At 42.3% G+C, this 72089-nt stretch overlaps 2 protein-coding genes across 2 annotated transcripts; both read right to left on the reverse strand.

Moving 5' to 3' along the window:
* Nucleotides 1–29326: 29326 nt before the first annotated feature.
* On the reverse strand, nt 29327–44002 carry LOC308302709 (corrinoid adenosyltransferase MMAB-like; the record flags this gene model as incomplete). Its single annotated transcript, XM_080746997.1, has 3 exons — nt 29327–29923; nt 31686–31843; nt 43747–44002. 3 exons carry the CDS (start codon nt 44000–44002, stop codon nt 29327–29329), a joined length of 1011 nt encoding a protein of 336 aa, XP_080603123.1.
* A 4506-nt stretch (nt 44003–48508) lies between these two features.
* Nucleotides 48509–49396, reverse strand: LOC308302710 (very long chain fatty acid elongase 1-like; the record flags this gene model as incomplete). The annotated part of the gene is made up of 1 exon (XM_080746998.1): nt 48509–49396. The coding sequence occupies one exon, from the start codon at nt 49394–49396 to the stop codon at nt 48509–48511; it is 888 nt and encodes a 295-aa protein (XP_080603124.1).
* Nucleotides 49397–72089: the final 22693 nt, after the last annotated feature.

Genomic DNA, 72089 nt, shown 5'->3' on the forward strand with positions numbered 1-72089 from the left:
AGAGAGACATTGAGAAACAGAGAGAGAGAGTGAACTCAGAGAAGTGCCGTTTTTTCTCCGTCTGACCGTCTCTCTCCCGATTTTGCTAGCCCCGAAAACTACTGGTGCTAGTCAGGAAAATACTGGTGCTTAAGCACTAAAAGCCTCCGCCTAAAACCGCGCCTGCTCCAGACCATGAATGCAATTTTTACTATGCTGAAAGAAATGCCATCTTTCCATGCCATACTTGAAGGCGGCATTCAAGAGAATTGCCTTGTTCAAACTCTCCTGAACTTTAATACAGCATCATTATGTTGAAAGAATTTCCCTCTCTGTGTAGAAATCCATGCCGTTACGCCACATCTCCAGTGACTTGATTATGCTTAGTTCAGTGTGGGGTCAAGCACCGAAAATAGCTGACCTCCAAGCTCACAACGCGTCACGTGTAGATCTGCTATTTTTGGAGAAAAAATTTGTGCAAATCTTTGAATATATTATTTTAAAGCAAACGTTTTTTTAACTAAAATCTTTGCTTCTGGGGGTCCCTGGAACTAAAGAGACAGGAGTTGGCGGTCCTTGACATGAAAAGGTTTGAGCACCACTGACATAGAACAAAAAAGTACATAGAAACCACACTCATTGCTGAAAGACTGTTGACGTGAGGTTAACTTAACTGATTTTATTGAATACATTATCAAATGCCTGCAAATCTGTGTGAGCTGTAAAATGTTAAGCGATGAATAAGCCATAAGAATATTTTTATTTTAATAACAACCAGTAAGACGCCTAAGGGTGAAAAGCGACCTCGGGCGAGGCCGCGCCATGTCTTGGTCATCTGGCCTGTGATGTATATCGGACCAGTTACCCATATATGGAGACCCCTGGTATCCATAGATATTCACAGATATGGTCTTAATATTTATGACATCAGGGATCTCCATATATGGGCATGGGGATTCAGTTCCCCTGACATCACAGTGATGTCAGAGTGTGATGTCAGAGTGTGAGAGTCAGCATGATGTCAGAGCGGCAAACCCAAAGACCGTAAAAAAAACGTACACGGACACGGACATGATGTGCTGTTTAAATAAATAAATGATTCAACTGTAGGCCTACAAAAGATTAAGTGAACAGCCGTTTCTTAACAGCCGTTACGCTATCGTTTCAGAACGCGATACAAGCAAGATATCCCCACCTCTCATCGATGCTGACGTCAGGTTTCCACAGCCAATCACTGGGCACAGAAACACGATCAATCCCACAGAACTCAGTGGTGTTCCAGGATATGAACTCATTTTTCCATGTCTGCAGTGGAAGGAAAATTACAAATAAATCATAGCTTGGTGGGGAATTCTTAGCGATTGTGCACAAGTTTTAGATTTTTGGCATGTTGTTGGGTATGAGCATAAGATTTAAATATAGATAAAAACGCTGGGCCCTTGGGGTTGGTATTCAGAAACTCCAATAAATATTTTTGATGGGTTATGGTTAGGTATTTTGTCACGGGCATGCTATATATATCATACTAAAAATCGAGGGAAATTTAACATGAATACAATGGCTGGCGGGAGCTTAAAATGGCTATTATCCAAATTACAATTTAACCTGTAATGGAAAGGTGTTTTCGGTGTCTAACCATAGGTCTTAGGGCTCAAGGAATGTGAGTAACCCTGCTTCTTGTAAGTCGCTTTGGATTAAAAGTGTCTGCTAAATGCCTAAACTGTAAACTGTAAACTGTGAATCAATCAGTTCTTATTAGGAGGAAAACCCGGTCGGATATTGAAATAGTAAAATCAATATAGGAAGTCGACATTTTGATTTAAAAAAAATGATGTGACGTTCTAGACTATTATATAATCATGAACTCAGGACTCACCATTTGAATAAAGATGCGTGAAATTAATTTCTGCTCCTTCTCCACCTGTGAATAAACATGAGAAATCACACAAACACAGAGATATAAGCAGATGCGAATAAAATCAACGAGGGGACACATTTATGCACGCCCGCACTGCGTTCACTCACCACGCCTAAGATGGCTTCAACGGCGACGTTCAGGCTGACCTCGGTGGGTGTTCTGTAGTCCCGTACGGGTCGTACCGCTTTGAACAGGTTGGCGCCTTTCATCAGGTCCAGGTGGGTTACGATGTCACGGTAACTACAGGCCTTTTCTGAAGAAACACCAGCTGCACAAACACAGTAGAACCAATGAGAAGAAGTATTTGTTAAAAAAGTTCCCAAAAATAGTATAGCGAATCCATGTACCACACAGTGGGGTCGTTAGCCATGGTCGTTGGGAGGCTGTTATGCATTAAGGGCCTCAGCGTTGGCAGCAGGGCAGTAATTTCATGAGGGCCATGGCCGCCGTTGCCCCTCAGTTTGGCCTTGTGCCCCTCAAACCAATGGCATGACCGCCACAGGGGCATTGGACCACTTTCTCCTCTGTCTCTTTCTTGTCAATATGTAGACAGTAGACACCAGTACCTCTTTCTTGTCATGTAGACATCAGCGTAACTCATCTTTAAACCGATCCAGTGACTTTGAATGGTGCAGGGCTGAGCATGGATCAGATTGTAAATATTTATCTATTTCATTCCATAATATAATGTATCTATTTCACTGCAGATTAGGCCCTTAAATTCAACAAATTCTTTCAATGGACTAAAATTTTGTTTTTTTAATGGCCTTCCTGCCCCGGCGTTGCAGTGCCTCCAATCAAATTCACTCAATCAAATTCCAATCAAAGCTCACTCCAGGAAATGGTATGAGCTACGGTTCAAAAGTTACTATTGGTCAAAAAGTGAATACAGTAGATTTATTTTTTCATGAAGAAGTCTCATGTAAAATGTGGCGCTTTGATCCGCTTCGTAACTACAATTTCGCTAAACCACCTGGCTATAGAAGTGCCCTCATGTCTGCAGGAAGTCCAGCGTGCTCGTGCACTGACTGTCTGCAGCAGCTCATTATTACGCTGTTGTGTGGGGCCCAAAAAAATACAGATGCCAATCTTGCCTGGGGTGCTAAACTATATAGAAGCAGTCCTGCGTGAACATCACAGGGTCTATTCAGTACGCCTCACCCTCCCCGGTGTCACATGATCAGCGTTTGTTGGTCTTTTCCTTGTGTTTGTTGGCCTCCTTGCTGAGCCTGTGGGAGTGTTGTTGGCACTGTATAGTTCCTGGTGGTTTTTAATAAAGACAATGGGGGTACAGCTCATGTCCAGGGGTCACCCACACCCGACCCCCCCTGCAGCATCAGATAACGTATAATCTGACCGTTGCTCCTGATTACTGTTCCAACAAGCTGCTGCTGGCACAACCCTGGCAGAGGTCCAGGACCGTGTTAAGCTTCTTAACAACAATAGCAGGAACCCCAGCCTTGTGTTCCTCTACAGTAGCCAGCGTGACAACACAGTAATTAGGGGTGCAACGATACATTTGAACAATGATACAATACCGATACGCATCACGATACATGGTTGACGATACATGGACGATATTGGTTCATTCACGGCAATACGATTACATTCGATGATTTAAATCGATATAGTAACTATTTAGCAAAGAAATGAAATCTGTGTGAAACGTGTCAATGGTGCATGTTTCTTAAGGGATAAATCTATTATTATGGATATAAATAGGTAAACACTTTGATTCTCTTGCAAATACATGGACATTATATTTCAACACATATGGACAAACCTGCACCTTGACATGAACACAGAGATTACAGACATTTATCGATAGACCCAGAGTAGCTAAATGGAATGGAAAAGTAATTGGACCCCTCTTTATCATTTTCCTCCTTAAAATTTGCTAAATACAACGCACAAATACTTAGTTTCCATACAATAGATTATTTGCACTGCATAACGATTCAATATATATATATATATATATATATATATATATATATATATATATATATATATAATTCTTGACTGTTATTCAACACAGTTTTTCTTACCTTCTCCTGTCACTTCTTCGAGTGGGGTGTGGGTTGGCATCAGGTCTTTGGGTGGGGTGTGGGTTGGCATCACGTCTTTGGCTGGGGTGTGGGTTGGCATCACGTCTTTGGCTGGGGTGTGGGTTGGCACCACGTCTTCTGGTGGGGTCTTGGTTGGCATCACGTCTTTGGCTGGGGTGTGGGTTGGCACCACGTCTTCTGGTGGGGTCTTGGTTGGCATCACGTCTTTGGCTGGGGTGTGGGTTGGCACCACGTCTTCTGGTGGGGTCTTGGTTGGCATCACCTCTTTGGCTGGGGTGTGGGTTGCCATCAGGTCAGTGGGTGATGGGGTGTGGGTTGGCATCGTGGTTGGCATGGGTGCTGCAGTTATTGAATCTGCTGAACCTGGCACCAGGAACATGTAGTTTAGCATGGATATCTGGCCACCATGTAGTCTGCATTGATTAGGCCTACATATTGACTTGAGGGAATGAAGAAGCACTAGATGTGTTATTTCACTTTACATTGCAACTGGTACTGTATATGCAAAGGCCAGCATAAACCAAAAACAGAAATTGGGGGGAAAGGAATCAATTTCTTTCCAGCTGTGGTTTAAACCTCAGCATGAATTTAGTTGTTTGGAGTCCCACACAGGTCTATACCGGGTCCCTTCCTTTTCCCCTCTATATAGTACACACTAAATATGTGTCTCATCGTGAGCTTTTAGATCTGCTATTTTCGCAGAACTTGAACCTATAGCATCCCTCTTCTGGGGTGTACATTCTGCTAAAATAGCCGATCTACGTAGACCAGAGATTTCTGCAAAGAGATGTGAGGGGGGAAAAAAGAGCAGACCAAGTACAGAGCTGTTGTTTGAGTGATTAAATCTGTCTTCAGTTCACTGACATATCATTTAGATTATAGGTTAGTACACAAATGCAAAGATGGTTAATTGTAAAAAGCTATAGAAACCATACACTTCATACTATATTAGGGAAATTGTTTCAGAATAAATGAAAACTAAAGGAAACGCAACACATAAATGCTCATGTTAGTGCATTAGTGCATGCATACAGTATGTTATTCATAAATGTATCTTACCTGTACAGATGAGTAGGAACATGACATGAACAAGCATTATAACTAGTGTGAGCAGGACTGTGTGTGGAGACTGAGATGTGTGTTTCTCCTCCGAGCCACACGTTAAGTGAGTGTTAAGAAATCAACAGCCTCCAGTCCCAGCTCTGACCCTCACTAGAGGAGGGCAGAGCAGGATATCAGTGGTCTTAATCATAGTGTAATAAACATATGATAACAAAGGTCACTCCCTCAATTAGCTCTGGTCCAGAGTGTTAGTGAGGTCCTGCTAACGCTCTTCCAGGACTGACGAAGCAGGCCAGTGTTGTTTTTGACAACAAATTTTGATTTAGTTTTAGTCATAGTCTTTTGAATAAAATGTCATTTAGTTTTAGTCATAATTTAGTCACGTGAAAAGTTTTAGTTTTAGTCTAATTTTAGTCAACTAAATATCGTAAGATTTTAGTCAGATGACTAAATCTACAGTTGATTTAGTCAACTGAAATGTATTTTGGCAGGCCTGATCTGCTATTTTCAGCACGCAACACCTGAGAGCAACCAAACATAAAATGACTCTTCTCCACTAGTCTAGTTTTTATTTGGTTGACGAAATTGTCAATATATTTAGTCTTAGTTTTAGTCATCACAGCTTAGTTTTTATTTCGTTTTTATTTCGTTTTCGTCAGTAAAAAAAAAGGCAGTCGACAAGCATTTTTTTGTTATAGTTTTAGTCAAAGAAATCAACACTGAAGCAGGCTCACATACAGGACCAGGAATTACACTGCCCCTACGGGGGCTCCACTTCAGTAAAAATAAACAAAGCTACTCTATGTATGCTGTGTCGCTTTGGTCGTGTGCTTTGGTCGTGTGCGGACGTGTCCTTGCTTGCTCCTGCTTATGCTTGCTATGCTTACATTTCTTCTGCTGATAACGATTTTTTATTTTATTTTTTCACTTTGGGAAACTACAAGTGGATCGCTATAAACGTCTGGGACTGCTCTGCCGTTTCAAAATACATTTTCTTTTTTACTTTGTATTTCCAGTGACTGGTTACGTGGCACTTAGCTAAAGCTAACTAGCACCAGGATGCCCCCTGTTATTTCCACAGAGGACTATCAAAAACTGCTTCAGAAGATGGCAGTACTGGAAACGGAAATATTTCAATTCAAACAAATCCGAAGACTGGATAAACCACTCGCCTGGAATTCCCTTGGCGAAAAGCCAAAGAAGATGAAAGAACGTATAACGGGCAGGACTCCCTCCCAAAGCCCTCTTATCACCGATGATGACTGGCCGGCACTACCCCGGCACAGCGCTGCTTCGACACCCCTTCATAAATGGGCCACTGCCAAGGGGAAAAAGACTGCTAAAAACACAAATGCAGTCAAATCTCCACAAACGCCGAGTGTGCAGCTGATTAACAGATTCACGCCACTGGCCGAGGACCAAAGATGCCTCTCCGATGACAGGGGCAGCATTTCCCCGGGCTGGCTAACAGAACAGCTGCAAGAAGCCCCCCGAAGTCCCTCTGTTGACAGAGAGAACGTCCCACCCAGCAGGGTAAGCACCTCAGTGACTGATCCTGATGTTTTGATTGTGGGCGATGCCGCTTTAAAAGATGTCAAAAGCATAAGAAACAGGAAGGCAAAAGCTATTTGTTTTCCCAAAGACACAATCTCTGACATGAAAGACAGAATTTTGGATCTTGTCAACGAACACCCAACGGTGAAAACGCTGATTCTACATACTGGCACATGTGACACAGAAGAAAACCAGTCGGAAATCCTAAGGGAGAGATTCAGGGCTCTATTCGACACACTGAGCTCCCTCAGCGACATAGAGATATGCATCAGCGGCCCCCTACCGCCTATGAGAGGCACAGATGAGAACTTCAGCAGACTGTTTTCTCTGAGCAAATGGCTTTTAGCTGCATGCACCAACAAAAATGTGCATTTTATTGACAATTTCAGCTTTTTCTATGACAGAAGACACCTTTTCGCTGATGCGAAACAACTAAACAAAAAAGGGGTGAAACTATTCACTCAAAATGTTTTCCATGCTCTAGCCTCGGCCAGAACACAAGAATCCAAAACAACAGATAGTGATGAGCAACCTTTATCTGCTACCCTTGAAGTCACAGCTGCCCCTGCTGAAGCTGCAAAAGATGGTGTTTTGGCTACCGAAGTGCCCCCCCCGGCCGAGGGGGGAACGGCCTTGGCGAACGGAGGAGATTTCAAAACAACAACAGACACCGTTGTCCCTGCCAAAGCCCTCTCTGCCAAAGACGAGAATGTGGAAGACTCCACAGAAGAAGCAGATGACGTCAATGCAGAGATTGGGTTGATCAGGGAAATATTTGAAGAGGAGAGTAACAAAGAAACGTTCTCTGGTTTCCCTACCCCAGCCGTGGCTGGCCCGAACCATGAGCAGAGTGAACTGTCAACAGACAACAGAGAGTCGACAGAGGAAGAGGAGAGTAACGAAGAAACGTTCTATGGTTTCCCTGCCTCAGCCGTGGCTGGCTCGAACCATGAGAGTGAACTGTCAACAGACAACGGAGAGTCGACAGAGGAAGAGGAAGGGGCTGGAGAGTCAACCGATGAGTCGACAGAGGAAGGGGAAGGGGCTGGAGAGTCAACCGTGGAAGAACAAGCCCCATCTTCCCAATCTTTCTCTTTCTCCCTATCGCCAATGCCCCTCCTAGATTTCACGAATGGGATGAATGAATTAATTAACAAAGGGATTAAAATGACCCCGGCCAGACGCCAGGCCAAACGCCCGGCTCCACAACCGCCACCGGCCAAATGCCCGGCTCCACAACCACCATCTTTGAAAACGGACGAAACTGACCCTGCCATGCCCCAGAAATCTGTGGCCTGGGTTCTTTCACCCCCACCCATCCCTCCACGACCTAAACGAAAGAAGAACCTGGCCTCCCAACGAGCTGGGACAATACTGGGCCAAAACATGGCCTCCCAGCTGAACATGGCTCCACGACCTCAACGGGCTGGGACAATACTGGGCCAATACATGGCCTCCCAGCTGAACAATACATTCAGCCACTGATATCAGTTGGGTCCGATATTATACCCAGCAACAACCGTATCTGGACCCGATGCTCCTCTAGGCGCTTTTACTAAGCAGGCTCACAATATTTCTACTGTAATTTCAAATAGAGTGTCCAGGACAAGCAGTGGCTCTGCTAATCTAGCAAATTTAACTTACATACCCTGTAGGGACTATAGTACAGTAGAATGTCAAAAAATAAATCTGGCCCTCTTTAACATCAGGTCACTTTTAAACAAGCCCTCCTCTGTAAATGATCTAATCTGTGAAGAGAAGCTAGATATAATCTTTTTAACAGAGACTTGGCTGGGCACAGATGGAGCTGTTGCACTTGGCGCCGCCTGCCCACCAAACTATCATTTTATTCAATCAGTGCGCGAAGGAAAAAGAGGTGGAGGTTTGGCGTACATTTTCTCTGACATCTTTAAATTCAAGAACCTGTCTTTTGGAAGTTTTTCATCCTTTGAATACCAAGCTAACTTATTTGAGAGTAAATCCTCTGTTCTAATGATTACCATATATCGCCCACCAAAATGTAGCAAAGCCTTATTTCTTACAGAAATATCAGAACTTTTATCTATCTGTTCCACTGACTATGAGAGAACCTTGATTGCTGGCGATGCAAATTTACATGTGGATATTGTTACAGATGTTACTGCTATGAGTTTCTTACAGTTATTACATTCCCTTGATTTTGTTCAGCATGTTACCGGGCCAACCCACAATCAGGGCCACACCCTAGACCTGGTGATCTCTAAAGGGCTAAGTATTTCTATGGACAGGATCATCGCTAAGCCTGACTTATCGGACCACTATTTACTGTGTTTTAATATGACTGTCTCTGATCTAGAAAAATACAATAGAGAATATACTATAAAAAAGAGATTTTTCAGGGCATCGGCAGCAGAAGAGTTTGCTCGCCATCTTGCATGTGCACCCCCCCTTCCTGATATTCCCTCAGTAAATGATATGGTTCAACATTTTAATCTTAAATTAGAGTCAGCTCTGGATATAGTGGCTCCTATGAAAACTAAAAAGAAACATAAAGTAAAAGAAACACCCTGGATAAACGATCATATACGCTCACTCAAGAAACAATGCCGCAAAGCAGAGCGAGCTTGGAGAAAAAATAAACTAACTATCCATCTACAGATTTTTAAGTCATTAACAGCCACGTACAATAAAACCATGCGTCTGGCTAGGCAGGCCTATTTTTCCGGAATTATTAATGAGAACAAGAACAATGCTAGGGTCTTATTCTCCACTATTGAACGCCTCTTAAACCCCCCCCAGTCCTACAAGCAGTCACTCCTTGCCTCTAAAGCAAAGTGTAATGAGTTTGCATCCTTCTTTGACAACAAAATTGTGAACATTCGAGCTGGTATTATGAATAATACTGTCACAAATGCAAATGCGGTTAATGGTGCCATGTGTAAAAGTGTAGATAAATCTAGGGGCAGCCTAGTATCATTTTGTGAAATTGATGAAGAGGAACTTCGTAAAACCATATCGCAAATGACATCGTCTTCTTGCTCGCTGGATGCAATACCCACGCCATTTCTCAAAGAGGTTGTAGACTGTGTGATTGGAGATATCCTAAAAATAGTAAATAACTCTATACAATCAGGTGTCTTTCCAGAAACACTGAAAACGGCCGTAGTTAAGCCCTTACTCAAGAAACACAACCTCGACCCGTCCATGCTGTGTAATTATAGACCCATTTCCAATTTGCCTTTTCTGGGCAAGGTCCTAGAAAAAATTATCTTTCATCAATTGGATGTATTTCTGCAGAACAATAAGGTGCACAACAAATTCCAATCCGGCTTCAGGAAAGGACACAGCACAGAAACTGCACTTTTAAAAGTAATTAATGATCTTAGGGTGTCTGCTGATAACAAAAATGTATCCGTTCTCCTACTGCTGGATCAAACGGCGGCTTTTGACACAATTGACCATACAATTCTAATACAACGTCTTGAACACTGGGTAGGGCTGTCAGACACAGCTTTGTCCTGGTTTTACTCCTACCTAACAGGCAGAAGCTACTTTGTTAATCTAGCTGACTTTGAGTCAAACAAACACAACATCTGCTCTGGTATTCCACAGGGCTCAATTCTTGGTCCTTTATTATTCTCCCTCTATATACTGCCGCTGGGAGAACTTATTTCCGCTCACGGTGTGAATTTCCATTTCTATGCTGATGACACCCAGCTGTACCTTTCGGTAGCTCCGGACGACCCCTGTGCTCTAGACCCATTGCTGACGTGTGTGTCTAGCATAAAATGCTGGATGAGTGAGAACTTTCTCAAACTAAATGAGGACAAGACAGAAGTTCTCATAATTGGTTCTACTGCGCAGAGAGAATCAATAATAAGTAGACTTGGTAACCTGTCTAAAGAAAGTAACACTTCTGTAAAGAACCTGGGAGTGATCATTGACGCTGAATTGAATTTTAATACACACATTAATCATGTCACCAAGATTGCCTTCTTTCACCTTAGAAATATTGCGCGAATTAGAGCCTATCTAACATTGGACGATGCAAAAACGCTGATCCACGCTTTTGTTTTCTCTCGGCTTGATTACTGCAACGCACTTCTCTCTGGTCTGCCAAAGAAAACAACTGACAGTTTGCAACTTGTTCAACTTGTTCTCTGCAGCCAGAGTTTTAACTAAAGCTAAGATGAGAGAACATATTACTCCAGTCTTAGCGTCGCTACACTGGCTCCCGGTTGTTTTTAGGATTGATTTTAAAATTATTTTACTTGTTTATAAAGCTCTAAATGGTCTGGCACCTTCGTACCTCTATGACTGCCTGCATAGATACGTTCCAAACCGCCCACTCAGGTCTTCTAGTGCTGACCTACTCGATGTGCCTAAAATGAAATATAAAAAATATGGTGAAGCAGCTTTCTGCTTCTACGGACCGACAGTTTGGAATAAACTCCCACTACACCTAAGACAGGCAGCCTCTGTGGATAGCTTTAAAGCACAGCTCAAGACCTATTTCTTTACTCTTGCTTTTAGCTGAATTATTTTTTTATCTCCTTGATGCTATTGACGTCCACACTGTTCTGAAATTGTTCTTCAATGTTTTATGTTTTTATTGTTCTGCTTTATTGTATTCATGTGTATTTTATTTTTTCTGTTAAGTAACTGTGCTTCATTTTCTGCTCTGTAAAGCACTTTGAGCTGCATTTCATGTCATGAAAGGTGCTATACAAATAAAGCTTTATTATTATTATTATTATTATGTTCACCTATAAACAAAGGCAGTTTTACGTTGTTGAAACCAGCTCTCAGCACCTCAGTATTCTTATTTCCGGGTTGTGTCAGCGGCGGGTCGAGGTGGATGCATTTTATGTCATGACAAAAAAATAGTGTATTTTACAGAGTGTGGGGGGTGCTGAGAGGTTTCCCACCGTGGAGAATAGACTTTCAACAACGCAAAACTACCTTTGTTTATGTGAGTAGCAAAGTAGTTTAGTTTATTTTGACTGTTAGGGACAGTGGAATTAGTTTATTTTGACTGGTAGGGACAGTGGAATTAGTTTATTTTGACTGGTAGGGACAGTGGAATTAGTTTATTTTGACCGGTAGGGACAGTGGAATTAGTTTATTTTGACCGGTAGGGACAGTGGAATTAGTTTATTTTGACCGGTAGGGACAGTGGAATTAGTTTATTTTGACCGGTAGGGACAGTGGAATTAGTTTATTTTGACCGTTAGGGACAGTGGAATTGGTTTATTTTGAATGTTAGGGACAGTGGAATTAGTTTATTTTGACCGGTAGGGACAGTGGAATTAGTTTATTTTGACCGGTAGGGACAGTGGAATTAGTTTATTTTGAATGTTAGGGACAGTGGAATTAGTTTATTTTGACCGGTAGGGACAGTGGAATTAGTTTATTTTGACCGGTAGGGACAGTGGAATTAGTTTATTTTGACCGTTAGGGACAGTGGAATTAGTTTATTTTGACCGTTAGGGACAGTGGAATTAGTTTATTTTGAATGTTAGGGACAGTGGAATTAGTTTATTTTGACCGGTAGGGACAGTGGAATTAGTTTATTTTGACCGGTAGGGACAGTGGAATTAGTTTATTTTGACCGTTAGGGACAGTAAATTAGTTTATTTTGACTGGTAGGGACAGTGGAATTAGTTTATTTTGACTGGTAGGGACAGTGGAATTAGTTTATTTTGACTGGTAGGGACAGTGGAATTACTGGTCTTGTATCTGGCAGAGTGTTAGAAAGACCTCACTAACGCTCTGGACCACAGCTACTCCTGGGCGACAGACGACAGTGGTAAGTGTAAGACTGGCACAGACTCTTTAGCCTTGATTGATTGATTGAAGACTTTATTAGAAGTTTGCATAGGAAAAGGTACAGTTTCATGACGGTACAGTTCACTGATACAAGGTCTACTAAAAGGAGATCCATGAAAAGACTAAGCTTATTTCCACAGGAAACCATTAAAGTATCTCATATAACATTGAATGACAGACGAATAGAACACAGTACTATGCAGTAGAAATGTAAATAAAAGAAAATGAGAGAACAAAAAAAAAAGAAAACAGTAAGTCTAAACAAACAGTAAGTATATACAAAGAAGAGGCAGGGTTGGGCTAGGTTATTTTTTTTTTACCAGTTGCGAACGGCTGCTGCCTCTAAGTGGTTTTTCAGGGCAATTTTAAAGGATGCTAGTGATCCACACTCCTTTATGGCCTTCAGTAAGGCTTTCCACATTTTGGTGGTATAGCAGAAAAAAAGAGTTTGACCCTTTGTTGGTTTTGACTCTGGGTTGAAAGTGATCTGCGGCGCTACCTCTGGTGTTGTAATTATGGACATCCTTAATGTTTATAAAGTATTTTGACAGGTACTTGGGTATCATAGTGGTGTAGTGTATCTTGTACGCCAGGCCCATTGCAAGTTGCTGTACTCTGTCATCTACTCTGAGCCACCCCACTCTTAACTGGTGAGTAGCGGTGAGGTGAGTCTGATAGGGAAGGTTAAGCAGGACCCTAATTCGTTTATTTTGGGCTGTTTGGAGTTTAGTTTTTAGGGCTTGTGGGGCGTCACGATACCTTACGTGGACTCCGTAGTCAAAGAGGGGCTGGATTATTGCACCAGCTATGGTCTTCAGTGTGTTGAAATTGACCATTGGGGCGATCCTCTGTAGGAAACAAGTTTGTTGGTTGATTTTATTTATTACTTTAGAAGTCATCTTTTCGCTGGAAAGATTAGCTTCAAGGATACATCCTATAAGTAAGAGATTTCGTTTTTTCGTGTTATGAACTTGTCACCCACTTTGATTGTGAAGTTATCGACTTTTTTGAGGTTATGATTTGATCCAAAGAGGATGGACTCAGTTTTTCCCAGGTGAATTGATAATTTGTTGTTGTTAAGCCATGTGCAGATCTTACTTAGTTCAGAGTTAAGTGTCTTTTCAACCTGCAAGTGGTCCTTGCCCGAGACTAGGAGAGCCGAGTCATCCGCGAACAGGAACAGGTTGCAGTCACAAGCAGATGCCATGTCGTTCACGTATATTAGGAACAACAGAGGTCCCAGTATGCTACCTTGAGGAACACCACAGCTTACTGGGAGGGGGGGGGGGGGGGGGGGGGGGACAGGGTACCGTAATCTCCACCACCTGTTCCCTCCCCACCAGGTAAGATTGCATCCAACTCACTGCTGCGCTGTCAAGACCGATGGCTTTTAGTTTCTCAATCAGAATAGAATGATTTACGGTGTCAAATGCCTTCTGGAGGTCCATCATGACCATGCCGCTATATTTGCTGTCATCCGCTTCGCGTTTGATTTGGTCAGTCAAATAGAGAAGGCATGTGTCAGTGGAATAAGATTTTCTGAATCCAGATTGGAACTCGTAAATCAGATTATTCTCATCGAGATATCTTGCAATCTGTTCGTAGACTATTTTCTCCATGACTTTGGATATGGAGCTAAGAATGGAAACGGGGCGGTAGTTTCCAGGGTCTAGTTTGCTACCTTTTTTATGCAGGGGGGTTACTTTTGCTAGTTTGAAGTCCTGGGGGACATGACCCTGTTCGATGGAAAGGTTAATTATGTGGGTAATGATTGGAGCAATGGTGGCGGCTGAATCTCTGAGAAATCTAGCTGGAATTGTATCAAGGCCAGTGGCCTTGTGTTGAGGTAGGGCGCTCAATTTTTTAAACACTTCATCAGTTGTCACTGTGGCAAGTTACATTGAATGACAGACGAATAGAACACAGTACTATGCAGTAGATATGTAAATAAAATAAAATGAAAGAACAAAAAAAAGAAAGTCTAAACAAACAGTAAGTATATACAAAGAAGGGGCAGAGGAGGGTAGGGCTGGGCTAGGTTTGTTTTTTTTACCAGTTGCGAACGGCTGCTGCCTGTAAGTGGTATAAGTAACATAAGTAACATACAGTGGCAAGGATACAAAAACACTTTCAAGAAATATATCATATAACCATTCAAACTAATATAATAATGATGGCAGTTAAATCAAGTCTTACTTTGAGTTGTCCAATAAGTTTCATGCTGGTTAGAGATCTAGGCAGTGATTTAGAAGTTAGAACACATTTTTGGAGATCCCTATCTGAACCAGCCGCTCACAATGCTTCGCGCCGCGTTCCGCGTTGTGAGCCTGCCTATCGATAGATTCTTTGATTGTTCATTTATTCATGAAACTTAGAGACAACAGAAAGACAACAGAAATCACGGTTAGGCATGTTAAGTGATTGAGATTTGTATTTTAGATACAACAGGGATAATGGGTCAGGGTACTAAAGTATCGTTAGATTTTCAATAGGAATTCAATTTTAAAAAATCATTTTTCTCTCAATTTTCTAATTTTCTAGCTCCCCATAAAATCAAATATTGGTTCATTTTTGCTTGCAAAAAAATCAGGAAAATGCTTCAATTTTTTAAATGTGTGATTCATATTTGTCATTATTTGATTTGGAACCGACAAAGGAAAAACATCTTTAAAAAATGTATTTTTCATTTTTTTACCACATTACGAATATCAAAAAATGGACCAATTTTTCAAATTTTCTAGCTTGCAAAAAAATCAGGAAAATGCTTCAATTTTTTAAATGTGTGATTCGTCTTTGTCATTATTTGATTTGGAACCGACAAAGGAAAAACATCTTGAAAAAGGTATTTCTTAATTTCTTACCCCATTACAACAATCAAAAAATGGGCCCATTTTTCCAATTTTCTAGCCCACAAAAAAATCAGGAAAATGCTTAAAATTTGCTCAATTTTTTGAATGTGTGATTCATATTTTGGCATTATTTGATTTGGAACCGACAAACAAAAAATAGGCCCATTATTCAATTTTCAAGTCCAGGAAAGAAATCGTCATCATGAATGTCACGTGACCACGTGTCAAGTCACATGGTACACAACTTCAAAATAAAAGCTGTAGGCTAGTCTAACATCCAACAAGTAATAGGATCAACATGCAGGCAGGCAGGGGGTCCATGAGGGGTTTACAAGGGGGTCCATGGCTGGTTCCCAAAGTGTGGTTTGGGGACCCCCAGGGTTTCTATGGCTGGTTCACAACAGCCTGGTACACGTACAGCCATGGCTGGTTCCCAAAGTGTGGTTCGGGGACCTCTGGAGGTCCATGACGGATTTCCAAGGGGGTCCATGGCTGGTTCTTAAAGTGTGGTTCGGGGACCTCTGGGGGTCCCTGAGGGGTTTCCAAGGGGGTCCATGGCTGGTTAGCAATAAGTGTGTTTAATTGCGACCGTAGTAGGTCGCAGTTACTTTTACACTCTCTACTATCCAAACCTCCACCAGCCGTCAGCCTGTCCTTCCCTCCGTCACGTCACTCGTCACACGTCACACTTTCCCCCTACTCATATCTCCGCCACCGTTGCCCCGATCCATGCCAAAATTTCCATACAAACTCCTTGCCTGCCAAACTACAACCTCGAAGGACCCCCGGAGCTCCAGGGACCCCCAGGTCCCTGGAGGACCCCCAGGTGTAAAAAATGACCAAATGTGCAAAAAAGACCACCCCAACGGGGCTGCTCACGGGGAATTCCCGGGGACCACCGACTCCTGGTGCTCCAGAACGGATGCAAAAGTGGTGGCGCCCCCAGTGGAGGACCCCCTCCACTGCAGCTCACATAAAATGCCTTAACTCGGGCTAGGAGCGACCGGGAGAGCCGGGGCCGGTACCTATTCGTCCGCCTCGGCGGCGCGGAGACCCCACCTCTCATTTCTCATATGGCCCTCTTCTAGCGCCACCATGAGGCCGATTCTGCAAAACACATTTTTGGACACTGCTCCTAAAATTTTTGCCCTAAAATCACACAAATCGGTACACAGTATGTCTACACTCATGTCATCAACTTGGATCTGTCCCATATAGCGCCACCTTCAGGCCGATTTTTTAAAACACATTTTTGGACACTGCACCTACAATCTTTGCCCTAAAATCACGCAAATCGCTACACAGTATGTCTACACTCATCTCATCAACATGGATCTGTCCCATATAGCGCCACCTTTAGGCCGATTTTTTAAAACACATTTTTGGACACTGCTCCTACAGATTTTGCCCTAAAATCACGCAAATCGCTACACAGAGACACTGCTCCTACATATTTTGCCCTAAAATCACACAAATCGGTACACAGTATGTCTACACTCATCTCATCAACATGGATCTGTCCCATTTAGCGCCACCTTCAGGCCGATTTTTTTAAACACATTTTTGGACACTGCTCCTACAGATTTTGCCCTAAAATCACACAAATCGCACAGTATCTCTACAGTCATGTAATCAAAACGCATCTGTCCCATCCAGCGCCACCATCAGGACGATTTTGGTAAAACAGACTTTTGGCCTTTTTGTGGCCGATTAGGGAGTCTTACTGGTAGTGTAATAGGTGAAATAGTGTAATAGTGCATTCTTATCAAAACCTCCACCAGCTGTCAGTCTGTCAGTCAGTCTGTCAGTCAGACTTTCAGTCACACTTTTGCCCTTCTCATAGTGGTTTTGGCTGCCAAACCACTACCCCATTTCTCCCTCTTCTAGCGCCACCATGAGGCCGCTTCTTGCAAAACACATAATTTTTTGGACACTGCTCCTACAAATTCTGCCCTAAAATCACGTAAAGCGGTACACATTATGTCTACACTCATGTCATCAGCATGGATCTGTCCGAGATAGCGCCACCATCAGGGCATTACGGCAAAATCTGTAAAAGCAGAGTCCAAAAATGTGTTTGAAAAATCGCCCTGATGGTGGCGCTATCTTGGACAGTGTAGACATACTGTGTACCGCTTTGCGTGATTTTAGGGCAAAATTTGTAGGAGCAGTGTCCAAAAATGTGTTTTGCAAGAAGCGGCCTCATGGTGGCGCTAGAAGAGGGAGAAATTGGGGTAGTGGTTTGGCAGCCAAAATCACTATGAGAAGGGAAAAAGTGTGACTGAAAGTCTGACTGACAGACTGACTGACAGACTGACAGCTGGTGGAGGTTTTGATAGTAACTGCGACCTGACGGTCGCAATTACACTATTACACTATTATTATTACACTTATTACAATATTACACTATTACCCTTATTGCGCTATTACACTACCAGTAAGACTCCCTAATAGGGTGATTTTAGGGCAGTGTCCAAAAATGTGTTTTCAAAAATCGGCCTGAAGGTGGCGCTATATGGGACAGATCCATGTTGATGACATGAGTGTAGACATACTGTGTACCGATTTGCGTGATTTTAGGACAAAAAATTTAGGAGCTGTGTCCAAAAATTTGTTTTGCAAGAATCGGCCTCATGGTGGCGCTAGAAGAGGGTCATGTGTGAATTGATGGGTGGAGGTTGTGGTTTGGCAGGCAAGGAGTATGTGTGCAAAATTTGGCATGGATCTGGGCAACGGTTGCGGAGATATGAGCAGGGCAAAAGTGTGACGTGTGACAGACAGACAGACAGACTGACTGACTGACTGACGGACGGACGGACGGACGGACGGACGGACTCACAGCTGGTCGAGGTTTTGATAGTAACTGCGACCTAACGGTCGCAATAACATTTATGCTATTTCAATATTACAAGTAATGCACTATTACACTATTTCACCTATTACACTACCAGTAAGACTCCCTAATCGGGAGATAAGCGACCGTAGGTCACATGTATACACAAAGAGGGCTGTAACTGCCATTGGTTCCTAGTTGTGTGGGCAATGTGTAGACATACTGTGTACCGATGTGCGTGATTTTAGGGCAAAATCTGTAGGAGCAGTGTCCAAAAATGTGTTTTGCAAGAATCGGCCTCATGGTGGCGCTAGAAGAGGGCCATGTGAGAAATGAGGGGTGGGGTCTCCGCGTTGCCTTGGCGGACGAATAGGTACCGGCCCCGGCTCTCCCGGACGCTCCTAGCCCGAGTTACGGCATTTTATGTGAGCTGCAGTGGAGGGGGTCCTCCACTGGGGGCGCCACCACTTTGGCATCCGTTCTGGAGCAGCAGGAGTCGGTGGTCCCCGGGTTGGGGGTCCCTGGAGGTCCGGGGGTCCTTGGAGGTTGTAGTTTGGCAGGCAAGGAGCGTGTGTGCAACATTTGGCATGGATCGGGCCAACGGTTGCGGAGATATGAGCAGGGCAATAGTGTGACGTGTGAGGTGTGACAGACAGAGGGACAGACAGACAGACAGACGGACAGTTTGTGCAGGCTGTGATAGTAAGTAGCGACCTACGGTCGCAATTACACTTATTGCTAACCAGCCATGGACCCCTTTGGAAACCCCTCAGGGACCCCCAGAGGTCCCCGAACCACATTTATTGCTAACCAGCCATGGACCCCCTTGGAAATCAGTCATGGACCTCAAGAGGTCCCCGAACCAGCCATGGCTGTACGTGTACCAGGCTGTTGTGAACCAGCCATAGAAACCCTGGGGGTCCGCAAACCACACTTTGGGAACCAGCCATGGACCCCCTTGTAAACCCCTCATGGACCCCCTGCCTGCCTGCATGTTGATCCTATTACTTGGATGTTAGACTAGCCTACAGCTTTTATTTTGAAGTTGTGTACCATGTGACTTGACACGTGGTCACGTGACATTCATGATGACGATTTCTTTCCTGGACTTGAAAATTGAATAATGGGCCTATTTTTTGTTTGTCGGTTCCAAATCAAATAATGCCAAAATATGAATCACACATTCAAAAAATTGAGCAAATTTTAAGCATTTTCCTGATTTTTTTGTGGGCTAGAAAATTGGAAAAATGGGCCCATTTTTTGATTGTTGTAATGGGGTAAGAAATTAAGAAATACCTTTTTCAAGATGTTTTTCCTTTGTCGGTTCCAAATCAAATAATGACAAAGACGAATCACACATTTAAAAAATTGAAGCATTTTCCTGATTTTTTTGCAAGCTAGAAAATTTGAAAAATTGGTCCATTTTTTGATATTCGTAATGTGGTAAAAAAATGAAAAATACATTTTTTAAAGATGTTTTTCCTTTGTCGGTTCCAAATCAAATAATGACAAATATGAATCACACATTTAAAAAATTGAAGCATTTTCCTGATTTTTTTGCAAGCTAGAAAATTGGAAAAATGAACCAATATTTGATTTTATGGGGAGCTAGAAAATTAGAAAATTGAGAGAAAAATGATTTTTTAAAATTGAATTCCTATTGAAAATCTAACGATACTTTAGTACCCTGACCATAATGGAAGTGAAGAAAGTTAATGCAAATAGGCTGTGTTTAATTGGCTATTTTTATTTTCTCCAAAATGTTAAAACAGTTAAGGTAAAATGTTTTAAGTAAAGTACACATGATTAAAACATGCTTAAACATTCAACAATTAAAGGGGAAGACCACCCATTTTCAATATTGAACTATGTCATCAATATACCTTAGAGGAGTTGTGTGGAAATAAAAAAAATGTTCCCCCTCTTCTGTGTTGCCTAGAACTGGAGGATTGATTTTGGGGTTTGTATTGTAAGTACAATGTAAGTCTGATAATGATGGTGCATAATCCCATCATGTATATTTTACCTTACTTAAGACCATTTTGAACAATACATCGAGGTGCCCTGATGTCCTATAGCCTAGTGCCCACCTATCCAAAATGTCCCAATTCCCAAGCTAAGCGTGCTAAGAGAAGGCAAGACAGGTGCAGAGTCTTAAGAAACAGTCCAGACTCACAAGGTCAATTTTCTTTGATTGTTTTTCATTTACCTCAGCAGCAGTAATTGCAGTATGAGACAAACTGACACATTTCGGCTACGCAGGCCTTCATTAGGCTTCAATGGTGATGAAGAATGAAGGCCTGGGTAGTAGAGTAGTCTATCTTTTCTAGGTGTTTTATCTCTATTCCTGTTCTAGTCTGTGTTAATTAAGTCTGAGAGTATACTAAGGGAACCATGTGGTTACAGATGGCTATGGTTCTTCTATGTTTGTGTCGACATGCTTCTTGTTAATGATTTGTAAATGTTCATATTTATATTGAATAATTACGTCTATGTAGCTACACTATACATCAACACCATCCAAACATTTGCTATAGAGCATGACGTGACTCGCTCATCCCCCGGTTCCACAGAAGTAATTCTCTATGGAGAACCAGTAAGACTCCCTAATCGGGAGATAAGCGACCGTCAGGTCGCAGCGTGATTTTAGGCCAAAATCTGTAGGAGCAGTGTCCAAAAATGTGTTTGAAAAAATCTGCCTGACGGTGGCACTATATGGGACAGATCCATTGTGATGATGATTGAGATGATTGAGATGATGATTGAGATGAGTGTAGACATACCGTGTACCGATTCACGTGATTTTAGGGCAAAATCTGTAGGAGTAGTGTCAAAAAAATGGTTTAAAAAAATCGGCCTGAAGGTGGCGCTAAATGGGACAGATCCATGTTGATGACATGAGTGTAGACATACTGTGTAGCGATTTACGTGATTTTAGGGCCAAATCTGTAGGAGTAGTGTCCAAAACTGTGGTTTAAAAAATCAGCCTGAAGGTGGCGCTATATGGGACAGATCCATGTTGATGAGATGGGTGTAGAAATACCGTGTGCCGATTTGCGTGATTTTAGGGCAAACATTGTAGGAGCAGTGTCCAAAAATATGTTTTGCAAGAATCGGCCTCATGGTGGCGCTAGAAGATGTGAGAATTGATGGGTGGAGGTTGTGGTTTGGCAGGCAAGGATTGTGTGTGCAAATTTTGGCACGGATCGGGGCAACGGTTGCGGAGATATGAGCAGGGCAAAAGTGTGACATGTGACATGTGACGTGTGACGGACGGACAGACAGACAGACAGACAGACAGCCGGTGGAGGTTTTGATAGTAAGTGCGACCTGACGGTCGCAATAACATTGAGTGCGGTCCAAAAATAAAGAAACGGTCTTCGCGAAATTGTCGGCGAGGTGGCTCTGTGTGGTTTATGATAGTCAGTCACTCAGATTTGATAAAGCCTGTTTCTAGTGAAAATGTAACTAATTCGGCGACAGTAACATTAGCGTTTTCTCACCATCAGTTGATTCTTCATATCCATATGAGTCAAATCGCTGAGATAATTTGTTTATAATTGGAACACAGTTCTTATATGACGCGATATGAAAAAGGTCTATGGGAATTCAGAATGGGGGAAGAAAACCGCGAACCGAGTAGGATGTGTAAATTACGTCACACTTCACTACTCTATTGCAGTAAACAGATGAAGGGTTGAAAGACTATAAACCAGCCCTGTGGTCAACCCTTTTAGTTAAAAGTGTAGTGTCATTACGTGCGCATCCCGCATCAAAAACTCATTCAAGTCGCCCAGGGACTCATTCATGTCATGGTCCTGGGGTCCCGGGGATGCGCCTCCATTGGAGTCCATGTTAAAATAATTTACCGGGTCGCGGTGAAAGAAAAACATTTTAAAATTCCACAGACACCACCATTGTTCATGGGTGAAAGCATCCTACTTTACCCTACGTTAACACAAATAAAATCCACGTAGAAAGTCTTAAACAGGAGATAGAAACGTCAATGTTTTGATTCCACCGACGTCCGACACCATTTTGCGCGCCCAAATTCATTAGGGGCACATGTTTTAGTAGTTTTAGTAGTTCTAAGTTCAAACATTAGCCAAATTGTAAAATAAATATAAGAAATAGGCAAACATTTTGAAAATAGCCGATCTACAAGCTCACAGCGCTCGAAAACATTGTATTGAGGACTCTGATGTGCTCTGAGAAGCACATCAACAAACAGCTGCAGCATTGTGCCTCCTTTTAGTATTCAGGATTCCATTCATTAAAGATGACAGCCAGAAACACGACAACAGTTGTCACATAGAACATGAAGAAAGCTGTGTTGATTCTTGTGGCCATCCTGGTCCAGTAACCAGGCCTGCTGCATCCTCCATCTTCCTTGTTGCTCTCAAAGAACACATCCAGGTTCTTCTCCAGATCTCTCAACTCATCCAGGATCACCTGGAATTCATGAGATTCCCCTTTGAGATCACCGTCCTGAAAGGTTAGATCAGATGACGAGTTAGAGTATATTTTAGGGACAGTGATTAGAGGGAAACACGATTTGGAAGTCATGGATGACTTATCAATAATTATTAAATATTCATCTAGACTAAAGAGTATAGACACTACATGGTGACATGTACATTTGTACAATGGTGAAATACTGCTAACCTTTTCAGCCACACTAAGAGGCTGATGGGTTGAATTTCTATCATCATCATCAGGGACATTGTAAAAGCATGGAGGACACCACTTGCACCTCTTCTCTGAAATGACACACACAGAAAATTGTGGATTATACCACATTATGACTTATACTGACCATGTAAAATGTTTGTCTGCAGTGGTCTGCTACAGGCACGTGCACACACAGACATCTATCTCCTGCCCTTTCATCGATCTCCTGAACTTGAATGCAGCACCTTATGTTGAAAGAAGAGTCCTCTCTGTGTAGAAATGTGCCTGCTTATGCTTAGTTCAGTGTTGCATCACACACCAAAAATAGCCGACCTTGTGAGCTTGGAGGTCAGCTATTTTAGATATTTCTAACAAAATGCCCTTTTAGCAGTTTCAGCCTCTGCCTCTAACATTCTCTGCACGTCCCTGGTCTGCTCTAATAACATATGAGCTTTCTACTTTCTCTTATTATGAAAGAGAACTGGCAAATGGAGAGAACCAATGGAAACATATTGTTTAGGCAGGAACATTCACGTCAAGAAGATTTAACCATTTATTGCATAAATTGAATACAGTCAAGCAGATTCAACCATTTATTGCATAAATGGAATACAGTTAATCTTGGCGTTTGAAGGGCTCCGCGTTCGGAGATGCTCCCTGAATTTTGTGCAGGCTTTTCTGAGCATGCTAAGCAAAATCAGGGAACGCATAACAATACCCCCCCATTGGGATAGAATAGCAAAATAATAGCAATAACCATGACATGTAACATTACTCAAATCACAGTATTGAGCTTAACAACATTGACATGAACTTAGACAAAATCACAGTATTGAGCTGAACAACATTGACATGAACTTAGTCAAGATCACGGTACTTGCTTAACCACATTGACATGTAACTTAATCAGACAATCACAAGTATTTGAGCTTAGCCAGACTGATCATGCAAAGGTGGAGGCTGGGGTGGAGGAGGAAGCAAGCAGCAAATGATTCCGAAGCTCCGGAACCAAGCATTGGTAGAGAAGCAAGCCATAAAGGAGCCTTCCCTACTGATTGAGAGCTTTGATTGGAGTATGGCAGTCATGTGACATAATGACCAGCAGATATGTTAATGAGGTATGAGAACAGAGCTGACTGACATCTGACTACAGCTGAGCAGCAACTTGACTCCCATGCCCTGCATAAACTTACGCTACACTTCATTTCTTTCTGAAGTTGCTGTCACCTGGCTCTATTTTGCTACAATGTGTTTGTTTCATCACTAGCCCTGTTCTTTTCTCCATCATGCACAACCTTTCTCATCACAAAATGTAATCAAGAAAGCAAATTCATTTCAGTCCATGCCACTAGCGGAACAAGACAGAACCGGGCCGGTAAGCAAGCCACAATGATCGGGCCCCCCGTCACCGCCAATCCCCAGGCCATGAGCTCTAGCCTACAACAAGTATGCCATTTCGTATAGCTTATAGGCCTACCCACCACTATTTGAAGGGGACTCCACAAGCCTTTCTGCTCTGCAAAATCATCCACTTGCCCTTTCTTTGTCCCGTTCACTTTCTATTGACAGCATGGCCAGTCCAGTAAGTCTCTCTTGTCCCATTGTGCTTCTCAAATAGTTTTTAATCCTTTTCAATTTTGAGAATTACCGCTCGGCGGTTTATATGCATTTCCGCTCATGATTAAGCCATGCGTAAACAACATACTGCTGAAGGCTACCTGGCTTGTGTTGACAAATGATTGACAATGACGTACAGTATGTGCACCGATGGGCAGATGTTGATGATGATAAAGTTTTAAATGGTCCCGCCTGCCCACGCAAAGTGTGTCCAAATCCTAATAAACTAAAGATCCATAGCTGACGGTCCGCGGGCCCGTAAGCGGCCGCTTACCCAGCTTATCCGGACAGGCCGCCCCAGGTCCATGACTCGCTCCAGTCCAGTCAGTGCGATTCCTTGTTGTTCCTTGATGTTGGTGAGATTTGGAAGACCTCAAAGAACACTGCCACCCCTGTCACAACCCCAAAGAACAACTGCTACTGCTGTGTTGAAATGTCTCACCTCTGTCACAGCTACGGCCCTTGGTCTTGTCCTCCTTCTCTTTGTGGTCTTTGTCCGTCTCTGTCTTCTGGGAGTCTTTCTGCAGCAGATACGTCACCAGGACCGTCTCCAACAGACTCAGCAGCATCAGGGAAAATGTCCCCATGCAGTACATGGCTGTTGAGCACAGCATTACATCATCATCCACTCATACTGTGTATAATATAAATGATGATCCAACAGAGATGAAAACATGAGCGTTCTACCTATGATGGGCATCCTGTTGGAGGTGGCAGGCAGGATGTCGTTGAGAATGAGTTGTAAAACTGTGACGGCCAGCAACACGGTGACCTTGAAGCTCAGCTTCTCTCCACTGCTGTCAGAGATCAGGAAAGACGCCATGTCCAGACCCAGGAAGAACAAGACGGGCAACAGGAAGTTGACGATGTAGAGGACCGCCTTCCTCTTCATGGTGATCTAGGAGGAGATGTCAGAAGGTCAGCCTAGAGGCGGTTCAGGTTTTACGAATGCAACTGTAGCGGTTTAACATTAAAATATAGAAAACAGCTATTTCTACCACCTTTTCGTGGTCACATGTTCAGATACTGGATTCTGATTGGCTTAAAACAGTGGTAAATCAGTCAACAACCTTGAGTTGCCTCATGGACCCCGCCCACTGTGTTTTCTTTCATTTATATGGTAGAAGTGGTAGAAAAGCAATTTACCATTCGAGGGTCGTGGGTTTCTGGCTGATTTACCACTCTTTCAGGGTTGTTTGGCACTCGGCTTCGCCTCCTGCCACAACCCTGAAACAGTGGTAAATCAGCCAACAACCCACTCCCTCTCATGGTAAAGGCTTACATCCTATATGAATGAATACCTACAGTGTAGACAATCCGCTGTCGTCTGTAGTTGGTATCGTTGAGTTGGGTGGGAATAATGTCTTCAAATGTCCACTCGTACTCAGCCCGCATCGCCATCATGGAATAAAACCTGGCTTCGTCTCCGTCAAGGTAGGTTTTGAGCTGCAGTTCCTTGGCTGGTAAAAGAACAAGAGAAAACACTGAGGTAATCCAGCTCCCAGCAGTCAAATGAATCAGTTGGGAACATGCCTGGGATTTGGTCATTCTAGTGGCATGGCCACTTGGCCTTTGGTGTTGTCCAATTATTTTAGGAAGCAAAGGCCAAATGCTGGGGCGAAAATGCCATCAAATAAAACAATGTTTTAGTTCATAGAAAGAATTAATTCAATTTAAGGGTTAAGGATGAATCATGGTCAGTTTTGCAACAATCAAAGTCACTGGATTGGCTTAAAGATGGGGACTCAGGAGATTCAGAATCTCAACAAAAGACACTGGCGTCTAAATGACAAGAAATATACAGATACTGGTGTAAACATATTGACAAGAAAGAGACACTGTTGTCTACATGACAAGAAAGACACTGATATCTATGTAACAAGACAAAGGAGAAAGTGCTACTTAATGCCCCAGTCAGCTGAGGGCATTAAGGCCACTGTGGCTTCAGGGCATGCCATTTTTTGAGGGGCACAAGACCTAACTGAGGGGCAACGACGGCCATGGCCTTCGTGGCCACCCTGAAATTCTTGCCCACGTAAAGTACAGGATTTTTCCACTCACCAAAGAAGGTCCCAGAGGCGAAGGTGAGGTTGCAGGACTGCGTGTCGAAGGGGAACTTGTAGATGTGTATCCTGCAGGTGCTGACGACCACCTCATCGTTCATAACACTTACCAAGCCTTCAAAGTCAAAGCGGACATAAGGGTTCAGAGCAGCGTTATCCTTCTCTAGCCTGCAAGAGAAGGACACATACGCACGCGCACACACGCACACGCACACGCACACACACACACACACACACACACACACACACACACACACACACACACACACACCAATCAGAATCAAGCATTCAACCAAGGTGTATCCACGGGTTTCCAACGCCCCATAGTGCATTGCGCAGACGCTGTACCGAGCTTCCGGCGCCGCAGCCGAGTGTGATTTACAAGCTCACAACAGGTTGCATCTGCGACGCGAGCTTGTATGTCTGCTGTTAAACCGGAAGTGTGGTCCAAATAATCTCCAGTAAACTCCCGCGGAAAGAGGTGGATAGAGGGTATGCGCGTGACATCGTCATACCCGGAAGTTATGCAGGAACGCACATTGAGTGGCAAAAATACTACTTGTTGGCCTTGACAGCCCATACATCCACACAGAAAAGTGCTACTGATTGCATTAAACAACGTTAAACAACACAAAACTCACTTTGCCACTCACTTTGCCACTCGATTTGCCACTCACTGTATGCATGCGCATACCCTCTATAATAAAATGTATTAACATACTCGACCATAAAGATTGTAAGTTACAAAGTGCTGCTTTAACATAGAATAAAATTACATATACTAGAATTATACTGAATGCATATTCATTCTACTATCTGTAGCTTCTATCTAGACATCAGATCTCCACGCTGACAACCCTCTGATTGACATCCTGTCATTCTGACAACCCTCTGATTGACATGCTGTCATTCTGACAACCCTCTGATTGACATGCTGTCATTCTGACAACCCTCTGATTGACATGCTGTCATTCTGACAGATGTGTTGAACCATCTGGTCAGGGATTCTAACCAGCAACCTTCATGCAGCTCTAGTCCACTGTCTCTCAGGTTGTTCAGGTCAACATGTCTCTGCCTAGCAACTGGTGATGCTTAAAGGACCATATTTTAGTATTTCAGCATGACTAAAATGCTGAGCACTTTAGTGCTTAGCACTACTGGAGAATCAATGTCCATACATGAAGCTAGTTAGCATTTGTTTTTTAGGTTTTTCTAGAAACCTTTTTTATTATTATTTTTTTCTTTACAGATTATATTGTTTTTTCTAGATATAGATATTAATTTGCATTTGTTATATTACTGTTGATGTACTGACATTTGTTTATTATTGTGATATTTTCATCTGCTTATTGTAAGTCGCTTTGGATTAAAAGCGTCTGCTAAATGCCTAAACTGTAAACTGTAAACTGACTAGTGATGCTAGTACATGCTGAAATACTAAAATATCAAAAAACACAGATTGAACACAAAAAATAACTCAGGATTGTGTTGATCGTGTCCCAAACAACAATAAAATAAGATAGGGTTGTCCTAGAGGTGAACTGGCCCTTTAACAAAACAATGATCTGCTTAGTGAATGAGGAAGTGAAATTGGTGTCTGGGGAGTTTCCTGTGAGAACCTTCGGTGTAGTGGTGTGATTAAAATGCACACGCACACACTTTGTGAAACCCTAATGTGTCCAGCATGTCTGCATGACAGTGTATTTATTTCCTACCTCTCATCGATGGTGACGTCAGGCTTCCACAGCCACTCACTGGGCACAGAAACATGCTCAATCCCACAGAACTCAGCAGGGTCCCAGGATATGTGCTCATTCTTCCAATCCTGCAGGAGGAGGGAAATGACAAACAAGTCAGTGATCATTTCAAATAGAGGTGTGTTGGTGCCCTGGGATATACAAGGTATTCCTCTTGATTCTGAAAACACTGGAGGCAATGTTTATATATGTTTGTAAATGAGTGAAAACAGTCTGGGACTCTTTTTATTGGAGTTTTGGGCATAGCCTACCAAGGTATAATTTCATAATTATAACATAAAAAATATAAGAAAGGCAGCAATATAATACAATGCATAATTGTAATGTTTGAATAAATTCAGACACACAAATGTAGACTACGTCAGTTGAGGAGGAGTGGCCGTGGCGGCGGAGGTGGTGAAAGACAATTTGCCCTCCTGGCCCCCAAACTGTGGAATAAACTCCAGCTGTCACACTTAGAACGACAGACTCACTCCCTAGCTTCCATTAGAACTACATAATCACTCCCTAGCTTCCATTAGAACTACAGACTCACTCCCTAGCTTCCATTAGAACTACAGAATCACTCCCTAGCTTCCATTAGAACTACAGACTCACTCCCTAGCTTCCATTAGAACGACAGACTCACTCCCTAGCTTCCATTAGAACGACAGACTCAATCCCTAGCTTCCATTAGAACGACAGACTCAATCCCTAGCTTCCATTAGAACTACATACTCACTCCCTAGCTTCCACTCTGGACTGAATACTCACCTCTTCAGACTCCACCTAAACCCATGGCAACACTCCCCTTCCCTCAATGACCATTCACGAAGCTAGATAGCATTTTTTAGGTTTTAAATTTTTTACTGATTAGGTGCGTGGTCTACCTATGTTATTGTTTTTTCTAGATTTATATTCCTATGCATCCCATTTATTGTTGTTGATGTACTGACATATTATCTTGCTTATTATAATGATGTGTATTACCTGCGATTGTAAGTCGCTTTGGATTAAAAGCGTCTGCTAAATGCCTAAGCTGAAGGAGAGGCAGGGGCTGGGACAGGAGGATTGGGGGGGGGGGGGGGGCCATGACCGGGTAAGTGGATGGTCGTTGCCAGTGCTTGTCAAATTGTAGTCTTCGTCCCGTCCCTGCTCCCGATGAAGTTATTCAGCCCTTTTGTAGATCTTTTCTTCGTTGCCTTCTTTCATCGCTGCATATCTGGCCACGGTGAAAAGGTAGTCGCTTAATCTGTTTAAAAATTTAGCGACATCTTGATCCGCTTCGCCTGAGCGCACAATAGGAGCAACACTGCGCTCTGCTCGGCGACAGATTGTTCGGGCCACATGCAGGGCAGCGCTGCTCTTGCCTCCAGAAGGCAGAATGAAGTTGGTGAGTGGCGGGAGCACGTCTGTGAATTCATCAATCCAGCTTTCCAAGTCCACCACTGGTTGAGAGGAAAACCTGGTTTTCTTTATGTGACTTTCTCTTGCAGATGACAGCGGAGTGGCAATATTTGACCCCACGTCTTGTAATACGCACTGTATCTTGTCTAGCTGATGAGTGAACCCATGGCCCTTTTCAATGCAGAACTCCCTGGCCAACCCTATGGCTGATGACAACTCATCTGTAGCTCCTAGTGCTTCAAACACCTGATCTTCTTTTGGCCTCCTTTCTCCCGTGAAGGTGCTAGAAATACCTTTGTCTCCAGTTTTGGTGTAAATTCTAGGGACCTTACGGTCTCCTTCGGTGACAAACCTTCTCTCCAACCCAAGGGAAGCCCTTGTCCAATTTAGGTTTAGAAGTTTCCCTGCTCTCATTATGCAACGTAGTTGAGTCGGTTTGATGATAACTGAAGCCATGTTTTCTGTAGACATGATTTAGATATGAAGATACATGATTTTATGGACCTGTTCCCCCATATATGGTGTTCCATGTTGGAGTGCCCGTTGGGCAGATTTCTATGCCCATACATGGTGTTCCGTGTCCAGGCCAGTCTGTGATGTCAGTACTATGATGTCAGAGTAGCATGCAGACAGACGGTTACCATGGCGGCGAAACTGTGTAGTATCAGTGATGTCAGCATGCAGGTGGTCAGACGGACGGACGGACAGACAGACAGACAGACAGACATTCGCTAAATTAATAGTTAGATATAAGTTATGAGAACTCACCATTTCGAAATAGATGTATGAAATTAATTTCTGTTCCTTGTCGACCTACACATGAACATACAGAATATGAGAATATTCCAGAAAACAAACACAACAACAAAGGTATAAGCAGCAAACAGATGAGGCAACACATGGAGCCACATGTAAACAAATGAAAGGAGAATTTCAGCCTAGAAGGCTATCTTACCTATAGCCTACTAAAGGGGAGCACACACTGGACGCGGGCGGCTGCGCAGCGTCGCGCCGCGGTATCGACGCACGTTAAGTGCCCCGCGGTAACCCCAACTGGATGCGTCGCGCTGCCACACAGCACATCCATTTCCCCCGGTGGGGAGAACCATGGGAGAACATGTTCACCGCGCGGCAACGCTGGAAAAATAGAACAGTGGCGTATCGGAGCGGCAGGCGAGGCGGCAGACCCGCGGCTGCACGCGTCTGACGGTGCCGGTGTGGGTTAGTTCATTGAAAATAATGGGGCCGTATGTTTTGACGCAGAGATTTGCTCCCTCAAAGAATGGTCCAGATATAATTTCTGTGTGAAGCCGTGAACTTTGAACGACTTTCGAGCGACATAAATAACCTGATTTATAATTCAACCAATCGCTCCTGTCTGAAGCCCTGGTCTGGACCCAGAATGGACTATATTGCATATTTAAAAAAAAAAAAAAAATGGAAAAAACAACATTGGGACCATTCTTTGGAGGAGCAAATAAATACTTTGCGCTGTCTCAAATTGGAGAAAATGGCTCCACCAAGAAATTTGGTCCTTTCCTTCAGTTTGTCCTAAATCTGAATCCATCTCTGATTGAGGATATACTATGAGGATGCATGAGGTCCATTGGAGCTTGGATATGATGGGTTTGCTGTGTCGGGTGCGCTGTCCTGCTTTGCAGATTATATGTATATCATAGTTATGGATATGTTGTCTGACTGATGTTTATGTTGTTGTTTTCGTTTCTCTTTGGTTGTCTTGTCTGTTTGTGTTCACTTGTCTGTAACGATCTATTTTCTTTATCCTTTTTTTATTGTTGTTTTGGGTGAAAATGCAATCCTTGTATCACTACTGTATATTTTATGTATGTACTAAAGAAGATGCTATTCATATTATTGTACCACTTTATTGCCTTAAATGCTTCAACTGAAAATCAAATAAACAGTAAAAAAAAAAAGAAAAAGAAAAAAAAAACATGGATTTATTTGTGTGTACACCAATTCCCATGCATATGTCCTGATGAAGATCTGATTGACTGGAACATTGACGACAAAATAAAATACAGCATGAGCTTTTTACCAGTGAGTTTGCATTTGCAACACTAGCAGAAAATGCCTCAAAAACACATCGTTTACCTACCACGTGTAAGATGGCATTGAGCTCCACCCACAACCACACCACGGTGGGTCTGGTGTGGTCCAGAACGGGTCGGGTACCCATGTACAGCTCGTTGTCTTTCTTCATGTCCAGGTGGGTTAAGACATCGTGGTAACTGCACACCTTGTCGGGAGAGACACCTGCAGCTGCACAAACACCAGTTAGTCCGGGAGGCAGGCCCAGCCCTCATAATGTCCTCTGCTAACTTTTTTTCACTATTATTTCCTGTTAGCATATACCTTGGGCCATCACAAGTTCATACTGAACACCCCCAACTCGGGGCCGTTTGGTCGCAGGGGCCCAAAAACCCATTTGTTGGTACCTGTCTCTGGCGAAATTATGTAAATGTATAAAATAATTCACTAAAATTACATACATTGTCACACACGTATGAAATTTGGTATGGAGTATCCTGACACATAGGGGTAAGTGGCAAAATAGGATTATAGTGCTTACTACCAATGTATTTTAAGATATCACCCTCAACATCCCCAGAAACACAATAAAATTGCTGTCCGCTTGACACATTATCATCAAATATGATCATTTTCAAGCAGGTTATGGTGAATATAATGACCTCTACTGTATATAGAAAACTTCCCACATTCATAAGCTTCAATTTGAGCCCAAGATGATCTTCTCATCTTGAGAATTACTGTTTATGTAGCCAAAATACTGCACTATACCTCAAAACGGAGAAAATATAATATTCAGTCAGTAGCTTTACAGAAGCCTAGAATCCAACAATGGGTTCACAAGTACTGCTGTTTGAAGTTATAAACATGAAAAATGAGTACTAGCAGGGAAGTAAATGTTGTTAAATGTTATTAAAAATATGTTTCATATGCACAAAATAGCTCTTTGCAATACAAAAATCAAACATCGGTTCGACGTGGAGCGGTGAATCTGAGCAGCTATATCCTGTGTGTGTGTGTGTGTGTGTGTGTGTGTGTGTGTGTGTGTGTGTGTGTGTGTGTGTGTGTGTGTGGGGACAGGTTATTTAGACAAACTGTACTGTACTGTACCTTACTGTACCTTACTGTACTGTACCTTACTGTATTGTACCTTACTGTACTGTACCATACTGTACCTAAATGTACTGTACCTTACTGTACTCTATCTTACTGTACTGTACCTTACTGTACCTTACTGTACTGTACTGTACCTTACTGTACTGTACTGTACTCTACGGTAAGGTAGAGTAACTGTACCTTACTGTACTGTACTGTATCTTACTGTACTGTACTGTACTGTACTGTACTGTACTGTACTGTACTGTACCTTACTGTACTGTACTGTACTCTACCGTACTGTACCTTACTGTACTGTAAGCTCAGAGTGGAGCATGTAAGCACTATAAGCCTATACTACTATAAACACTTTTGACCACAACAAATAGTGTAAAAGCGATAGCTTGTTTTGGTCAAAAGTGTTTTTATTTTTCATGAATCTGGTACTAGTTGTCGTTACAAACACAGACAAGCCATCAATCACACTCTGCTAAACAGATGTTATGCTTTTATGTATTTTGCCAAGTCCCGGAAAAGATGCCCTGTGATTGGCCATTACAGTCACTTTGACTGGCACTTGTGCCGAATACTCACCCCAAAACATTATTTATGAGATTGTGGTGGCTTGTGTGGGACAACCAAGGCATGGATGTGTTTGTAATGACAACTAGTACTCATGAAAAAGAAAATCACTTTTGAACAGTAGTGTAAAAGTGATCTCTATGCTATGAGAGCTGCCGGGTTCTGCTGTGGAAACTGGACAACACCATTTCTACCTAATAGACCCCATGGTCTTTTGGGATCAATATAAGTAGGACAATTAGCATAGAAGTGATTTATTTAGGGCGGAGTTGTCCTTTAAGTTATACAAGTAGATGAGTGGAACTATGAACTCATCACCATACCCCTTTCCCCCCATCAACCATAGTAGATGAGGGATGCAGTATGTTGGTGGTTGGTAGGTAGTTAGATGAGGGATGCAGTATATGGTGGTAGGTAGTTAGATGAGAGATACAATATGGTGGTAGATAGGTTGGTAGATGAGAGATTCAGTATGGTGGTAGGTAGGATGTTAGATGATGGATGCAGTTTTGTGGTAGGTAGGTAGGTAGGTAGGTAGGTAGGTAGATGAGAGATGCAGTATGGCGGTAGGTAGGTAGGTACAGTAGTTAGATGATGGATGAAGCATGGTGGTAAGTAGGTAGGTAGGTAGTTAGATGAGGGATGCCGCATGGTGGTTGGTAGGTAGTTAGATGAGGGATGCAGTATGGAGGTAGGTTGGTAGGTATTTAGATGAAGGGATGCTGTATGGTGGCAGGTAGGTAGTTAGATGAGGAATGCAGTTTGGTGATAGATACTGTAGGTAGTTAAATAAAGTATGCAGTATGGTGGTAGGTACAGTAGGTAGTGCATCTGTAGACCACTTTAGTGCAACTGTAGAATGCTTTAGTGAATCTGTAGATCAAGTGCATCTGTAGTCCACTGTAGTGCATCTGTATACCACTGTATGCATCTATAGACCACTGTTCTCATATGTAGACCTCTGAACTATGGATGCGGTATCGGCACTCGAGGTATCGGTACTCGCCCCGATACCAGCCTATTTTGCTGTACTCGTACTCGTCCGATATTGCTCACAGCAGTGCCAGTCCATATACCATTTTGTCCTAAGACACAGTTTTGTGTATGTTAGTTCAACTAATGAACAGTGTTTTAACCTTCTCTCACTCTAGGCATGACAACATAATTATTTAAAGCATTTTATTTTGGAGCGCCACACAGAAGCACTTGTACAGAAACGTAACTTACAGTATCGGTATTCGGTATCGGCAAGTACTAAATTAAGTACTCATACTTGTACTTGGTCAGCAAAAAAGTGGTATCAGGACATCCCTACACTGTACTACATACAGTACATAGACATTATTCCTGGCCCATTGCAGGAGGGACGCCCCGCTCCCAACTATCCAGTCAGTCTACAGGGTACTTCCGGGTTCTGTCAGGCATGCATGCATGCATATGTTAAGTCAAATTATTTCCCTCAACTTTTATCTCGTTTTTTTAGCTGTACTGTACTGTACTATCACAACTGCCCCCCACTGGGGGCCCCAAGGCTGAGGAATATCTTGCCCCTACACGTCAGAGCTGTACAGTCAATTGGTATTTCTCATCTTTATCAATCAAATATAGTATGCCTTTCCTTTACTGGTGCTGATGTTTTCTTTTTGTTCCTTGTATTCTTCTTTGTATTTTATGCTGTTATCTTTTTATTATATTCTATTTGTTTTAACCTGTGCAGCACTTTGCGCGACCTGATCATGTTAAATGTGCTTTATAAATACATTTTGAGTGCTGAGTTGAGATGCAGTATACTCTAGTGATCTATACAGTAGATACGGTACAGTGGTCAATGTATGTGGTCTATAGATACAGTACAATGGTCCATATACAGTGGTTGTACCTTGAAAGTGCTGGTCGTGGCACTGATGTGGTACCACCATGGCAGCCAGATCAGTTGAGGCACCACGTTGTTACATGCCACAACCATAACCAGCTCAGTGGCCTTGTGGTTAGAGTGTCCGCCCTGAGACTGGGAGGTCGGGGGTTCAATTCCCCGGGCCGGGTCATACCAAAGACTATAAAAATGGGACCCAATGCCTCCCTGCTTGGCACTCAGCATCAAGGGTTGGATTGGGGGGGTTGATCACCACCACCAATGGGGATCCTGTCTGTCTGTCTGTCTGTCTGTCTGTCTGTCTGTCTGTCTGTCTGTCTGTCTGTCTGTCTGTCTGTCTGTCTGTCTGTCTGACTGACCAGCTCAGTGGCCTTGTGGTTAGAGTGTCCGCCCTGAGACTGGGAGGTCGGGGGTTCAATTCCCCGGCCGGGTCATACCAAAGACTATAAAAATGGGACCCAATGCCTCCCTGCTTGGCACTCAGCATCAAGGGTTGGATTGGGGGGGTTGATCACCACCAATGGGGGTCCAGGGACTGCAGATGGAAATTAGCCCACAGCGGGCTAAATCTGGCTCATTTACATTGAAGTGAAAACTGACATGTCCATTAATGAGCAAGGTCCCTGTCAAATAAACAGATCTTAACTCTTAACTCTTAACCACTAGGTGGGGTTAGAGAGCAACTAATGCCCAGATAAAGGCATATGAGACAGGTTTGTTGCTTAACTGGGTAGTTAATTTAATTTTCAAGAATGAGTAGATTTTGAGCCAAAAACAATCTTTCAGTCAACAGCAATGACTTGTTGGCAATTGTATTAAAAAGATGTATTACTAAACTCTGGAATCCAGGGGAAAGGGTGAATTTACATGCAGAGTTCTAATGAACTGAAAAGCAATTATTGCTTTATTCACAACTGTTTATCATATTTAACAACATTAAACAAATTAATTATTCTAATTGCAAAGTCTCCAGGACAGTAAAAATAAAGAATAAATAAAATAATTCAATAAAATCCTCCAGCCAACCATTAGAAGTTGATTATCACAATAAGTAATTAAATACAATAAGTAATTGTGAGTATTTTCTTTTTTAAAGATTGCTACTTTAAAAAACAACTATGTTTCTTACACTAAACAATGTTAGACAAAACAAACACAAAAGATTTGAAATCTATCATAATCAATGACAGTACAGAAGTTAGAACCAAACACATTTTAAGTGAAAACATTCAAATCTCTGCAATGGACTGTAGATCGGCTATTTTCAAATAGCCATGGTATAAATAGGTGTAAAGTGGATAAATGTATATTTTATAATATTAAAAGTGTATGTGCAAAGTAATTAGTAACTAAAGTTTTCAAATAAATGTAGTGTAGTAAAAGTACAATATTTGGATCCAATATATAATGAAGTAGAAATGAAAGTATTGGAAATTGGAAATACTCAAGTTAAGTACAAATATCTCACAACTGTACTAATGTAGGCTTAGTTGCTTTACACTACTGGCGATCATAAATTTGATTTTTTTTTTAAAGGAGGAAAGGGAACAGTTTGGAATCTGATCATCATCAACTTGCGACGGGCATTTCCCCTATTGAGTGAAAGATTAGCTATTTCTAGAAGAAATAAAATAATTAAGGTGTTTTTGATTTTACATTGTATTTATACAGGGCAATTATAATGTATTAAGGCGTATTTGTCGTATTAGCCAGGGATCCCTTTAAAGCCAGAGAGAGAGATTTCCCATCTGATACTCTGGTATAGTTTTATGGTGGATAGATATATTCTATGAAAAACTTTTATCAACAACATGCATCGCATCTGACACGCATTGTATACTGGACATTGATTAGACATTAGTTTTGATGACTCAGTGGCTGTTGCTGTGTGTGCATCATGAGAATGAAAAGTAAACTGTAGGTAGCTTCACACCTCAGGCTGCCAGGACCATTGATAGAATATTGGGATAATTTGCATGTGAATCAAAGAAGCCCTAGACACAACCTTCCCTTCCCCCAAAGGTTTGCAGATCAGTTATCTTTCAGCATGCAACATGTCTTAACAACTCTAGCCTGCCAGTGTTGCTGGGTCTGCTTATTTTAAGTGACTTTGGTCCTGTTTTCCTGTAAAGTCGCTTGTAAAGATTCATAGTTGTGGGTTGCTTTTGTTAGGGCTAGTTTCTTAAGTGTAGTGGCTTATTTGTCCTTAATTTCAAGATAATTGTTTTAAAATAGCTGATGTAATAGAGTTCAAGTGGTGAAATGGTTGCTTCTTTTGGGCTTGTTTTCATAGACCTGGTCGCTTGTTTCACTCACAGAATATAGCAAATGTGGTAACACTCTCTCACATTGGAGAAAACAAACACCACCGGTGGAAAGTAGCCTAACTAGTACATTTGATTTAATTAAGTATTGTACTTAAATATAATTTCTTCTTTAAGTACTTAACTTGAGTGTTTCCAATTACTAAAGAAATGTTACTAAATTCATTTGTAGATTTGGATTATTATTACAAAACATAAATTACCCACTTCACTCAGCCAAAACGTCAGATGATCTACAATTAATCTCACAATGTCTTGCGATGCCACGAATTGTGAGCTTGTAGGCTAGATCTGCAAAATATTTGTATACATTGTAAACTTGTGAAATGGGACATTCTGCATAATGAGTACTTTTACTTTTGATACTTTAAGTACATTTTGATGTCAATACTTTACCTTAAGAGTTAACTTTAAGTAGCATGGACCTATAGTTTCATTTGAGGTGCATGTGTTTGTGCAGAGATGTTATGTGCAGACTGCAGAGATGTATTTTGTTGGACCAGGCTACGCTCAACTTCCCGGTCTAGATAGACTATATTCTATAAACTTCACTGACTTCATTTAACTTATATCAACGAAAGAGAGAGTGCAAGAGAAGTTATTTTTGCTGTGTGTGCATCATGAGAATGAAAAGTAAGTAAGCTTCACACCTCATGCTGCCAGGACCATTGATAGAATATTGGGTTAATTTGCATGTCAAGAGGTGTAGTGTTCAGTTTCACAGTCAACTCAAGAGAGTGAGACTGAAAGATCAGTTTATCCCCTTGTGCAAAACATTATGCTTGTTGTATCATGGTTGCGATGACGAGGCTACACTCTGACTGTACTATTTTACCACTGTCTAAGGAATAATTATCCAAGCATAATCGGAATATGAAATCTCTCTCTCTCTCTCTCTCTCTCTCTCTCTCTCTCTCTCTCTCTCTCTCACCATATAGCCTAATATATTATTTGGTTTTGCTATTTTATTTCTTAAAAAAAACATTAAACATAATTCAAAGGTGCTCTTGGCTTGAGAAAGCCTAGGTCCAAGTTTACATTGCCAAAGCAAGTGTAAACATATAAAATATGAACGTGGGGAAAAGTAGGCTACAGTTGGAGGGGATAAAAATAAAAATAAATCAGTAACAAAGAGTAGATTGCTACTGCAACACATCACTCACATGGTTATTACAGAAAGCACTATAGAGACCAGTAGAATTTATTTGTTTCTGTGTGAGAAAATAGAAGATCTACAAGCTCACAACACGTCTCGCTGTGTTGTGAGCTTCTATCACATGTATTTAGCCCCTCAATCGTATATAAAATATCATATAAAAGTGAAACCTGCTATTGATCAATGAGTTTCTGCATTTACATGTGTAGAGTCTATGGACAGATCGTAGAAAAATGCCCCAGAAAATGTGACAAGCTCAACGGCCACTAACTGTATGTTCATCATGTTAAAAAATATTTTGCCTTATTCACACTATGAAAAGCCAAGCTAATGGTTTGAAAAAACAATACAATAAAATCTTCCATTCAACAATTAGAAGTTAGTAATCACTTTACGGCTATTTTGTATATCCCTATGATGATTGCAGAAGAGACAAAGTTAAAACGATAATAAAATAAGTCATTAGTATTCTTTCAATAGAGATTGTTTCTTAATTTAGGGATTTAAAAGTCTTGCTCAGGGACACTTCAGCAAGTAGGTGGCCTGGCCAGAATTCGTACCTGTGTACTCCCAAACCCCCAACCCCCCAACCCCCCACTGTGTGTGTCTGACTCTCTCTGTGAGTTTGTTTGCTAAACTGTGTCACATGGGGGGTTGGGACTTGTAGCTTGGGAGTTGTGGTCATTCGAAGAACTTTGCATTATTTCTCTAATAAAAAATAAAAAAAACATTATAATAATAATGTATTATGTACCTTGGTGCCAAGGTGTAATGAAAATCAGGCAGCAGCCGTTCGCAACTGGTAAAATTTTTCTTTACATATCTACTGCATAGTACTGTGTTCTATTTGTCTGTCATTCAATGTTATATGAGATACTTTAATGGTTTCCAGTGGAAATAAGCTTAGTCTTTTCATGGATCTCCTTGTAGTAGACCTTGTACCAGTGAACTGTACCGTCATGAAACTGTACCTTTTCCTATGCAATCTTCTAATAAAGTCTTCAATGCTTGGTAATACAATGTATTCTCTATGCAAACCTAGGGTGACCATATTTCCAGCCACTCAAACCGGGACGTAAAACACTGTTGCCTAAAACTGGGACCCTAAAAGCAATGCGCACGTTACCGCGCACGCTCTCTAACGTTCGTGCACGCGCAAACACGCACCACAGGGTTGCAAACAGGCAGTGAGTGATTGACAAACAGCCTCAGCGTTGAATTCAGACACGCAATGAATTTGTTCCTGTTTTCTGATTGGTTTAGGTGAGCATGTTTTCATGAAAAGAACATGATAAATGTCTGATGCAACCACTGAAAACGGCTACTATTATTTTAATTCTGGCGAAAACCGGGACAATTTTGCAGTGAATGTTGAAAAGCGGGACATATCAGTGTTTTAGAACTATTTGTCGGGACACCGGGACACACAGCTTGAAAACGGGACTGTCCCGGGTAAAACGGGACGTCTGGTCACCCTATGCAAACCAGCTTTAAAAATTTCCAAGCTGGAAAAAAGCTGGAAATGTTTTAAGCTGGTTTGCATAGAGAATACATTGAATTACCAAGCAAACCATTAGCTTGGCTTTTCGTAGTGTGAATGCAGCATTACTCTTACGAAGTTCTTGAAAAATAGATTCCTCAGCAGGGGATTAAACTCTGTTCTCCCATATGCCATTCCATGACACTATCCACTAGACTAGCACTACAGAATGAAAACTCATAAATTGTTCCTTTAGCCTCTAAAATGTTGTCCATTCAAACTGTTTCAATTTGTTTTATTTAAACCGTATTTTTCTAATTGTTGACTGAATATTTTATGTACTATTATTATTATTATTATTAATATTTTCCTGTCATGGGTCATGGGGAAATTAGAATTCATTAGCATACTTATTATTACAAATCTAGTTGAGTTCTAGGCACATCTAGTTTTTCATTTGTCAAATGCTTTTAAGTATAATAAACACAGTTGTGTATAAAGCAACAATTGCATTTCAATTCAACCTGAACTCTGCATTGTCGTCTAAGTTTTCTTTAATTAATAACAATCACAATGAATCTGTTCACCCTTGCTGTGTTGCCAACACTGTAATGTAGGGTTCATGGACTCACATGTGCCTCCCTGTGGCAGATAAGCCACATTACATGCTGTAACACCTCTAAAAAAGGTGGTACCACATTTACTCACATTTACTCAGTGGCACTACAGTGGTGCCACAGAGGCAGCCAACTGGTGACACTGCCAATCTTAACTGCTAACCACTGTATGAGGTACAGTGGTCTATAGATGCACTACAGTGGCCTAGAATAGATGCAGATCTCACGCGGCTATTTCTTTTTTCATACCTCTCTCCCACAGGGGAACTTTTGCTATACTGTATTATTATTGTATTGCAAAGAGCTATTTTGTGCATATCAAACATATTTTTAATACCATTTAAAAACATTTGCTTCCCTGCTAGTATTCATTTTTCATGTTTATAACTTCAAACAGCAGTACTTGTGAACCCATTGTTAGATTCTAGGCTTCTGTAAAGCTACTGACTGAATATTATATTTTCTCCGATTTGAGGTATAGTGCAGTATTTTGGCTACATAAACAGTAATTCTCAAGATGAGAAGATCATCTTGGGCTCAAATTGAAGCTTATGAATGTGGGAAGTCTTCTATATACAGGAGAGGTCATTATATTCACAATAACCCGCTTGAAAATGATCATATTTGACGATAATGTGTCAAGCGGACAGTAATTTTATTGTGTTTCTGGGGATGTTGAGGGTGATATCTTAAAATACATTGGTAGTAAGCACTATAATCCTATTTTGCCACTTACCCCTATGTGTCAGGATACTCCATACCAAATTTCATATGTGTGTGACAATGTATGTAATTTTAGTGAATTATTTTATACATTTACATAATTTCGCCAGAGACAGGTACCAAAAAATTGGTTTTTGGGCCCCTGCGACCAAACGGCCCCGAGTTGGGGGTGTTCAGTATGAACTTGTGATGGCCCAAGGTATATGCTAACAGGAAATAATAGTGAAAAAAAGTTAGCAGAGGACATTATGAGGGCTGGGCCTGCCTCCCGGACTAAGTAGAACCATGCGTTGACACTAAGGGCGCTTTTCGACCGGCAAAGAACCGGTTCTGGTTCTTTCTCCCGCCTATGGGATGAACCAGAGGTGAGCTTATCCACCGAGAACGGAGTTGGTTAAAAACCGTAAAAGTTGGTTTGGAACGGGAACCACAAAATCCTTGGTTTCCGCTGGTTCAATCTGGTTCCATCTGGTGGAAACGCAAGCCGGTTTGCGGCCGGTTCACAAGAACGAACCAAGGTTCCAAGAAAGTTGAACGGCACTGGTTCTTAAACCAAGGTTCTTTTTGGTGGAAAAGGCCCCTAAGGGTTGCCCACCTGCCCCTGGTAGGTAAATAAAACGTTGGGACAGGCAGAGATTGCTGCCCCAGCCAGGCTATATATAGTGTATATATAATTCACCGTTTGTCAGCCTTCTGATTGGTCCCTGAGACTCCCTGACTGGCCAACCAGAAAAAACCATTCACTTTTTGCTATCGGGGGTGGAGTTTGTGCAGTGGAGAATGTTGCTTTAGGCTTTCAACAACGGTTCGCTCTGCGCGACACAGCGTGCGTCTAGTACGGCCACGCGAGGTGATAGCGATCTCGCTCATCATAATGAATAAGCTTCAACAAACTAGTTCACATGGACCTTATCAATGTAACTAAGAGTTACGATTGGGTACATATATTTTAAATGGGCAGAATTACGAAAAGCCAGCCTATTATGTGAGGAGAACTATAATCTGGCTGTAAAACCCAAGATGCACTGCGCTTTCTCTTTCTATTTCTATTCTCTCTCTGATCCAGAGGATTAAACTAATTAAAACATATATTTTCGGGGGAAAACTACTGTTTTGCTATGTAATTACTGTACCTTTTTCTTCCCTTTTTATTAATATCACGTAGATGTGTTTTTTTTTGGTACTTTATATAGCTGTAATGAGGCTATGAAAAAAAAAATCCCATCCACTTCCACTATAAAAGAATCTGCAATAGTGATTCTGTCCCACTGGGATTAAACAAATTAAAACATATATTTTCGGGGAAACCCCCTGTTTTGCAATGTAACTACTGTACCTTTGTCTTCCCTTTTTATTAATATCACCTAGATGTTTTTCCTTTGGTACTTTAAATTGCAATAATGAGGCTATGAAGAAAAAAAAAATCCCATTCACTGCCACTATAAAAACAATCTGCCCAGGGTCAAATGTCCCACCATAGTAACAGGGCAGAATGGGGCGGGATTTGCAAAAGCCTGAATTGTGTTCCTCTACAATAGCCAGCGTGACAACACAGTAATTAGGGGTGCAACGATACATTTGAACAACGATACGATACGCATCACGATACATGGTTGACGATACATGGACGATATTGGTTCATTCACGGCAATACGATTACATTCGATGATTTAAATCGATATAGTAACTATTTAGCAAAGAAATTAAATCTGTGTGAAACATGTCATGGTGCATGTTTCTTAAGGGATAAATCTATTATTATGGATATAAATAGGTAAACACTTTGATTCTCTTGCAAAAAAATGGACATTATATTTCAACACATATGGACAAACCTGCACCTTGACATGAACACAGAGATTACAGACATTTATCGATAGACCCAGAGTAGCTAAATGGAATGGAAAAGTAATTGGACCCCTCTTTATCATTTTCCTCCTTAAAATTTGCTAAATACAAGGCACAAATACTTAGTTTCCATACAATAGATTATTTGCACTGCATAACGATTCAATATATATATATATCTATACTATAATTTTGCGAATGTCTGTGTGAGTGTGAGTGTGAGTGTGAGTCTGTCTGTCTGTCTGTCTGTCTGTCTGTCTGTCTGTCTGTCTGTCTGAAACAGCGTTTCTCCTCAGTGGCTGGAGCAATTGATCTGAAATCGCATCACCAATCACCATTAGCATATGAACACACCTAACAGAACTGTGAAGCCCGTTTGTCACTTTCACAAATCATATACTGTATATTAGCATTTTTATGGCATTTTTACCTTCTCCTGCAGTCACGTCTTCTGGTGGGGTCTTGGTTGGCATCACCTCTTTAGCTGGGGTGTGGGTTGGCATCACGTCTCTGGGTGGGGTGTGGGATGGCACCACGTCTTTGGGTGGGGTCTGGGTTGGCACCACGTCTTTGGGTGGGGTCTGGGTTGGCACCACGTCTTTGGGTGGGGTCTGGGTTGGCACCACATCTTTGGGTGGGGTCTGGGTTGGCATCAGGTCAGTGGGTGATGGGGTGTGGGTTGGCATCGTGGTTGGCATGGGTGCTGCAGTTATTGAATCTGCTGAACCTGGCACCAGGAACATGGTGGTTTAGCATGGATATCTGGCCACCATGTAGCCTGCATTGATAACATGGTGACTAGAAGGGCTACACGTGAATGCTAAGAATATAAAGGACGATGGAATGAAGGCGCAATAGATGTGTTATTTCACTTTCCATCGCAACTGGTAAAGATGCAAAGGCCAGCATAAACCAAAAACAGATGTGGCTTAAACAGCATGAACTTAGTTGATTGGAGCCCCACAGGGGTCTATTCCGGTCCCTTCCTTTTCCCCTCTATAGGCCTATAGTATACACTAAATATGTGTCTCATCGTGAGCTTTTAGATCTGCTATCTTTGCAGAACTTGAACCTATAGCATCCCTCTTCTGGGGTGTACATTCTGCTAAAATAGCCGATCTACATAGACCAGAGATTTCTGCAAAGAGATGTGAGGGGGGAAAAAAGAGCAGACCAAGTACAGAGCTGTTGTTTGAGTGATTAAATCTGTCTTCACTGACATATCATTTAGATTATAGGTTTGAACACAAATGCAAAGATGGTAAATTGTAAAAAGCTATAGAAACCATACACTTAATACTATATTTGGGAAATTGTTTCAGCATAATATATGAAAACTAAAAGAAACTCAACACATAAATGCTCATGTTAGTGCATGCATACAGTATGTTATTCATAAATGTATCTTACCTGTACAGATGAGTAGGAACATGACATGAACAAGCATTATAACTAGTGTGAGCATGGCTGTGTGTGGAGACTGAGATGAGTGTTTCTCCTCCGAGCCACACGTTAAGTGAGTGTTAAGAAATCAACAGCCTCCAGTCCCAGCTCTTACCCACACTAGAGGAGGGCAGAGCAGGATATCAGTGGTCTTAATCATAGTGTAATAAACATATGATAACAAAGGTCACTCCCTCAATTATAGCTCTGGTCCAGAGTGTTAGCGAGGTCTGGCTAACACTCTGCCAGGAAGCAGGTTCAGATACAAGACCAGGAATTCCATTGCCCCTAAGAGGGCTCCACTTCAGTCAAAATAAACTAAATTACTTTTGCTACTCACCTAAAAAAAGGTAGTTTTGCGTTGTTGAAAGTCTATTCTCCGCAGTGGGAAACCTCTCAGCACCCCACCCACTCTGTAAAATACAACATTTTTGTCATGAAATAAAATACATCCAACTCGACCGCCTGAGTTGAGTATTTTTATTTCCATGTTGCATGTCTGAGGCGGTGCCTTGTTATTGTGGTGTAATACAAAGTGGAGAGCAGGACATGGATGAGAACAGGCACCTGCACACATAGACATCAAAGCGACTGTAAAAAGTGCCCTCTCCAGACCTTTTAACTATGGAGAAAGAAATGCAAAAGCCCTCTTTCCATGCCATACCAGAAGGCAGCATTCAAGATAATTACCTTGTCCAAACACTCCTAAACTCGAATGCAGCATCTTATGCTGAAAGAATTGCCCTCTCTGTGTAGAAATCCATGCCGTTACGCCACATCTCCAGTATTGACTTGATTTCAATGTGGTATCGAACTATGAAAAATAGCAGACCTCCAAGCTCACAACGCGTCGCAGCATGACACGTTGTGAGCTTGGAGGTCTGCTATTTTCGATATTTCCACCAAAAGGTTCTTTTAGAAATTTCACCCCCTGCCTCTCTAACTTTCTCTGCACGTCCCTGGATGAGAAGATGGCAGCAGTGGACGCTGGGCCCTCTCTCTTCTTACTACTACTAACCCTAACTAGTAGTAGTAGGCCTAGTAGTAGTAGTAGTAGTATAGGATCAGAATCAGAATCTTTATTGTCACTTCTACCACTTTTTCTAGTCACATGATCAAATACTGGATTCTGATTGGTTTAAAACAGTGGTAAATCAGGCAACTCCAGTGACTTTCTCAAAGTCCCCGGATGCGTTGTCATGCAAATGAGGCACATTTCCACAACGCATCCGGGGAAACTCGCCTGGCGGCTCGCGGCACAACCCTGAAACAGTGGTAAATCAGCCAACAACCCACTCCCTCTCATGGTAAATGGCTTACATAGCCTATACAGGTTTACAGGTGTCACTAGAAATGCACTCTGTCGAGGTGCCAGCTTGTGCCTTGCACACAAGTATGCCATGAATGACCTAATTCTGCACAAGCAGAGCACGCCATGACTGCTGGCACCACCGCTTAAAAAAAACATATATATAAATATTATGATATATTGTGGTAAAAATACCAGCACATACAGTATCACCACTGGGGATGCCAGTGACAACATTTTGTTTATTATTTCCATAGAACTATAGTAATAGTAGTAGTTACTAGTCATAATGTTGCTACTTCTCAGTAGCAGCCTATCGGTGTCAGTTAACATTCCAACACAGGGAGCTACTGGAGGATAAAAGCTCTTCCTGTTTGCCTGCTCAGGAATGTCCCTGGTGACGTCCCATCTTTAGACATCCTGTTGTGCTTGTCCTGCACGCACGCACGCACACACGCACGCACGCACGCACGCACGCACGCACGCACGCACGCACGCACGCACGCACGCACGCACGCTGCACGACAGCCTGCTGTCGTGCAGGAATGGTGGCTGTCATTGAGTGAGTGGTTCTCAACTTGGCACAGGGCAGGCCGATATGTCTAACTATTCATTGCGTGAATATCTGTCTGTCCATCTGTCCGTTCGTCTGACTATCTGCATTCTGACATCACTGATACTACACAGTTTCGCCACCATGGTATCCGTCTATCTGCATGCTACTCTGACGTCATACTCTGAGGTCATAGTACTGACATCACAGAGTGTCCCGGACACGGAACACCATATATGGGCATAAAGATCTGCCCAAAACTGGCGCCCAAAACTGGCACTCCAACATGGAACACCATATATGGGCATAAAGATCTGCTCAATCGCGTCGCGTTGTGAGTTTGTAGATCGACTATTTTCATTACTTTTCTAACATTTTCTAATTGCTTGAATTTCGTAGATTTTTATTTTATTTAATCATTAAATCATTTTTTTCTGTTTTTTGAAAATGTTCTGATGTAATAATAATAATTATAAAAAACAAAACGTAAAAAACAAAACGTAAAAAAAAGAATAATTAAGGGACCCATAATAATGTGTCCGCGACCCACAAATGGGTCCCGACCCAGTGCTTGGGAACCAGTGTGCACACACAGACATCAGAGGGGGCTTGAGCCCCTGCCCTTTCATCCGCCTGTAAAAAGTTCCCTCTCCAGCACCAAGAATGCAGGTTTTACTATGGCGAAAGAAAGGCCCCCTCTTTCCATGCCATACCTGAAGGCAGCATTCAAGAGAATTGCCTTGTCCATACTCTGTTGAACCTAAATGCAGCGTCTTAAGTTGAAAGAATTGCTGTGTAGAAATCTTGCCATTACGCCACATCTCCAATATTGACTTAATTATGCTTAACTCAGTTTGGTATCAAGCACCAAAAATAGCCGACCTCCAAGGTCTGCTATTTTCGATATTTTCACCAAAAGGCCCTTTTAGAAATTTCAGCCCCTGCCTCTCTAAAGGGCTTTGCACAGGGGTCCGTTGCGCTTTTTTTTCTTTCTGTTTGCTGCATGATTAAAACACATTGGATTTGGTGTGCAATGCTGTGCGGAATCCGCACTGCGGATCTCAAAAGCAGTCATAAAAGGAGTTTTTACCGCACGCGAAAAGACGCACAAATCGAACTGGGTTCGATCTGGAGAAAAACGCCCTGCCGCAGCCACTTGCCGCACAGCGAATTTGGAGCAGGTGTGCATGCAGTCACATAGAATCATTGTTTTCTAAAAAAAAAATCAAACCTGGGTTCGAAGTGAAGCGGTGAACTTTTATTCTGTGTGTTCTAGAGTTATGAACTCTGTGATCTGTACATTCTTTATATTCTGAATTAATTAATGATTTTATCTGGAGGGCCGAATTGTCATGTGAAGCTTGACCAATCCTCAAAGTATCCAATCATCAGACCGGGACGGACACTACACACATACGTACGTACGTACGGACGGACGGACGGACGGACGGACGTACGGGACAGATAAAACCTGTTCATTCTGGACTGATATGACCATATATGGACATGGGACACACATTTTGTTTTAACCCTATTCATTCTGGACTGATATTCTGGACGTACAGGACAGATAAAACCTGTTCATTCTGGACTGGAATGACCATATATGGACATGAGGTGACAGACATTTTGTTTTTGATAAAACCTGTTCATTCTGGACTGGGATGACCATATATGGACATGAAACACACATTTTGTTTTTGAAAAAACCTGTTCATTCTGGACTGAAATGACCATATATGGGCGTGGGACACACAAAGCCACTCATTGGAAGCGGCTTTCACCGCTTAAAAAAAATGAAATGGTCTATTTTTTCCGTGCGAAAAAATGCGTGCAATGTGTGTGCAAAGCCCTCAACACTATCTGCACGTCCCTGCTCCAGAGAACCTAATCCTTCTTTTTGCTCCAGGAGCGCCAGGAGCTGCCATCCTCCTGCTGGGCAGAGCCATCTCCGGCGGCCACGTCGGCGACGCCGCCGTTCCCTCGGCTCCGCTCGTCATCGGCGCCGCCGTTCTTCTCGGGCAGCCGCCGCTGCTTGCCCTCCTCCTTCACGTACGCCTGGAGCCAGAAGTTGGAGAAGAGCGCGAAGAAGACCACGCCGTACACCCAGACCAGGTGGACGACGGCGGGGAACTGGTAGTCGCACGCCTCCATGACGTAGTACTGGCCGGCGTGGAGCGAGATCAGCACGAACTGGAGCATCTGCAGCGCCGTCAGGTGCCTCTTCCACCAGAGGAAGCGGGCGAGGCGCGGCCCGCACGCCGCCAGGCCGTAGTACAAGTACATGACCACGTGCACCGCCGAGTTGAGCATGGCGTGGAAGGAGCCCATGCCGCCGGGCGCCAGGCGCACGCCCCACCACCACGTCCAGGGCATGACGGCGTGGTGGAACACGTGCAGGAAGGTGATCTGCCGCGGCCTCTTCCGCAGCACGAAGAACACCGTGTCGCAAAGCTCCACGATCTTGGAGAACCAGAAGAGCCAGGCCACGCGGACCATGCGCAGTGCCTCGGCGCCCTCCGAGGTGTCCACGGGGTCGCAGCGCCACGTGTACGAGGTGGCCCAGCCGGACGCCAGGAACTCGCGCACGATGAACGCCGACAGCGCCACCAGAGAGAAGTTGTAGACGACCATGGCTCCGCGGAGCTGGAAGGGCCGGCGTAGGGCCATGAGGCGAGGCCCCAGGTACAGCACGAACAGCAGGTAGCCCAGCAGGATGGCGCTCATCGGGACGGGGCCGTCCATCAGCGGGTAGGACTCGAGCCGCGGGTCCATCGCCGCCACGGTCTGGCCGTAGAGCTCCGCCAGTCGCTGTCCCATCTCCTGGAGCATTGTTTGGAGCTGGTGTTCTTTCACTGCCCCACACAAGTATGGGAGTTACTGAGATGCCGGAACCGCGACTGCTTTCCTCTCTCTCTCTCTTTCGGCTATAAGGCTATTTCTGTTCGGCTGATCACCTAACTGGCTGTGGTACCTGCACCCCTAGTCCTAGGATAATGTCGACGTCTAATTGCAAACTTCAACATCTCATATAGGCTGGCCACATGCATGTCTCGTCTGACATCACACACGTCTGACGTCGTTTCACACAACATACTGTAAAATCCTTCACCGATTTGCGCATCTGTTTGGAATTCATTCTTTAGTTCTTCCCCCTCGTCCCCAACATAACAATATGAATGATCTCACGGTACTGATGATCCAATCAGACTGCATGTCCTACATAGTGAAATCATAATGACATCACCATAATCGTATACTGTATATACCGTATATACCGTTGTTCCCTATTGAGCTTGGCACATTTCCTGGGGCAAGCTGCCCAGATCACACATGTGTCTTCTTATTTTTTCACTCTCAAAAAGCACCTGAAATGTAGTAGTGCATTTGAAACTACATTGCAGTGCACATCATGGGGTGATCACTGCTTGCCTCCTGTGAATTGTTTTATTTTAATTTTCGTTTATTTTCTGTTTATTTCGTTGCTGAGTGAGGTCAGCAGACAAAGTGACGTGAGTGAGATGAAAAAAAAACTGCGAAATGTGACAAATCTCAACAGGAAACATCTGTAATAGTTTTTTTGTCATTTGCTGCTAGCTGCCTAGCTGCCTCCTCCACTCCATCCTCCACCTATCACGATCAGTCTGGCTAAGCTCAAATACTTATGATTGTCTGATTAGTTACATGTCAATGTATTGCTAAGCTCAAATACTGTGATTTTGACTGACTACGTTTCATGTCAATATATTGCTATTGTTCTGCTATTGCATCCCTATGGGGGATATTGCTTAGCGTTCCCTGATTTTGAACGAGGAGCCCTCAAGCGCCCTTCAATGCCAAGATTAAATGTATTCCATGTCTGCAATAAATGGTTAAACCTACTTTGACGTGACTAAAATTTGAGTTGCAAAAGTTTGCTTTGAAAAATATATATTCGAAGATTTGCACAAATGTTCATGATTCAAAAGTAGCTTTCAGTGCAGCACTCAGAGCTTGTATATCTGCGTCACAAGGGGGGGGGGGAAAGTGGGAGTTACTGGGGCCCAAGGTGGAGGGGCCTTCATTATTTTATGCTTTAGCTATTGAAAAATAGCACATATATACAAGCTCCCAGCAAGCTCATTGCGAGCTTGTAGATCTGCTATTTTTGAAAAGTGTGTGTGCAAATCTTTGAATATATTAATTTTATAAGCGAATATTTGTAACTCAAATTTCGCCTCAGGGCGTCCCTGGAACTAAATATTTTGACATGCGGGTCAAGGGCCAAATAATTATCATTTTGGGGGTCCTTCACATGAAAAAGTTGCACCACTAAAAAAATAAAAATCACGCTTTAAAAAAAAATAGCAGATCTACATGCTCGCAGCGTGGCACTCGGCGCTGCACTGTGAGCTTGTATATCTGCTATGTTTCAATAGCTAACGGACAAAATAATGCGTACTAATTCGTTCCAGTCTAAATGGGTTAAACCACCTCCCACCTATGAAGAACATTCATGGGGGGCCTGAGGTGAACCTTGTGCCCAGGGCCCAGAGTTTGGTGTGACACCCCTGGTGGGAACCGGGCTGTTGAGGAACGGGGAGGATATTTCTAGACTAAACACTGGCCTCTGCTCTGACTCCTCATTCATCCTGCTACCATGGGAGGAACAGGGATATTTCTAGACTAAACACTGGCCTCTGCTCTGGCTCCTCATTCATCCTGCTACCAGGAAGAGCTGCAACATCTCTGCTAACACTCACGGTTTGGTTGACATGGATGTTGGTGGGGTTTTATTTTTCCTAAATTGTGGGAGCTGTGCAAGTCTCATGTTGCAGAGCATGGAAACACACCTTGTGTTAACCGTATATGGGATAGGGTGTATGACCTAATATGGTCATCTTATAGGGAACATGAACCATGAACTACAGTCTCAAAAGCAGCGTTAATTGCGTTGACTAAAACTCTATAGAATATAATAATACAAATAATAATAATAATAGTTATTATATTCCGTGAGGGAAATTCAGTATTTTCAGCCCAACCCAGCTGATTTGCTGCCCACAAGGAGCGTGTGAGCAATTAGGGGTTAAGAGTCTTGCTCAGGGACTCACAACGACATTGCTACCCTGGCCTGGAATGGAACCTGGGAACACCAGGGGCTCTGGTTCCCCAGGCGGGCTCCCTAACCATTCAGCTATGGCAGCCCCTAAAAGAACAAAAGTGTTGAACAAAAGCAGTGAAAACAGCTGATCTACAAGCTCACAACATGTCACATCGCTACACGCCGAGAGCCTGTAGAGGGCGAGATGCGGTGATTGGGAAGTCGGTGGGATCAGGGCATCTCCCCCTCCCCAAAAGAAATCACCATATATGGAGTGCCCTGATATAATCCATCATAGTAGTGCTGAGTCCTGTAGACATGAGGCCCATGCCTGGCATGTGTGTTTGTGTGAGCAAACATTTGATGGGGGGCCATAATATGTTGGCACAGGGAGGAGACCACTGTACTATTATGGTCACATGCAAAACATATCAATATGTTCTGCATGACACGTATTGTTGTTTTATTTATAGGCTACGTTAATGAAATGAATACATCAATACGTGTGTGTGTACGTCTGTGTGTGTGTGTGTGTGCGTGCGTGCGTGCGTGCGTGCGTGCGTGCGTGCGTGCGTGCGTGCGTGCGTGCGTGCGTGCGTGCGCGCGTGCGTTAGGTCACGGTCAAGGTTCACTTCATTTGCCTCATGTGGTAGACATTTGTGTTGGAGTCAAGGGAGTAAAAACTACACTTTAACACAGAGAACTACAAAAAATAAATCAGTGGCAGATTTCCTCTTTACACACCATTTTAATCTTCTTATTTTTATCATATTTTTGATAAGCAGAGCAGTTTTGAAGGAGAGTAGGGGTTCACATATCCTTTAAGGCCCATTATGTAATGTTAACTCCATAGACACATACAAAACAGAAAAAAGTACAAAACTATGACACCACCTCTTTAAGCCATTAAAGGGCCATCCATTTCCACTGTGTAACTGTAATAGGAACACTACTTGGATGCGTTCGTAACCTGATAGCTGAGTGGTTTTAAATGGAGAGAAATGCATCAATCTTCCCAGAAATCAAATGAATTCCCAGAACTTCACATTTTTCAAAATGTTCTAAATGATGGAGTCATTTTGCTAATATTCCTTCTCACAGTAACTTGAACTGGGTCTAAGACTCAGACAAAACAAAACATGCTTGCAAGGCAGTGCACACGCGCACACACACACACACACACACACACACACACACACACACACACACACACACACACACACACACACACACACACACACACACACACACACACACACACACACACACACACACACACATACACAACTCTTTCCCTTGTGTAATTATAGTGAGCAGCCAATTTGTTCACATTATCCCTTCCGTACGGACAGACTGTCACCTCTAACTAAGGATGGAGCTCGAAACCCGAGCCCTTTGCAAACTCCATGACCTGGCTTTGGCCTAGCGCTCCAGGCTCATACCACATAGGCTCTGATGCCTGTCAGAGTGTCACGGATTCGAATCCCAAAAGCAAATCTTAAGCTTGTCGAGCATATAGGGGCCTGTGATGCCATGTCTAAACGAACAAGACAAAGAGGCGATCAAAAAATGAATCTAATCGTCCACACTGGCACAAACATGTCGGTCTGAAAGTGAGTTGATACCTGCCAACCAGCACTGCCCAGGGAAACATCATCATTCATAATACTAGAAACGGCCAAGCCCGCTCCACACCCAGTGGTCCAGGGACACGCCCATATCTACTCGTATCCCAGTGGTTCTCAAAGTGAGGTCCAAGGACCCTCAGAGGTCCTTGAAGGGGTTTCCAAATGGACCCTTGCGAGGTCGTAACTCTCAGAGTGTGCAAATGGAACCCGTGGTCCATTTGGTTCCATTTGTGCACTCTCAGAGTTATGGAGTTATGGGGGTCCATGAAGTTTGAAAGTTGTTTTGATGTCACGTGAAGCTTGACCGATCATGGGGACACCACCCTTTGTCTCACAACTTTCAAGTTTTCAAATGTATACTACACTTACATACAAACATAAATACTATTAGTGAGAGTTAATGAAAATAGCCTAATCTACAAGCGTCGCAACATAATGGCCAAATCGCAACATAATGGCCTCCTATCTGCAAATGTCATGATTTTTGGATTTCACTTGAAATGAGGACAACAGGCTATGCTGCACATGGTCAGTCTGTCTGCAAGATCCTTCTGCCCCTCATTTTGTAAAAAAAATGTCATGTGAATAGAAATAGTTGATATGTTTTAATTACACACATTTTCTTTTTCATTTTCCCAGCAAAGTGATTTTTTCAGATAGGAGGTTTTGCGTTTTGGCCATCGATAAATGAGCTTGTAGACCTTCTATTTTCAAATTGACAAAATGTATATATAGGGCTAAATCTTCAAGTAACTAGTAACCAAAGTGAGTGTGTGTGTGTGTGTGTGTGTGTGTGTGTGTGTGTGTGTGTGTGTGTGTGTGTGTGTGTGTGTGTGTGTGTTTGTGTGCACCCTGACATCACAGTGACATCAGAGCATGATGTCAGAGCGACAAACCAATAGACCGTAAAAATGTGTACACGTCCAGACAGACAGACGAACACGGACAAGCTGTGACGTTTCTCTTAGTAAACTGGTCGCATCTCGCAACTGCACACACACACACACACACACACACACACACACACACACACACACACACACACACACACACACACACACACACACACACACACACACACACACACACACACACACACACACACACACACACACACACACACACACACAGGCTCTCTGCCTCAGCTCTGCTCTCATAAGCTTCCTCAGACACTGGATGAGAAGATGCGTCTGCGTGGCTTCCTCCTCCTGGTTATCATCGCGGGTGAGTTTATTCTGCTTTTAGACGTATTCGGACTGAAACCTAATATTCTACGTAGGCCTAAATCAGTGTCCTACTTGTCTTGATCATACTACAGCGTCACACAGAAGCATCGAAAGTGACAGATCTGCAAGTAGATCTGTCACTTTTGATGCTTTTGAATTAGAATCGTGAAAAGTTACAGTTTTTGGATATATGAGGTTTCCAACCAAATGAGTCTTTATACATTAGATAGCCAAAGCCAGCTTGTAGATTCAGCAGTTTTTGCCAAATGTTTAACTAAACAAAACGTCACGATTAGAATAAACTTTGGGTTTACAGGTTAGTTTTTTTCGTGAGATAAAAGATAAAAACAGTAGAGAAAAAGTAGACACATAAGGGGCAAAATATCAAACATATCGACATAGTGTACAAATAGCATGATCAAGCTGGTGGCAGCCTAGGGTAATGTGACGCAGGTCCAGGGGTGCTGCAGAATACTTTGATAATATTTGGAATGTATCACTTATATAACTGTACATACAGTATATATTTCTTAAAATCTAAATGAGATCTCTTCACCAACACGTACGTCCCGTTGGGACACGTTGTGAGCTTGTAGATCGTCTATTTTTGCTAAATGTTCCACCCAGAATAGGAACGCTGGGGTTCAAGTGGTTAAATAAAGTTACATAAAGTCTCTCCTAATCTTCACCTCGTGACAAACTGTATCTTAAAGGGGGAAATATTTACTATGTAGCATAATATGACATAAACATAAGGTTCCATAAAGTGACAATGTAACTCAGGGCTGCTGTGGATGAAAAACCACTGAACTAGATGGTATTGCATCTCTCTCTCTCTCTCTCTCTCTCTCTCTCTCTCATATTACAGACACATGTAGGGCTGTCACGATTATGACATTTTACGTAACGATTAATTAATTGTCACACAAATATTTGCGATTACGATTTAATTATGTTTTTGTCACTGAACAGTGGAGCATATGAATACAAATAATATTTCTGTGTGGCTTTGAAGTTGCACCGGGCATACAGTATATCCACTACTTTTTTAATGTGTTTTGAAACTATGTGAACATTTCTCAACATGGGCATGATCATGACCATCAAGTAATCGCGATTAACTCAAATAATTGCGATTAGACGGTTATGTAATAATTGGGACAGGCCTAGGTACATGCAGTCTGTTCAGAGGATGAGCAGAAAATGAGATTTGCCCTTTTTCCATTGTCTTGTGTTTTTGATTGATTGAACACTTTATCATTAATCACGAGGTACACTCAAACATTAAGGCTGAAAGGATCCTGGAGACGTGTTTCCATTGTGGTCCTGTGTATCAAATTCATCACCATAGTATGGACATAACATAATACATGTCATCGTCATGTAAAACATTTTTGTTTGTTTTGCATGACCAATGACTGGGGTTATGGTCTCCTCCTGATGCCAACATTATGGTTCCTGATCAAATGTTGACGCACATTACGCAGGCACAGACCCACACCCACACCCACACACACACACACACACACCCACACACACCCACCCACACCCACCCACACCCACCCACACACACCCACACACACCCACACACACACACACACACACACACACACACACAATCTCTTCAGACTTCTAATAATAGGACTGTGTTTACCAGACAATGCTGAGCTCATTGATTGATTCATGTTAATTAAACTCACGTGGTCACTGTCAATGTATATTGTCTTTATGAGACATGTTGTGTAGGTTATTTAGTTTACTATGCCTGCCTCAGGAATTGTCCCCCATCTCTGTAATGAGATGAGATCACGCGATCTGGCCTATATATGGGTGAAAATAGTAGATCTACATGCTCACAATGCCTATCGCAACGGCCTGAAAAGGTTGACTGTCCTAAATGAAAAGGATCATGCTGTTCCCGCCTCTCTTAGTATAATGGCCTACAGTATGTCAAGAGTGTGACTTGGGTCAAAATAGGCACAAAATGTAATGAAAAAATAGCCTAAATCACATGGTCTTGTGACTTGTGAAAAAGGCCACAGTCAGTAATTCAGTAAATCATTTGGCATAAGTCAGGTTTATAATATCTAATCCTCTTATGTTACATAACTGATAGTGTTATTTTTATGTCAATACTTTTTGGTGAAATGATTAAGAAATATAATTTAGTTTTGGATCAGTTTCTCTTTTTTTTTCTTCAATTTTCTGAAAATATAGGGACATTCTGTGGGATGTGTTTCATTGAAGCAATAAGCCACAAGAGGCGAGTGGTTACCTGGTATTTTACACCGGCTGAGAGGCGTAGGGAGACATGAGGCGCAGCCGAGTGTCTCCAACCCTCTCAGCCGGTGTAAAATACAGGTAACCACAAGCCTCGCATGGCTTATTGCTTTTCTAAAACGGTTACAATATGGCAACATGAAAAATCATAGACATGTACCAATTAAAACTGTTCTATGTCACTAATAATTCACTATAAGGTCTGCTCTGCGAGAAAGTAGTTCCAGGCCAGGCTGCAGAAACAACACACCTGTTACTTGCGATCAAGTTCTTTCTCTAGTCTATCTTGTTTGATATAAAAACTGATTAAAGGTGTGGGTTATAGTCTCATATACCACAGCAATTAAAGGGAAACCAGCCAATCAGAATCAAGGAATGGAACTAGCCGTTTTAGATATTGTTGTTTGTGTCCTACATAAAAGGGACGTCCTCGGCTGAGAAGGTGTGTAACTACCAGGACATCTTGGACCACCTGAACCTGACGGCCGCTAGTGGACGCTTCCTGATGACCCGGCCCGTTCTGGACCACACGCACCCCACCCATGTACACCTGGAGCTGATCCTCTACGCTATCCTCAGTGTGGTAAATATTAGTCATCATGTGTATTTCAACTTTGTGTGTGTGTGTTTTTTTTTTCTTCCCATAAATGAACGCTCTACTTGATCATACTACAGCATCACGCAAAGGCATCAAAAGTAGCAGATCCACAAGCTCCAAACAGGGCTTGAAGCGACACGTTTCGAGGTTTGAATCCAGTTTTGAACGTATGAGGTTTCCACCCGACAGAGACGATATACTCAGTCCCTCAGGATACTGGGCCAGGACCGATAGAATTTCCCTCTACAGAGTCTACACCAAATCTCTTTGGCAGATATAGTCGACCTTACTTCACAGCGCGTAGTAAACGTGCATTTTCGGCTGAATGATTTCCCCGGGAATTGGGACGCCAGGGTTTCGCCACGATTACCATCAGCTTCAGTACTTAGGTACCGCACTACCTGCCGCACATACGTTGAGTTGGCGGTGCCCGGGATCGAACCCATGACCTCGTAGTCCCAAGGCGAGAGCTCTACCGACTGAGCTACTCGGACACCAACTGCAAACACTTAAAATGTTCTGGTTTGAAATCTAAGCGATTCAATGTTTATACTGTCTTCTGGCTAATGGAGGATGTTGAGTGCATTCAAACACTGTCACATAATGGAAGATGTTGGAGTGCATGGAGACAATTGCTGTGCGTTTTTTCACCCACAGAGTGAGAAATCCCAGACGTTCATTCCTCAGCTCTGGATCGCCACGGTGAGTTCCTCTGATGAGTCGCCACAGCTTCACTTACATTTACAGTGTCAGAAACAGTCTTTGAAAGCTCACCATAATTCATCAGATCGTGGAGATTTTAGCTTTGAAAATTGTCTTCCGTACTACACTAGACCTGAGTTGAGACGCTCTACCCAGAATATGGATGCTGTGCCGGAGTGCAAAATATTCATGTTTAAAGGGATAGTTCGCCTATTTTATAAACGCAACTGTGTGGAGTACTCACCAGTAATGGACTTGTTCCGAGGGCATGAATTCGTCAGCTGAATGCAGTGGACAGAACTGTGGTCATTTTTGTGCTGAATTAAAAGTAGTTCCATTGAGTTGCTAGAACCCAATTTTTGTAATAAACTAATCCACAAAACCGCCGTCATTATTATTGTTGACATATTTCTACTTCATGGAGAAATGCTCGTTCAACTTTGACCCCTCTGTCACATGGTACTATTTTCCTCTCCACTGTATCACTGCGCCGCATTCAACTCAATGGGCGCGCATCCCGCGGCAGCAGCAGCCGCATCACACACACGACCAAAACAAACCGCTCTGCAGCCTGCACAATAGCTGGTCGCTTCTGAAAGCTAAATTCTCAAAGATGTCAGACTACGACAGTGATGAAGAAGGTATCTTTTTGAACAACACTCCAATGGGCTATCAATATGAACCGGAATTCACCGATGAGGAGCTAAATCAAATGGAAATAGCTCGGCTTGAGAGAGAGAGGAGAGAGAGAGAAGCTCCACCAGCAGCTGCAGCTAGAGTTAGAGAAATGGTAAATAAAATGGTAAATGGTGCATTTATATAGCGCTTTTAATCCAAAGCGCTTTACATAGATTGTGCATTACATTCACCCATTCACACACACATTCATACACCGGTGGCGGAGGAAACCATGCAAGGCACCAACCTACTCACCGGAGGCAATTAGGGGTTCAGAGTCTTGCCCAAGGACCCTTCGACATTAACTCAGGGGGAGCCCGGATTCGAACTGGGAACCCTACGGGATTTATACCCTTCGTGCTCTAATACCAGTTTCTCTACCCCTAAGCTATGCTGCCACGTAGAGAGAACTCGTGGTACTGTACTTGTTGCGCACTGGATGGCACTAAGAAGTGCCAGCCAATGCCCACACCGGTGGAGAGCTACTGCTGTAGGGAATGGGATTTAGGTATGCCGCTATTCCAGGAGATGGACGTTCTCGCTGTGTCGGAGGAGGCAAGTGCACCAGCGTCCCCTTGTCTCGTGAATCACCCAGACTTCCCTTCCATCGTCAACCCTGGCGTGTTGAGGACATTCTTCAACGTTCCCAAAATCAATTGGAAGACTCTACACGATCCAAAAGGACCAAATGGCCAGCTGTCACACGAGTAAGTTATCATAAAATAATCAGATGATTATGGAATAAGCAGTTATGTATATATCCCGTATGCCTCTAATTCTAAATTGCAATACTGTAGTCATCCTATCATCAATAACACACTTTTGCACATAATACAGTAAGCTAAATATCTATCTATCTATCTATCTATGTAGATACATAGAGCTATAGATTGATATCTATCTATCTATGTAGATGCATAGATCTATAGATTTATATCTATGTATATGTGTGTGTGTGTGTGTGTGTGTGTGTGTGTGTGTGTGTGTGTGTATATATATATATATATATATATATATATATATATATATATATATACATATACACATATATATATATATATACATATATACACACACACACACACACACACTATATATATATATATATATATATATATATATATATATATATATATATATATATATATATATATATACTGTAATGTGTATACACACACACACACACACACACACACACACACACACACACACACACACACACACACACACACAAACATATATATACACACACTAAACATTCCTTTTTTTGTCCCTTTTTCTTCTTTGTTTCAGTCAGTACAGGCTCGTTGCATACAGGATGATACTGGAGTCAGTGGGCTCTCCAAGGAGAACGACTGGGAAAGGGGAACCGGAGACCTCTGGCCTCATGCATTGTAAACCATGTTCGCTCTCTTTATTCATCGCCTACTGGAGAATATGCCGGATATAAGGAAGCAGAGGACTTTCTCAATTTGTTTTAGTTAATTTGTGTATTTTTTACCTTTGTTCTACATTGTACATTTATTTCATTTCACAATTATATGTGCAACAGTAAAGATTCTAAATACTAAACACATTTTTGTCTGGATTACTATCAAAATTTGACTGAAGCACTGTTTGTATACAGATTATAAAAAAAACTCAAATGACAACACAAAATATGATTATCTTTATGAAGGTTTTGTCAGGTTGTAAGTGTGGGTTGTAAGTGTAGAACAGGGCAACCTTGGGCACGTGTGCCAACATTGGCACAGGGGAGGGTGATCACTTGCAGAAGTGTGAGTATATTTTAAAATCAAATATGGTTTTAAATGTGGGCAATTAAATTAATTCACCTAAATTACATCAAATTACATCCAGTTTATAATTCTATACCCATTAAAAATCTGAAATTTGACTGGGTAGGGAGACAGGGAGATAGGTGGGTGGTGGGTGATTGCTGAGTAATGATCGTTATAACAATGCTGTGACAATCAAAATACATTAGATTGTTTTGATGGTGTCATTAAAATGTATGTTGACATGGCACACTGACTATGTAGAAAATAAAAACATGGCACTTCATTTCAAAAAGGTTGCTGACCCCTGGTATAGAACATTTATAAAAATAGTCGGTCACACAATGAAAGACAAGTGAGTTGACTTTATTCTTTACATGTCTGACTTACATTGAAGGACATGGAAGATCAAATATATATTTTACCCATAAGAATCAACCCGTATCTGTATCTGTATCAGTATCAGTATCAGTCTCTGTCGTCTCCATTCTTGGCACTGGAAAACGTGTTCTAAAATCTAAAATCATAGCATCTTTGTCTGGCTTTGGAGTTCGAGCTATATTGGCAGGTAGAACAACAGGAGGATGGATATGGAAGCGCTCATCTCCAAGCTTGACAGTTTTGTCAAGTCGCCGTTGAATGACCCGCAGTACCAGGTCTTTTCTGAAGTCCTCCTGGGATGTAGGCTCATAGAGGTTCCTTGTACGCCATTCACTTGACAGTTTTGAGTGATAAACATTGACCTTTTCTTTTCCTGGTGGATTAATATGATAAAACCAACAGCATATACATTTTTAATATTCAAGTAATATGAAACCATAATCATAGAAATAGTCCATAGTACACATAATGTCAAGTTCAAGTTGTCTTTTTAGTGTCATCAAACATGCTTACCAGCTTGAGTTGTCGCACGTGGACGGCCAACATTGTGGTTGTGGTCAATGATACTCAGTTAGACTCTGGCCTGCATGGTGACATATTTGTAGTGCCTTCTCTTCTCAGCATATTTTAACAAGGAGCTGTGATACACTTCTAGAGCGCCTTGAAAAATACAAGCCATCATTTAGATAGTGTTCCATGCTAAAGAAATGTATATATATCATTATAATGACAAGTCAATTTTGGTAAAAACAATCCTTTGGATATACATTTCCTAATTATTTATTTGATCTAATAAAAAAAACTTTTTGTGCCAGTTGTCTGGAAAACACATCTGTATCTTCCTTTAGGCTGGGATATTTGGAGCCTTGTAATAGCAATATAATAGATTTTCTAATAACAAATGAACTGATTACATCTTACCTGTGTGCTTGAACAAAGTCATGTGATCCAGGTCTCTCAAGAGGAATTTATCAAGCACAATAGCCTTGAGAGCATCGTAAGCAGCACTGTCCTTCTCCAGCCACTTCTTCCGTCTCTGTTGGTCTGCACTGAGGTCATCATGGTAACACTTGTACTCCTGTCCACCATCTTCCCACCGGTGGATGCCACACACATGAAACAATATGGATGTCCACCGGCGTTTCAATTCCTGGTCACATTTGACATAGTATAGAAATTAGAATTGATTCAATACAGTACCTTAGCACAAGTCATTGGTCAAGGTTGTTATTTATTGATAATCAATGGCAAATTGATTTCTATCTATGTATCTATCTATATATCTCTATATATATATCTGCCTGTCATAGCAAACAATGCAATATGAACATCATTTTTGGCATAATTTAGTAATCCATTTCAAATCTGAAAAAGGCCAACATACCTACTAATAATGCTAACAAAAGCAAATAATAATAATCACCCTTGCATCACCACCACATGTGCTGCAAGACCACCAAAGGTGATTGGCAACAGACTTGATCCATGGCTGCAAAATCCTGTTGCATGCCCTCAGCGATACGGCAGCCAACTTCTTCCTCACGCCTGAATAACATAGAAGAAGAAAGACAGAATAAGCTGGTAATCTACACATAATAACAGTACAACCTTGAAAAAAGAAATCAAGTTTTCTATCATACTTGAAGGGTTACTATTGATATAAATAGATAGAAGACTGAGTGTTCTCTTCTGTTTTGAAGTGCTATGTGCAGTTGGTGTTTGACAGATCATACAGTATGGATAATGGCTTAGACAAAGTTTCCTGTACTACCCTCCTCTCCCCACTTGATACACCTGATGATGGCGTGAACAAAATAGAGAAATGAAAACTTTCCCAATAACCTTTTGCAACATGCCATGGATCATACTGATGAGTAAGTTTAGGGTACTTCTCTCGCATTATCTTCGCTATGGATCGATGGCGATCTGTGGTGACAACATCAATACCAACTCCATGACCCAGTAAGTCATTCAGTGCCCTCTTGAAACCTTCAGGCTCCATCGCAGTTGAATTTTCAACCTCAGATACCTTTTTGGATCAGCCAAAAAAAAATAAAAAAATAAAAAACAGTTAACCGTAAAAGTAAGTAAAAAAACAAAGATGTATCTACTGTATATATGCACATAGGTACATCCCAACAATAGTTTCAAAATGTTACCTGAACTAATTCACACTTTATTATCTTTTTGGTTGCATCATCCATGAAGCTGTAGGACGTGTATTTAGCACTGTGGCCAGGGGAATCTGATCTGGAAACAAAAGAACAGAAAAAGAGAAAAGCTGGCTCGATGAGGATTACAAGATTCAATTTCTATTCTAAAATGTGCTATTTGATTCAACATTGAAACATTCAAACATTGGTCTATGCTTGATTTATCAGAATTCAGGTGGTTAGCAGTGGCACATACCCTACAAATAAATATAACCTTATAAAGCTCAATCTAAATTACAATAATACCTGCCGTCACCTCCAATGTCAACTTTTCCACCTTTGGAAGTTATTTCAAGGAGATGGGACATATTCTGTTCTTGCATTTCAGTGTATGCCTCATACACAACTGGTATGAGATAGGTTGACTGTAGTGAATAATAAGTGGTCTTTCTAGGAAGCTGTACATTGACAAGATCAGCCCACTCTGTAATTTCAGTCTGTGTTGTCCCAGTGAAAAGAATGGCTGCTGAAGACACCAAGTTGTTCTCAGGCATTCCACAGACCTCAGGACAAGATTGCCAAGCTCCACTGTGCCCATCATTGCAAGTCCACATAATCTTTATCATGGATCCGCAAGTAATAGTTTTCCTTTCTGACTCGTCAATAATTTGCCCACATGTGTGACAAGTGGCAAACAGTTTCCAAAGGGCAGATTCATTTACAATCCACTTCCTTTCAAAACAATCACTGCTATGTTCTGCTTCACTAAAGCTATTGTCAGAGAAAGATCTTTCCGCAGGACTGCTTTGGGTATGAAATGTGCTGTCCTTTTCACATGCTGTTTCTATGGAACTTGTGCTCGTCTCCAGTGCCTCTGCTGCAAATGCTGAGCTTGTGATCGGTGACTGTAAGACATAAATTAGAATGAACTTGTGAGTGGAGTAGATTTTCCGTATATATACACAGTAAACAAATAATAATAATGATTCTGGTTACTCAGTGGGCCCTAATCAGAATTGCATCTTTGACAGAATGTATAATGACAGCTAATGTTTTTCAGCTACACTATTTACCTATCATCAATTACCTGTGACTGTGTCCAGGTTGGAGGCAATGCAAGGTATGTTCCTGAAGATGATGGCCGTGTTCTTGGAACAGCCTGGTCAGGGCTGGTGAGAAGAAATGTCAGGCTGCACTCTCCCATCTTCTGAGGTGTACATTGAGGGGTGGACTGTTCTAATCCTGAAAACATTTGCCTAGCTTCTTCAGGAGTGGGATCCATTCGGACCTCAGATGCTTCAGTCGCATCCATCACTACAGGAATAGATCCCTGTGAAGAATAATTGCACAGACAGTTATTACATATAGTCATACTTGCTAGGTGTGCATCCCTGTAGAATAAAAAAAAAAACACACACATACTGTTACATTGGATGAACCAGATGCATTGATATAAGTGATATCACACGTGCTAATTCACATCCTGTCCACAGGAGGCTTTTCTATTTTACAAAAATCAAATCTAACACCCAATCAAGTACTGTAGGCTACAATAAACATTAATACTATTCTAAAACCCAATCAAGTACAAAAACAATAGTGTGTCACACAAACAAACAAACAAACAAATGACAGAACAAGTGTTATCACCTGGGGAAATGAGAACTATAACATTATATATTTCCTGTTATTTAGGCTATAGTAGAGGGTCTTATTATAAGACCCTCTGTCTTGCCTCTATTGTGGGTCAAATACAGTATGCTCAGAAAGTTCATTACTTGACGTTCCTAATTCAGGCATGCATCTAAAGTACCCAGAACGTTTCTTTTTGCTATTATAAGACTCTTATACTAGCAAAAAGCAATGTGCTGGGTACTTTAGATGCATGCCTGAATTAGAATCGAGTAATGAACTTTCTGAGCATAAAATAGATAAATACCCACATTAGAGGATTTTTTTTTATTGATAACATGTGTGTCTCATACACAGTAGGCCTATCATTGAAAGTATAATACCTAGTGAAGTCTGTGTAGGTTACCATGGAAATGTATGTGATTTGACTGATTCCCCCCAAAAAGGGGGAAAAACCTCCTAGAAACCTAGATAACCAGGTAAATCGGGTCCATAGATCCCATTGTGTTTTATTGTTCAATGTGTACAAATGGAACCAAATGGACCTGTTACATAGGTAGCCTACTCTCTGAGTTACATAGCCTACTCAATACTCATAATGGTCCATTTGGTTCCTATATCATTTAGCTGGGGACCCCCTGGAACTCTGCCTTCAAAAGTGTGTGTATGCGACCTGACGATCGCTTATCACCTGATAAGGGAGTCTAACTGGTGTATGTTGGTCCGTCTGTCTTACCTGGGGTGTTGTGGGTGCAGGCACAGCACTGTACTTCAAAACATGTCTTTTCCTTGTGCGGTCATAATCATCTTCAGTGAAATGATCACTACATATGCGGAGGTGTTGTACTTTCGTCAATGTTGTACGAATGGGCAACCCAGCTGCAACAAGCCAAAGTTGTCTGTTGGCTTTATCCTTGGGGAAACGGTGGAATAAAGTTGTTTTTAGCCCGGTAATGGCCTTATTCGGACATCCCTGGAAATTGCAAATAAGCACCATGTTGATATCCTCTGGCAGAAACAATAACTAGTAACGTAAACTGGAACCGTGCGTTCTAGCTTGCGACCAGCTGTAGAGCAGACTGCAGAGCGGCTTGTTTTGGTCGTGTGTGTGATGCGGCTGCTGCTGCCGCGGGATGCGCGCCCATTGAGTTGAATGCGGCGCAGTGATACAGTGGAGAGGAAAAATAGTACCATGTGACAGAGGGGTCAAAGTTGAACGAGCATTTCTCCATGAAGTAGAAATATGTCAACAATAATAATGACGGCGGTTTTGTGGATTAGTTTATTACAAAAATTGGGTTCTAGCAACTCAATGGAACTACTTTTAATTCAGCACAAAAATGACCACAGTTCTGTCCACTGCATTCAGCTGACGAATTCATGCCCTCGGAACAAGTCCATTACTGGTGAGTACTCCACACAGTTGCGTTTATAAAATAGGCGAACTATCACTTTAAAAGTTTAAAGCATATCATTGCGACAATATAATTCATTATTATGGCCACATTAAAGGACAACTTTAGTTTTTTACAACAAGGGTTCATATTTTAGATTGTAATTAAAGAATATAAAAGATGAGTGATAAAATTATTTCTTTCTATTGTTTTAGAGATTTTTATTTCAGTGGTTGGGGCATGCGTACAAGTGGCTAAATATGTCATTTTACACAGAATAAGCCCATTCCCAAGATACAACGCAACCTTTCATGGTTGGATGTGACTTATGGGGCTAGAAGTGTTACTGTAAATAGCAATAAAGAAACTGCTGGCTTATTGTGTCTAAAAAGACATATTTAGCCACTTGTACGCATGCCCCCATGCGTACGCATGCCCCACATTTTAGCACGGTAAAAAGCGATAAAACAATAGAACGAAGCAAATGAAAAGATTTTAACACTCACTTTTTCTTTTCTCTTATTACAATCTAAAATATGAACCCTTGTTGTAAAAAACTAAAGTTGTCCTTTAATGGTGACATGACCTTTTCATATCATCCCATCCCTAGTATACTGTATGTACAGTATATTATGGATCATATTGGCTCTCATGATGTACAGTATACTGCTCTCTAACTCTAGTATACTGTATGTATATTATGGATCATATTGACTCTCATGATGTACAGTATACTGCTCTCTAACTCTAGTATACTGTATGTATATTATGGATCATATTGACTCTCATGATGTACAGTATACTGCTCTCTAACTCTCCGCTGATATTGTTCTTCAGTCGTGGAACAATGAGCTGATCAGCTGGGAGCCGTCTGAGTTCTGTGGAATCGACCGGATCACCCTTCCTAAAGACGCGCTCTGGAAGCCAGATCTCTTTATATATGAAGCGTGAGTGCTGATTGCTGAAGCATTATGGGCGCACGCACGTACACACTCACACACACACACATGTGCACGTGCACGCACGGACACATGTGTTTCAGAGGTCATCGCCATGCTATCTTGCAGTGGACATTTTTGTGAAAAAGCCATTTTCGACACAGACATACAAAACGAGCGGACAATAGTATTATAAAAAACATTTTTACATAAAGAGACAGCCCTGAATGACCATAACAGGTCTCTGTGACTCTCAGAGTTACAGTAAATAAAATGGTAAATGGTGCATTTATTATGGTGCCTTTATCCAAGGCACTTTACATAGGTTATGCATTACATTCACCCATTCACACACACTTTCATACACCGATGGCAGAGGAGACAAAGCAAGGCACCAACCTGCTCACCGGGAGCAACTAGAGGTTCAGAGTCTTGCTCAAGGACTCCTCGACACTAACTTGGGGGGAACCCGGGAACTGGGAACCCTTCGGGAACCCTCCCTGTTCTAAGACAGCAACTCTACCCCTGAGCCACTGAGGGTCCTTGCAAATCAAACGTTTGAGAACCACTAGTACCTAGTAGTGAACTCATAATGTGCCATACATAGAGTCGCAGTTACTATGAAAAGCTCCACCGGCTGTGTCAGTCAGTCAGTCAGTCTGTCTGTCTGTCAGTCTGTCCGTCACGTCACACCTTTGCCCTACTCTTATCTCCGCCACAGTTGGCCCTATCAACGCCAAATTTTTCACACACACTCCTTGGATGGCAAATCAAAAACTCCATCCACTCATTTCTCACATGGCCTTCTTCTCGCGCCACCATCAGGCCGAAAACATATTTTCGGACACTGCTCCTACAGACCTAAAATCACACAAAGCGGTACACACTCTAAAGTCATGTCATCAACATGGATCTGTCCCATCTCACATATTCCCTCCTGATTGGCTACCATTGCCTTCTAAAGTTTGTGTATGCGACCTAACGGTCGTATTATCAAGTCAATACTGGAGATGTGGCGTAACGGCATGAATTTCTACACAGAGAGGGCAATTCTTAACATAAGATGCTGCATTCAAGTTCAGGAGAGTTCAGGTATGGCATGGAAAGAGGGGGCATCTGCATTTTTTTCACCATAGTAAAAACTGCATTCATGGTCTGTAGAGGGCATTTTTTTATATAAAAGGGCAGGGGCTCAAGAGTCAAGCCCCCTTTGATGTATATGTGTGCACGTGCCTGTTGATGACCCCTGGTGTGTGTGTGTGGTCTGTCTGTGTCTGTGTCTGTGTGTGCGTGTGTGTGTGTGTGTGTGTGTGTGTGTGTGTGTGTGTGTGTGTGTGTGTGTGTGTGTGTGTGTGTGTGTGTATGCGTGCGTGCGTGCGTGCGTGCTCTCAGGACAGAGAAGGAGTCGTCCTGTCAGACTCCCTACCTGTATGTTATGAGCGACGGCAGGGTCTTCACCGAAGAGGCTGCCAAGGTGACCTGCACCTGCAAGCTGGACGTCTACAAGTTCCCCTTCGACACGCAGAGCTGCAACCTCAGCTTCACCTCCGCCGTTCACCACGGTAAGCAGGGACGTGCTGGGCCCCTGATTCAGCCTGGGAAAAAGAGTTGGAGAGGCCCTCATTTTTTCTTTATATATATTTTGTCGTTGTCGGCTGGAAACCTTATATGTCCAAAAACTTTTGTTTTGTATTGTCATTTTAAAAATGATTTAAACTAGTGAAAACAGCCGATCTACAAGCACACAACGCCTCGCGGTGCGAGGCGTTGTGTGCTTGTAGATCTGCTGTTTTCACTACTTTTGTGCAACGGCCTTGTATGGTGAAGCAGGGCTTTGCAGAGGACAGTGACGATTTACTTTGTTGGCCGCACAGCCCCCAAAATGGAACGAAGGCCGACATTTTTTTATTACTTTTTTCCTAATGGCCGGCCTGGACGGGCCGGGAATGAACCGGCCGTTGGGGAGTTGTCCCGCTTTTCCCAATAGCCAGCACGTCCCTGGCGGTAAGAACCAACCTCAGCTTCACCTCCGCTGTTTACCACGGTAAGAAAACAACCTCACCTAGGGCTGTCACGATATGACATTTTACATGACGATTAACGATTTAATTGTGTATTTGTCGTTGACAATTACATTTCTGTTTGGCTTTGAAGTTGCACATGGCAGATATGGCACATAACTTAAATAGACAAAGAAATTACTAAAAAATAACATTGATAGTGGAAATAGCCGATCTACAAGCTCACAACGCGTCGCGATGCGACGCGTTGTGAGCTTGTAGATCGGCTATTTCCACTATTTCTGAAAATGTTTGTCAATGTATGAACATTTTACAACATTCACGATTATGACAAAATATTTGCGATTATGTCAAATAATTACGATTAGACGATTATGTAATAATTGTGACAGCCCTAACCTCAGCTTCACCTCTGCTGTTTACCACGTAAGAAAACAACCTCATCTTCACCTCCTCTGTTTACCACGGTAAGAAAACAACCTCATCTTCACCTCCTCTGTTTACCACGGTAAGAAAACAACCTCATCTTCACCTCCTCTGTTTACCACGGTAAGAAAACAACCTCATCTTCACCTCTTCTGTTTACCACGGTAAGAAAACAACCTCACCTTCACCTCTTCTGTTTACCACGGTAAGAAAACAACCTCATCTTCACCTCCTCTGTTTACCACGGTAAGAAAACAACCTCATCTTCACCTCCTCTGTTTACCACGGTGAGAAAACAACCTCATCTTCACCTCCTCTGTTTACCACGGTGAGAAAACAACCTCACCTTCACCACCTCTGTTTACCACGGTAAGAAAACAACATCATCTTCACCTCCTCTGTTTACCACGGTAAGAAAACAACCTCACCTTCACCTCCTCTGTTTACCACGGTAAGAAAACAACCTCACCTTCACCTCTTCTGTTTACCACGGTAAGAAAACAACCTCACCTTCACCTCTTCTGTTTACCACGGTAAGAAAACAACCTCACCTTCACCTCCTCTGTTTACCACGGTAAGAAAACAACCTCATCTTCACCTCCTCTGTTTACCACGCTAAGAAAACAACCTCACCTTCACCTCCTCTGTTTACCACGCTAAGAAAACAACCTCACCTTCACCTCCTCTGTTTACCACGGTAAGAAAACAACCTCATCTTCACCTCCTCTGTTTACCACACTAAGAAAACAACCTCATCTTCACCTCCTCTGTTTACCACGGTAAGAAAACAACCTCACTTTCACCTCCTCTGTTTACCACGGTAAGAAAACAACCTCATCTTCACCTCCTCTGTTTACCACGGTAAGAAAACAACCTCATCTTCACCTCCTCTGTTTACCACGGTAAGAAAACAACCTCATCTTCACCTCCTCTGTTTACCACGGTAAGAAAACAACCTCATCTTCACCTCCTCTGTTTACCACGGTAAGAAAACAACCTCACCTTCACCTCCACTGTTTACCACGGTAAGAAAACAACCTCACCTTCACCTCCACTGTTTACCACGGTGAGGTGAGGTGTCCCGGTGCCAGGCGGTGAGGTGGAGAGGAGTAGGACCCAGCGAAGCAGAGGCAGGATGGTTCAGATGCAATCTGTTTTTTTTTGTATTAATGACAAAGGGGGAAAATGAGCAAGACACAGGGGAAACTATACTGGGAAAACTAGGGGAAAAAACTATTCCAGTGGTTCTCAGCCAGTGGTCCTTGAGGGGGGTTCCAGGTGGTCCCCAGCTAAATGATGGAGAGTTGGTAACCAAATGGACCCTTTACCTCTCGAGACTTTACCACTCTCAAGAGTTACATTATTGAACAATATGGAATGGAATTGTGTACAAAATCTCTCTCCAACAACAACAAAATATTCTACAGTTTTGGTTCTGGGAGGCTAAATGTCACAAATTGATGGTAAATAACAAAACCACTGCTCTAGGCAACTAACATGACACTATGAACACAGACAGACAAGCGCCATTTACAGACTCCACCTGTGTTCAGACCTTTTTCCCCCTTGGGATAATAAAGGTATCTATCTAGACTCCACCTAAACCCTAGCACTACTGTAACACTGCCCTTCCCTCGATGACCACACATGAAGCTAGATAGCATTTTTAGGTTTTAGAAAAGTATTTTTTACTGCTTAGTTGCCTGGTCTACCAATGTTATTATTTTTTTCTAGATTGATATTCCTATGCATTTGTTGTATTGTTGTTGATGTACTGACATTAGTAAATCGCTTTGGATTAAAAGTGTCTGCTAAATGCCTGAACACAGGACTGAAGTGACTACATTCAACACACTATTAGGGGAGAATGAAAACAAGGGCATACACATAGACATGAACTAACTAGACACAGGTGAACACAGCTGACAATCAACACTGGGATAGGCTGGGGGACAAAGAGGACACAGGTGGAAGCACTGGCCAATCACAGGGCTGGTTAGACAAGACAGGTACATCAGACACAGAGAGGACACCAGGACACACTACTACACAATAAAAGGAACACAACAGACAAGTAAAACACTCACTAAAACTAGGAACAAGGATTACTAGAAAACACAACAGTAGAGGTGTCTACCTTTTTTATGTCTATAATTGATTCAGTGTCGTAATCACTTAGTTAAGACAAACCCAGATTCGGCACAAACACAGGGTTAAATTCATTCTCCTGCTATGCCACGAAATATACCCTCCCAATGGCCTTAGAGGAGTGTAAATCCTTACCGTCCTTTAAAACTGCTTTGAACACTTGGTGGCTGCTACTCTAAACTGGTAGAAAGACAAAGCATTATATACCACATCCCCTCCTGTCCGGTTTACTAAATAAAATAAAATAAAAAGCTAATCCTGATGTCTGCCTGTTTGGATGTATTTTGCATAGTACTGTGTATACTGCAGTTGTCTGTCATTTTATGCCTCTATGAATTGAGTACACAAGTAACAAGCCATTGTGCTTTCTTGTGTTTAAATCCTATTAGTAGACCTTGTACC

This window comes from Nannobrachium achirus (genome assembly GCF_963921795.1).
Source record: "Nannobrachium achirus genome assembly, chromosome: 18".
NCBI classification, from domain to species: domain Eukaryota; kingdom Metazoa; phylum Chordata; class Actinopteri; order Myctophiformes; family Myctophidae; genus Nannobrachium; species Nannobrachium achirus.